The sequence below is a fragment of the Balaenoptera ricei genome, chromosome 8 (genome assembly GCF_028023285.1).
Source record: "Balaenoptera ricei isolate mBalRic1 chromosome 8, mBalRic1.hap2, whole genome shotgun sequence".
NCBI lineage: Eukaryota > Metazoa > Chordata > Mammalia > Artiodactyla > Balaenopteridae > Balaenoptera > Balaenoptera ricei.
In genome coordinates this window covers 52,303,561-52,367,008 of record NC_082646.1, presented here as the reverse complement: position 1 = coordinate 52,367,008, position 63,448 = coordinate 52,303,561, and the positions used below count along the sequence as shown (strand labels likewise).

Genomic DNA, 63,448 nt, shown 5'->3' with positions numbered 1-63,448 from the left:
TTGTCTTTCCTTTTTTTAGTATATGGATATCTAATGACCCAGTACCATTTATTGAAAGACCATCCTTTCCTCACTGTTTTGAAGTTCCACCTCTATGATAAATCAGATGTTAATGAGGCAGCTCATTCCTAAGCTTCGTGTTTTATTCCATTGGTCTATTTTCTTGCCTTGCCATTACCATACTGACTTAAATTACTATAGCTTTATAATAAATCTTGATATCTGATGAAGCAGTTAGTCCTACCTTGTTCTTTTTCAAAAGTGTCTTGGCTACTATTGGACCTTCCATGTCCCTGTAAATTTTAGAATCACCTTATGGAGTTTCATAAACAAAACAAAAGTCTTCTTGGGATCTGGATTGGAATTGCAATGCATCTATAGATAATAGAATTGATATCTGTAAAATAATCAAGTCTTCCAACCCATGAACATAGTATATCCTTCCTTTCTTTTTTTTAGTTCTTCTTTAATTTTTCTCAATAAAGTTCATAGTTTTCTATGCAAAGATCTTGCACATTTTTTTGGTGTGAATTTATTTCTAAGTATTATTTGAAACTTTAAAGATTTTAATTCCTGTTTGTTGTTGGTGCATAGAAATACAATTGATTTGTATTTTGGCCTTTATACTGTAACCTTCTTAAACTCGCTTTTTAATTCTAGTAATTTATCTGTAGGTTCCTTTGGATTTCCTATGTATATAACCATATCATGTGTGAATAATGACAGTTTATTCCTTTTCTTCACTCTGAAATTACAAAATACCTCCTTATTTCTGTTAGTAATTTTAAAATGATAATTAAATCTTTGATTTATCTGGAATTTATTTTTGGTATACGGTATGAGGTATGGCTCCAAGCTAATTTTTTTTTCCCCAGGTGGATATCCTGATTTTTTATTTAACAGTTATTGAATAAGCCATCTTTCCCCAATAATCTGAAATAGACCTTTATAATATATTAAATTCCTATGTGTATTTGACTGTATATTTTATGGTTTTTCCTCTGTTCACTGATCTCTTTCTGTCTTAGTTATTGTAACTTTAAAATGTTTTAATATATGGTGGGACTATTTTTTTAGAGTATTTATTGCTATTCTTTTAAATTTTATTTATATGAATTTGAGAATCAGCTTATCTACTTCCAAAAGAAAATTCTGTTAGGATTTTTATTAGGAGAGCTTTAAATTATACATTCTGTTTCTGATGTTGAGTCTTCCTACCCATGAAGAGGAGCTGCCTTTCTAATTGTTCTGTGCTCCTTAGTATTATAATATAGACCTTGTGCATTTCTCATAATTTATTCCTAGACATTTGTCTTTTTTGTTGATATTGTTAATGAAGATATTTACTGCATTATATTTTCAAACTGGTCATTCTTTGCTTGAAGTTTACATAGTAGTTTTTTTTTTTTTTTTTGCCAGTGTTGGGTCTTCGTTTCTGTGTGAGGGCTTTCTCTAGTTGCGGCAAGCGAGGGCCACTCTTCATCGCGGCGCGCGGGCCTCTCACTGTCTCGGCCTCTCTTGTTGCGGAGCACAGGCTCCAGACGCGCAGGCTCAGTAGTTGTGGCTCACGGGCCTAGTTGCTCCGCGGCATGTGGGATCTTCCCAGACCAGGGCTCGAACCTGTGTCCCCTGAATTGGCAGGCAGATTCTCAACCACTGCGCCATCAGGGAAGCCCCATAGTAGTTTTTCTGTGAGTTAATTTTGTAATCCAACCACTGAACTAAATTCTCTTCTTGTCTGTAATAGTTATTCAGTTGATTCTCTTGTTTTTCCCCAGGTAAGCAATTATATCATCTCTAAACAATATATAATTTATTTCCTTCTTTCTACTGTTTATTTCTCTTCTTTTTTTTCCATTGAGGGGTTATAAGCAGGAGGACTATCTAATCTGATTACAATATTAAAGATTACATTGTCTGCAAAAGCAGAACCAAGGAAACTTTTTTGGAATCCAGTACAGTAATTCAGGTACGAAAAGATTGTGGTTTGGGCTAAGAGCCTGACAGCAGAGATGGACGGAAGTCAATAGACTGGAAATATATTTCAAAGGTAAAATATGTGGCAGAGAACAGGCTGATCATATTACGTTAAAGATTTGCAAACATCTTGGAAATCTTCAGAATATAAGAATCATAGTTAGTTAGAAAGGACCATAAATATAATCAAGTGTGTACTCTAATCCTATCTTTTCTTGGATTCACTCCAACTTCCCAGCCACCTCCAGTGATAGAGAGCTCACTACCTCCCATGTAGTCCATTCCATTTATTCAATTTACTCCGCAAACCCTTCTCTTTGTCAGGTACTGGGTGGGGCCCTAAGAAACATGGGTAATCAAGATTCACTCCCCTCTCTGGGGGAACTCAGAGAAAAGGACAACTCTCTTAGAAAGTTTCTTTCCTGGCAGATTCTGCCTTCTAGTTTCCTGTCTAAATTCTCTTATAGAACAAGGCTGATCTCTCTTCCTATGCTGCTCACTCCCCAGATGTTTGTAAAGCTAATCATAGCCTTTTGGAGTTTCTTATCCCCTTTTTCTTTTTTTCTTTTTTTCTTTTTTTTTTTTTTTACCTGATCTCACTCCAAGTTCCCTCTTTATCCTGGTCCAAATTTAAGAAACTTGAAACTTGTACTTTTGTGTTATTTTTCTGAAGAGTTATTATGTCATATCTTTACCTTTACTCCATAATTCAATACCTGGGGAATTAGCATTCATTATATATAGTTAGATATTCTTGTTCATATTTTTTTGTTTTGGCTTAGTGTTTCCTTTTTTTAAACTGTCTTCATTAAGGAGTTAGTATGTGAAGTGTATAATTAGCTTTGGAAACAATAGACTAAAGAGCCATGTAATCAATTACCTTGCCAGGCTCAGCAAACACTAGCTGGTTATAATGATAAAAGCATTTATCCGATGAAAAGACAGAATAAAATAATAATGCATATGGAAGGAAGCTAGCAAGTTGATTTGTGCTAAGTGAAATATAAATATATGATTTCTCCAAGATAAGCAACAGTATAGAATCTGCTTTTATGGATACTATATAACATCCAGTCCAAATAAGAATTTTTTTTCCCCAGTAGCCCATTACTCTTCGAAAGTAGTTACATTAATTATGTGTTCACAATCCCCATCCAATTTAACAGTCAATATATTTAATGAACATGTTATCTTCTTGGCCAGGCATTTTTGTGTAACATTTGAATATAACTGTATTTACAGTATCAAAAGTCTTAATGCAATTTGACATGTTTTCCCAAATGAGTTGCAGAGAAGTGACAGGGGGGAAGGCAAGAGGTTGTTTTCTGTGAAGAGGGTGACTGACCTTGGTCAATTCAGAATGGAGACAGCTGTGAATTGTAATGGGTTCCTCTGATAATTGTCATATTTAAACGAAACTGATGATATGGTAGCTCAGGGAATAATTCCTGGTGCTTTGCAAGTGTTGTGGGCAGTTTGCTTCCCTGCATGATGTAAGATAATTTTTTCTCCTTAAATCTTTTCTTTAAGCGTGGGTAACTTGAAATAGTGTAAATGGTTTTGCAGTCAGATATGTCCAACTTTGAATTCTGATATGAATCAGGACAATTCAATAGTTTTTTATTTTGCACGTTACTTAACTTTTCTAATCTGGTTTTTAAAAATTTAAATGGATTATAATATCTCCCTAATAAGGTTATTGTGAATTGAATTAATACAATGTGTGTGTATTACTGTCATTGTTCAATGTTTATATATATATATATATATAACCTACTAACAAAACCCTTACTTAGTAGGTATTTAGTAATGTTAGAGGCCGAATTCCCCACCATGTGTTCCCTTTCTTTGCAATCCATTCATTTGCCTAAATTACTTCTCTCTTCTTTCATATCTGACATTTATTGGGTTAAGTTTTTTTGATTCTGCTTCTGAAATGCTTTTCAAATTGGTTTCACCACCTCCATTCTTTTTGGCAATGCCTTAATTCAGGATACTATTGTCTGTAGCCTAGATTATTGCAGCAAGTTTTTAACTAATGTATTTCCCTCCCTCCAGTTCCCTTGGCACTTCCAATACATCATCCACCTGTCCAAAGGTTCTCAAAACACAATTTTGACTATGGGAGCTTCTCTTGCCTAAGTACTTTTTTTATTTTTTTAAACATCTTTATTGGAGTATAATTGCTTTACCTAAGTACTTTTAATGACCAGTCTTTACTGCACAGATCTTGTCTTCTTCATCTTTCATCTCCGATATCAAACAGGGTGTTCTATGCTATCCACCCTCTTCCGTTAGCTTCTTTAACTTTCTGTTATTGCATTAGGTTATAGCAAACTTTCTGAACAAAAAATGGCTTTTGAACATATAATATTTTATTTTTTTAATATTTATTTACTTATTTATTATTCATTTATTTTTGGCTGCGCCGGGTCTTAGTTGTGGCATGCGTGCAGGATCTTAGTTCCCCGACCAGGGATTGAACCTGGGCCCCCTGCATTGGGAGCATGGAGTCTTACCCACTGGACCACTGGGGAAGTCCCTGAACATATAATAAAGATGTTCAGCTTCACTTAGAATGAGAGATCTGAAAATTAAAACTAAGTAAGATACTATTTTTCATCAGTTTGGCAAAGGTAAAAGAGTTTGACAATACATTATTTTGGCTAGGGTATGGGGAACTATTCTCATACATTGTTGATGGGAGCGTAAATTAGTACAGTCTTTTTGGAGAATAATTTGACAATATGTATCAAAAATGACCATAACTTTGACCCAGCATCCCATTTATCCTACAGAAATATACATACAAGATATATATGGGGGCTTCCCTGGTGGCACAGTGGTTGAGAATCTGCCTGCCAATGCAGGGGACACAGGTTCGAGCCCTGGTCTGGGAAGATCCCACATGCCGCGGAGCAACTGGGCCCGTGAGCCACAATCACTGAGCCTGCGCGTCTGGAGCCTGTGCTCCGCAACAAGAGAGGCCGCGATAGTGAGAGGCCCGCGCACCGCGATGAAGAGTGGCCCCCGCTTGCCACAACTAGAGAAAGCCCTCGCACAGAAACGAAGACCGAACACAGCCATAAATAAATTAATTAATTAAAAAAAAAAAGATATATATGGAGAATATTCACTGCAGCATTGGAACAGCAACAGGTGGAGAATAACCAAACTTTCTATCAACAGGGCGATGGTTATGTAAATTACAGTATATCCACAAAATGTAATTCTAAAGAGTCAAAAAGAATGATGCAATCTCTGTGCAATGATATTTTTTAAATCTCTAAAATAAAATAAAAACCAAAATGCAGAGCAGTATATGTAGGATGCTATCATTTGTATAAAATTTTAAAAGGTACATATGCATGTATATTAAGTATTAAAACATCGCTGGAGTAACATACAAAGGATTGAAAAGAGTGATAGCCTCCAAGGAGGTGAACTAGGAGAGACCTATGCTTTATGTTCTTCACTACTGTTTGAATTTTTTTTTCACCAGGCACATATATTATTTTTCAAAAAAACCCAGAGCAATGGCTAAACAAATTATGGCAGATCACCTTGATGATATATGAGTCTGGTACTGTGCTGAATTCAAAAGAGTCCTATGAGATGGCATTGTTCATCTCTAACAAAAAGCTAAACTGATGATGGATGAGATGGAATGTCTGGACAAGGTCCCCGTGTCATTAAGAAGCAGCAGGGATATGAGCCTGGCCCTACCTGGCACCAACTCCCTGCAGCCTGCCTCGGAAGTACCTAAATTGTGAAAAATACCCCATTTTATTCTAAGTATGACTCTGCATGTCTGTGCTGTTTTTTCACTAGATTGGAAGCTTCTTGAAAGCAAGAGCCATTCATCAGTTTATCATCAACTACTATCACAATTGCTGGGGTGTGGTAAGTGCTCAGTAAAAGTTTGTTGACATCAACAGATGATTTTCTTTTAGCAACCAGATATTTATGAGATGTAAATGCTAGAACCTGCCATCTTTTCTAAAGCGTAGAATATTTTGTTTTTATTTTTTAATTTTTTTCGGCCGCACCGCACGACTTGAGGGATCTTGGATCCCCGACCAGTTATTGAATCCGGGCCACGGCACTGAAAGCACCAAGTCCTAACCACTGGACCACCAGGGATCTCCCAAGGTAGACTATTTTAATTTCTGTCTTCATTGTACCAAGCAATTTAAAATGGAAAAAAATTGGGCTTCCCTGGTGGCACAGTGGCTAAGAATCTATCTGCCAATGCAGGGGACATGGGTTCGAGCCCTGGTCCGGGAAGATCCCACATGCCATGGAGCAACTAAGCCGGTGCGCCATAACTGCTGAGCCTGCGCTCTAGAGCCCGTGAGCCAGAACTACTGAGCCCACGTGCCACAACTACTGAAGCCCACGTGCCTAGAGCCCATGCTCCGCAACAAGAGAATCCACCACAATGAGAAGCCCATCGCAAGGAAGAGTAACCCCCGCTCGCCACAGTTAGAGGAAGCCGCGCACAGCAACGAAGAACCAAAGCAGCCAAAAATAAATAAATTAAATAAATAAATTTATTTAAAAAATAAAAAGGAAAAAATGGAATCTTGATGGTAAACACTGTAGCCACAGAATTCAGGAGCAAGCTATTCTCTTTGATGTTTGGTTTTCTAATGCATAAGAGAAGAGTACAAGACATTCTAAAAACACGTGCCTCTCCACATAGCTGACAGGGGCAAGTGTGAGACTGACCTTGCGGATTATCCTGTGAAACATTTCACTCGACGCCTTTTGCTTCTAGCTCTGTTTGGACTGCTCAGAGCAGGAGTCGTTGGCCGCAAGCCTGTTTATGCCTGGAGGAGCTCTGCATCATGTCAGAGGATTTCTGGCCCTACCAGCTCTAGTGACCTGCCTCTGAGATGTACAAACACTACACTCATTGCAGAGCTTCCAGACTTTGGAAAACTGTGGTATTTAGACTCTCCAGAGCAATCAGCAACTCCTAAAAGGCATTTGTTCAAAGCCAAACTGAAAGTTACTAGACATTTTCCAAAATAGTGCTTAAAGCAATGCTTAGTTCACTGAATCTGAATTTATTGGTCTCCTCTAATTTCCCATCTTTTCTGGAGGTGTGAGTCAACCAATGGTGAACAAGGGTGAGGGGCTGGGATGTGGTTTGGGTCTATCAATTGGGACTTAAAACTTGGGCTTATCAACTTAGAATCTCAGAGAATTCCTTTTCCAGCATCACCTGGGCAAAGCAGAAAGGTAATAAAAATAGCACAGACTGAAAGCAGGCTGACCAGAGTTTGAAACTTGGTTCTGTCAACAACCGGTCATGTGACCTTGGGCAAATTACTTAACTTCTTTGAGGTTCTGTGTCCTCATTTTGCAATGTTGTGGTAAGAATTTGATAGATCATCATCAGCACACTTCCAGGTGTGTTTTAGGTGCTCAATAAGTCTTGCTGAGCAACATGAGTTGAATAACATACTTGAGATGACTGGCATATAGAGGAGTTTAATAAATATTAATTCCCTCCCTACTCTCTACCCTCTCACTTTCAGTTCAGGCTATATGTTGCCCTTTGGTGAATTTTTCCCCTTCAAGATTGCTCCCAAAGGTCATCAAAGACTATTTTTAACCAGAGAAAAAAAATTAAGGCAAAAAGGGAGCATGCAGTGGAAATGTATTCACTTTAGCTTCCAAGCCCCAAAGGGATGGCCTTGTTTTTCTATTTGTTTGATCAAGAATAAACCTGTCCAATGCCGTTGAGCAGAGAAAATTTTCTTTTTTGTGTGTGCTTTAAATTTTATTTATTTATTTATTTATGGCTGTGTTGGGTCTTCGTTTCTGTGCGAGGGCTTTCTCTAGTCGTAGCAAGTGGGGGCCACTCTTCATCGCGGTGCGCGGGGCTCTCACTATCGCGGCCTCTCTTGTTGCGGAGCACAGGCTCCAGACGCGCAGGCTCAGTAATTGTGGCTCACGGGCCCAGCTGCTCCGCGGCATGTGGGATCTTCCCAGACCAGAGCTTGAACCCGTGTCCCCTGCATTGGCAGGCAGATTCTCAACCACAGCGCCACCAGGGAAGCCCCAGGAAATTTTTTTAATTTTAGTTTTTAAAACTGTTTATAGTGTTGCAAAATAGATTAGAAACTACAAATGGAGAGCGGCCATCGCCAAACCATGCATTAGAATCTTCTTACACTTTTATTACAAAGGCACCATGGATCAGTAGCTTTAATCTCTGACCAACCTAGATTAGAGTCCAAACTCTGTCACTTATTTTCCTTGTGAGCTTGGGCAATTTACTTAACCAGTCTGAGCCTCAATGTGCTTATCTGTAACATGTGGCTAATAAGAGTATCCACCTCATAACAGCACTATTTACAATAGCCAAGGCATGGAAGCAACCAAAATGTCCATCGACAGATGAGTGGATAAAAAGGATGTGGTATATATATATATATATATATATATATATATATATATATACACACACATACACACACACACACACACACACACAATGGAATATTACGGAATATTACTCAGCCATAAAAAAGAATGAAATAATGCCATTTGCAGCAACATGGATGGACCTAGAGATTATCATACTAAGTGAAGTAAATCAGAAAAAGACAAATACCATATGATATCACTTATATGTGGAATCTAAAAAAATGATACAAATGAACTTATTCACAAAACAAATAGACTCACAGACATAGAAAACAAATTTATGGTTACCAAAGGGGAAAGTAGGGGGGTGGGGGAGAAAGGGATAAATTAGGAGTTTGAGATTAACATATACACACTACTTTATATAAAATATATAAACAACAAGGACCTACTGTATAGCATAGGGACCTACTGTATAGTTATTCAGTATCTTGTAATAACCTAAAATGAAAAAGAATCTGAAAAAGAATATATATATGTATTATATATGTATATACATATAACTGAATCATTTTGCTGTACACCTGAAACTAACACAACATCATAAATCAACTATACTTCAATTTAAAAAAGAAAAGGGTATCCACCTCATGAGTTTTGTAAGGATTGAATTAAATAATTACTGTGCTTACAATGGTGCCTGGCATAAGGCTCACTCTCAACAAATTGTAGCTATTATTTTCATCATCTCATTTAATATAACCCCAAAAGCTAGCTACCATTATTGCCTCTATTTTACGAATAAGGAAACAAGAGTTTGAGATCATGAATATAAAAGTATTTAGCATATCACCAGGCAAATAGTAAAACCTCAGAATATGTGAGCTTAAAAAAAATAATAAAAGCAATGTTCCCCAACCTGCAGATCAATATCTGTGATTAGAACTTAAAGTCGAGTACTGATCCTTTATGCTCTGTAGGCATTTTGAGTAGGAAGAGGAAACTAAAATGACCTATTAACTTGTCTATCTACTCCCATGTGCTAGGAGGATATGGCCAAAGTCTCCATACAGCTAGCATGTAGGTGCTGCATGTGCTCAGTAAATATTTGCTAATCAACTAAGTGAAGCAGTGAGCACACAGGGGCCCTGTTCTGAATCTTTCCCATCAGGAGATGTCTTGCAGTTCCCGTTCCTGACCTACCCCCTCTCTTCATTGTGACTTCCTTCCTCATCTTAAACCTTCAGGAAAATTAACACAGGACCCTCCTCGCTGAAAGATAAGAGGATGTGTGCCTTCAACAAAACGCTTGAGAATTCCTGGAGATGTCAACCCTGCAAATTTTACCCGAAGTCCAAAAACTGGGCTGACCACATCTAATTGAGAAACCGTAGTAGAGTCTTTATTAAAAGTAGGCACCTGATGGACTTCCCTGGTGGTCCAGTGGCTGAGACTCTGTGCTCCCAATGCAGGGGGCCCGGGTTCGATCCCCGGTCAGGGAACTAGATCCCGCATCTGCAACTAAGACCCAGCATAGCCAGATAAATAAATATTAAAAAAAATAAATGTAGGCACTTGAAAGATTGTAACATTTTGAGGGGATGAGCAGGACTCACGTTGTTTTGGAAAGGAGCATGTTTAAAGCCTGAATAATCAATAGTTAAGCTTTGAAAAACTTACTTGCTTCAGTGGTGCATAGTACAGGGAATGTGCCCAGTAAATGTCAGTTTTTATTACCAGAGAAAGAAGGGCAAGAGTTGAGGCCAAATCCCTTAATAATAAGTTCTCATATCCAAACGCTCAAGTCCTCAGAAGATGGTCCTCAGAAACAGGATTTTATTGGTATGTTTACAAATTGCCTAGAAGACAGGCAGCTGTGATGGGAGTAATTGTGAGATTTAAGGTTAGAGGAATTTAGGTCCCAAATCCCAACACTAACATTTTTAGGCAGTGTGAATTGGATTAATCACCTGTCATCTCTGAGATTTGGGTTCCCCATCTGAAAGTAATTCCCAGGATTTTTCTGAGTAACAAGAGAAACGTGGATTATAGCCCTTTATAAATTGTGAAGTACTCTTAAAAACACTAGCAAGTCCTTTTGTCTCTGGCCCTGTACCAGCGATGCCCTAAGAAAGGAAATACGGTGCTGTGCCTGAGGCGCCAGTTTTCCCATCAGATGGGCTGCAGTGATCTCATGAACTCACAGCCACTCTTGTATCAGATGCTGAGTTACTGACAGGGTAGAAGGGGACATGAAGGGGATCTGGGACACAGGAAATTCCACATCAGCTTTCCCAGATCTATCTAGCAAGGAACTCTTCGCCATCTTTCACCCTCATCAGGAAAACTCGTCTGCACTCTCAACTTTCTCACAGAAGAAATGCCTCTTACAAAGGATCCAGGAACTTGGAGGAAAAAGGGAAGCTGAAGGAAGAATATTGCTCAGCACTTTGTTTTCAGAATATTCCTGCAGTGACTTTTCATCTTCAGACTTTTTCATCTTCATGTCAGTGTGAACAGCTGGCATGTTTGATGAGCTCTTTCTTACAGCAGCAGTGTGTTGTCACACACAGAGCTTTAGAGTGACTCAAGGCTTGGCTCCAAGGCCCTATCCTTTCACTAATGTGCGACCTTCGGCTGATTTCTACTTCCTTTGAACTATGGCTGCTTCTGGAAACTAAGCAAAGCCATGGAGATAGAAGAAACATCACTTCTTAGCTCACATTTTTGCTCTCAGAAGCCACACTTTTAGTTCCCAATTAGATTTCCTCTTGAATTGGTCTCCAAATGATATTTCCTGAGTTATTCTAGTCTCCTCTACGGTTGTGACCTCCAACACGATCTTCTTAATCTGAGTACTTAGTGCCCAGGCCTGAACCCAGCACACAATATGTTCTCAGTACATGCTTGTTAAATAACCGATTATAGGTATTAACTTAAAACTTATTGTAATCTCTTTGAGTGAAGCCCCCAAATTACCCACACAGTGCAAAGCAGGTGCTCAAGAAACACAAATTGATTAATTCATCCATTCTGCATTTATCATCTCTTCCTCATGCTTCACTTGCATCGTCTCATCTTTGGGAAGTTGAGATTTCCTGCTGTGTTTTCTGTTTCCCAGCTGTCACCAACCACTAGTACAAACTGCCGTCTTCTTGGAAAATCTCCCCTTAAAGGTAGGGTTTCCAGGTTTAGCAAATAAAAATACATGACACCAAGTTAAATGTGAATTTCAGATAAACAGTGAATAATTTTTTTAGTATAAAGGTGTCCCATACAACATTTGGGTCATACTTATACTAAATTTTTTAACTGTTTATCTTAAATTCAAATGTAACTGAAATCTATATTTTATCTGGCAACTCTACTTAGAGGGTCTTACCCCAAGCATAGACACCAATATGAAAGCTGTCATTTCTTGAAATTACACCTTTTAGGCTCCATGCTCATTAATTAGTCAGTCCCCAAACATGCCTAAGGAGACAGCAAGCTGTTTTATTTTCCTTCAAGCACAGGCCCTGCTCAGAGTGATATATTGGAGAAGAGAGAATCAAGTCTCTCAGTTTCCTTGCTGATCTCAAGTTTCCTTCCTTCCCAATGAGCTTCTCTCTCTCTCTCCTCACCCATGGGATAGGTGCTTATAGAAATATTCCATCAGCACCCAGAAATCAGAGCATCCAAACACTAAGCTTAGGTTTCCCCTTTTGTGCCGCTCCCAAAACCAGTTTATCCTTCCAAATCTCCCTGCTGCTGTCATTGAAACAGAAACCTCACCTCCTTCTCCAAACACAGGAGATGTTTTAACTTCTTTTAACGTCTTTTGTATGTCTTTTTGTTTAATGTCTTTTGTATGTCTCCTCCTTTTGTATGTATTAGGTCACAAAGTCCTGGGTTTGTCCTTTTTTTTTTTAATTCATTTATTTTATTTTATTTATTTTTGGCTGCATTGGGTTTTGTTGCTGTGCGTGGGTCTTCTCTAGTTGCGGCAAGCCGGGGCTACTCTTCGTTGCGGTGCGCGGGCCTCTCATTGCAGTGGCTTCTCTTGTTGCGGAGCATGGGCTCTAGGCACAAGGGCTTCAGTAGTTGTGGCATGCAGCCTCAGTAGTTGTGGTGCGCAGGCTCAGTAGTAGTGGCGCATGGGCTTAGTTGCTCCGCGCCATGTGGGATCCTCCGGGACCAGGGCTCGAACCTGTGTCCCCTGCATTGGCAGGCAGATTCTTAACCACTGCACCACTAGGGAAGCCCCTGGGTTTGTTCTTGCTGCTGTTTTTTATTTTTTGTTGTTTACCCTGCAGAAACATCTCTTGGACCTGCCTCTTCCATTCCACTTCTCCAGCCAGCCCTGCCGATTTAGTGTCATCACCTGGGGCCTGGATTGCAGAAACAGCATCCCGGCTCTTCTGGCTACCTGCATCTGTGCAACTTCTAGTAAATTCATTGTTAAACAGTGCCCTTTTCCCATCTGTGATTCCCTTTTGGGAGAGGCTGGCATGAGTCTCTATTTCCTGTTTAACAAATCAATACCAGGCTTCACAGCCCAGTCTTCAAGGCCCCACACCTATATAGTTTCTTCTCCATGTCTGCTTTCCATAGACTGATGAAATCCAATTTCTATTTGCCAGTCCCTGCTTCTGGCAGCACCAACCCCATCACTGCATTAGCTTTGAGTCCCTAAATCCCTTCCTTCTCCTCCTCTGGGTCAATCCACATCCCTTGCCTCCTTCAAAACCCGGCCCATTAGAAGATAACAAAGCCAATCTTGGGGTGAAGCAGGTCTTTCCAAACGAAAGAAAGCAAACGATGAAAACATAAAGGGATTGTGCAATAAATTTGATTACACAAGAATGAAAATTTTCTTTATGTCAAAACGTCCTATAACCAAAACAAGAGAAACTAGGGAAAATGTTTACCATGTATAACAAAGTTAATATTCTTAAAATAATTTTACAAACCAATTAGAAACAGACATTCCAAAAGAAAATGAAGAAAAGATACTAGTGTGTGACACATACACAACGTAGAAGAGGCCAAGGCCGAAAACATGAAAAGCCATAATACTTCAGTAGTAATAGAGAAATGCAGTTAAAATAAAGATGAGCTTCCCTTTTCCTTTATCAAATGGGCATTTTTAAAAAGGATGATGGGACTTCCCTGGTGGTCCGGTGGTTAAGAATCCGCCTGCCAATGCAGGGGACACGGGTTCGAGCCCTGGTCCAGGAAGATCCCACATGCCGCGGAGCAACTAGCCCGTGTGCCACAACTACTGAAACCCACGCGCCTAGAGCCTGTGCTCGGCAACAAGAGAAGCCACTGCAATGAGAAGCCCGCGCACCACACGAAGAGTAGCACCCGCTCGCCGCAACTAGACAAAGCCGGCACACAGCAATGAAGACCCAACACAGCCAAAAATAAATAAATAAATAATCAAAATAAATTAATTATTAAAAAAAATTTTTTTAAAGGATGATAGTGTCGATATGAGTGCAAGAACAGGATTTTTCACACATGCTTTAGCAATCAATTTCAGGCTGTTCTTTCTTGTACTTCTTTAAAATTGCATAGATTTGAAAAAATATTACTTTTTTACCTTATTAACAGTGTTTCCCAATTTTTCTACAGTAAATATGTATCCTTTTTACCGTTAACAATATACACAAATGCATTTTTTAAAATCCTATAAAAATTAAAAGGAAGATGAGGAGAGAGAAGAAGGAAAGTACATTATCTTAACTCTGAAAGACACGGTTTGGGAATCCCTGATGGCCAGTAACTGGCTGTGATTAACCTCTCAAGTCTAGAGTCCTCACCTCAGAGAGCTGTTTTTAAGATGAAAGCAAAAAATGGTGTGTAACCTGTTGCCACAGTACCTGGCATTTTGTAAACATTCAAAAAATGGTTGCATCTATTATTATTCTGTTGTATCCTCAGCATAGAGTTTCAGTGTTCTGCGTATAGTAGGTGCTAAATTAAAATATCTGACTGATGATGTGATTTTATCTGGACCTTTAATATTTTTCTCTACTGACCCCAGACTCTCTTTCCCCTTTTCCTTTCCTCCTGCCTCTTCCACATCTGTCTAGCCATCCCCTTTCTCCTTCTCATTACACTCCATGTCTTATGGAACAATCTTTCCCAAGTACTCTGAACAGCATTTTTCAAAATCCAAATCCAAAAGCCACTGACTTGTCAGCCTTACCTGAAGGTCAGCAGCAATGACAAAGGTTGCCAGTCTTCTCTTCACTCTTTTACTAATACCTGACCTGAAACTCACCTGTCCTCGGGATGCCTCCTTTTCTTGACTGTACCTGAGTCTGCTCACATGAGTGCTTCCTGGTGGCTTGTGAAATGTCTGTCTGCTGGCCTTTTCTTTCCTCCAGGCTGAAGCTAATTCTATGCTTCTTATTTTTTTTTTTTTTAAACCATGGGGGAGTTCCGGGTTTGCAGGCACAAGCTGCTCATTCTTTTTTTTTTTTTTTAAATTAATTAATTATTTTTATTTTTGGCTGTGTTGGGTCTTCGTTTCTGTGCGAGGGCTTTCCCCAGTTGCGGCAAGTGGGGGCCACTCTTCATCGCGGTGCGCGGGCCTCTCACTATCGCGGCCTCTCGTTGCGGAGCACAGGCTCCAGACGCGCAGGCTCAGTAGTTGTGGCTCACGGGCCTAGTTGCTCCGCGGCATGTGGGATCTTCCCAGACCAGGGCTCGAACCCGTGTCCCCTGCATTGGCAGGCAGATTCTCAACCACTGTGCCACCAGGGAAGCCCAGAATTCTATGTTTCTTATGATGCTTCCTGCATGTTCGTGTTCATCAGTCTTGTAAATTGTTTACAGCATTTACTAGTCAGCAAAATATCCCCCTTCCCTTTCTTGTCTTCCCCCCTTCATCCCTTCCACTCCTTCACCTTATTTTAATTAATAATTAAAAAATTATTAATTTTTTTTTCTCTGACATAAATTTGTATTTGCTTTGGGAAAGTAGGATTAATGCTTTTGTGCCTATGACCCATAGGCACAATATTGACTATATGTCCTTGCATTATATTGATATTTCAGAAACATACACTAAATACTTCAGGGCAACTGATAAGCGATCATAACAACAGCAGGATGTGATGCTGCAACAAGCTCTGGATTCTTTCCCTCATAACCTCATAACTGTTAAAGTATGTGATTATGGGATGTGTCATTAGACCAGATTTGAATTCTGTCTCCAATACTGTACAACAACAGGCAATTCACCCATCCTCTCTGAGCGTTAGCTTCTTCATCTATAAAAAAAAGATGATACTTTTTTTGAAAATGATAACATCTATCTCAAAAGGTGAGAATTAAATGTATGTAAAGCATGTAAGAGACAATCTAACACAGAGTAGGAGTAGGGACACTCTAACATAAAGAGAAATGTGAATTTCCCCCTCCCTTTCCAAATTCATTCATTCCATGGGGATTTATAATCCAATAGAAAAAAACCAAGACCTGCATAGATGAAGTAAACACTAAACACAGTCAAAATGAATTTATCAAACACATAGCGTATACCATGTGCCAAGCACTCTACTAAAAGCACTTTGCAAACATTACCTAATTTAATCTTCACAACAAGTACTATTATATCTCTGTTTTAAGATGAGGAAACTAACATCCCACAGGTCCCACAGTTAGTAAGAGGTGGAGCCCAAGCAATCTGGTACCGGTGTCCATGTTCATAACCACTGCATCGTACTTTTCTCACTCATGCCTTGCACATAGTAGGAACCAAAGAATTATCTTCAAGTCTTTCCTAACCTTTTTGACCAAATCAAAGAGTAATGACCACACATTCCTGGAAAAGCACGCCTTACCTAGTCTTTGATCAAAACAATTGACTACTTTGCAGACAGGCTAAAACTCCAACCCAGTCTGGCGGGAAGGAACCAAACTGGGGTATTTTTTTTACAGTCAATAGGCTAGTTCCCCTAGGGCCAGTGACTGTAATAATAAATACCCTAGGTTGTGAAGAGGTTGACCTTTTTTAAACGTCCCTTTGGACTCCACAGATTCTTTCAGAGAGATATCATTTGGTAAGCCCCTTTTATATTTGTTTTCTCATTTAATTCTCACAACTACCTTACAAAGTATCATTTATAAACCTAATTTATACTGACAGAGAAACTGGGGCTCATGAATGTTCAGTTCCCCAAGTTCACCCTAGCCAAGAAGTATTTAGGATTTGAACTTTGGACTGTCCAAAGTCACTGAAGTTTCCATTATCCTACTCTTAGAAATGGCAATATCTATAAGGCTGCCCTTATCATCACTGGGCCCAGATGCCTCACCTGTGGACTCAGAGTTCTGACTACTTGTGTGAACCCAGTGTGCACATTTGGAAGCACTCTCTGTTCTCAATCAACAATGAAGGAGTAACTCTGGCAATAACATTTTCTCTTAAAACAGAGCATTTAGAGTAAGTCTTCAGGACACCAAAGTAGTAGCTGCAATTTAAAGCCATGATAAGGGGCAGAGAACATTTTGTTCTAGCCAGTCTGTGACTCTTATCTGTCAAATTAATGATTCTAAAAGACTTTGAAGGTTCAGACTGCTTTAGAAAGACTAATTGGAAAAGCCCTGGACTTTGATTGTATTTAACCCTGATTCAATAATATTAACTGCTTGCCTTGCTGGGTAGGTTTTGTTGTGAGTGCCTCTTTAAGACATTTGAGCATGTGGCTAGGAATATGGTTGACACCTCCGGTGTTGATATTTCCTATTGAAATCATTATGGACACAGACTTAAAATTTTTTTTATTGAAGTATAGTTAATGCACAATATTATATGAGTTTCAGGTATACAACGTAGTGACACAATTTTTAAGATATACTCCGTTTATAGTTAGTATAAAATATTGGCTATATTCCCTGTGTTGTACAATATATCCTTGTAGCTTATTTGTTTTATGCATAGTAGTTTGTACCTCCTAAAACCGTATCCCTAATTTGCCCCTCCTCTATCCCTCTCCCCACTGGTAACCACTAGCTTGTTCTCTATATCTGTGAATCTGTTTCTTTTTTGTTATATTCACTAGTTTATTTATTTATTTATTTATTTATTTATTTATTTATTTATTTATTTATTTATATTTTGGCTGCACTGGGTCTCCATTGCTGCACGTGGGCTTTCTCTAGTTGCGGCGAGCGGGGGCCACTCTTCGTTGAGGTGCGTGGGCTTCTCATTACAGTGGCTTCCCTTGTTGCGGAGCATGGGATCTAGGCCTGCAGGCTTCAGTAGTTGTGGTGCGCGGGCTCAGTAGTTGTGGCTTGTGGGTTTAGTTGTTCCGCGGCATGTGGGATCTTCCTGGACCAGGGATCGAACCCGTGTCTCCTGCATTGGCAGGTGGATTCTTAACCACTGCACCACCAGGGAAGTCCCTACTTTATTTCTTACATTCTACATATAAGTGATACCATACAGCATTTGTCCTTCTCTGACTGACTTATTTCACTTAGCATAATGCCCTCCAAGTCCATCTATGTTGCTGCAAATGGCATTATTTCATTCTTTTTTATGGCTGAGTAGTATTCCATTGTATATGTCTACCACATCTTCTTTATCCATTCATCTGTTGACACTGACTTTTCTTGAAGTAAACAATGCAACCACTAGAAGTTCCACAAATTTATGTTTTTAAGCAGAACCTCAGCTCTATTCAAAAAGAAATTCCGAAATTATTCCATCTCAAGGCATGTTTTTTTTAAGTTAACTGTATTGAAGTATAGTTGATTTATAATGTATTAATTTCTACTGTACAGCAAAGTGATTCAGTTATACATATATATATACATTCTTTTTCATATTCTTTTCCAGTATGATTTATCACAGGATATTGTATATAGTTCCCTGTGCTATACGGAGGACCTTGTTGTTTATCCATTCTATATATATTCAATAATAATTTGCATCTGCTAATCCCAAACTCCCAATCCATCCCTCTCTCACCCCCCTTCCCCTTGGCAACCACAAGTCTGTTCTCTATGTCTGTTTCTGTTTCGTAGATAAGTTCACTTGTGTCATATTTTGGATTCCACATATAAGTGATATCATATGGTATTTGTCTTCTCTGTCTGACTTACTTCACTTAGTATGATAATCTCTAGGTCCAACCGTGTTGCTGCAAATGGCACTATTTCATTCTTTTTTATGGCTGAGTGGTATTCCATTGTATATATGTACCACATCTTTATCCATTCATCTGTCAATGGACATTTAGGTTGTTTCCATGTCTTTGTTATTGTGCCACAGTGAACACTGGCGTGCATGTATCTTTTCTAACTATTGTTTTCTCCGGATATATGTCAAGACATGTTTTTAATGAGAAAATTATCTAGTTCTAAGGTGAAGATCAAGCTAAGCATAAGAACAAATGGATTTTGAACCCTCATTAACCTAAATATCACCTATTTAGACTTGGTGATAATTTTGACTGCGTTTAGGGTAAATTAATCTTAGCTTAGCAAACCCTTTCTTCTTAAGACTAACTCACAATGTGGGGTTCCTGGATACTTAATGGATCTGTGAAAGTGGTTATGGAGGTTTCAGAACAATTTCCAACCTCAAGTGGGACCTATCAGGCTAACTCTCATGTTAACTTTGGTGTTGTAATGATCTACTCAGTGTGACAGATCAGCTCCAATGGGCAGTCACAGATAATCTTAACTATTAAAAAAAATAATGAAACAAATAATTATCATGAATTATTGTAGTTTGGTTAACAACATTTTTCAAAATTTGGGATACATGATGTTAGGGGGTGGGGTCTATGTGTACAAAAAAAAAGTCCTTGATGGTGAAAAGTTTGGGAATTACTGTCCTAGAGTATAAATTAATAAAATCAGCAAGACCACAGAGGGATGTGTAAAATGTAGTATACTTTTATGTATATTACCCAAAAAATCAAATGGGAATAACTGAAATGTAACAGTGGTTGTTTTTGGTTTATAGTCTGTAGGCAATTAATCATTTTCTTGTTTTCTGTATTTTTTGGATTGTATTTAATGAGTGTGCATTAATTTTTAATTGTAACTACATATAGGTTTTGTAATTTAAAAATCAGATCATGATTTCTAAGCAAGTATTTTAGAGAACACTAATGTATACACATTTATGTATTATTCTTTAAAAAATTTTTTATTTTGTATTGGAATATAGTTGATTTACAATGTTGTGTTAGTTTCAGGTGTACAGCAAAATGATTCAGTTATATATAACTGAATAGATTGATGGTGAATGACCTCCTGGGGGTCTGAATCTTGATATTGGCTTGCAACATCCAGAAAATAACATCAAACCTGTCAATTGATTGGGAATAATATAAAAGGGGGTAGGCCGGGGACTTCCCTGGTGGCACAGTTCTTAAGAATCACCTGCCAATGCAGGGGACACGGGTTCAGTCGCTGGTCCGGGAAGATCCCACATGCCGTGTAGCCATGTGCCACAAGTACTGAGCCTGTGTGCTGCAACTACTGAAGCCCGCATGCTCTAGGGCCCATGTGCTGCAACTACTGAGCTCGCATGCTGCAGCTACTGAAGCCTGCACGCCTAGAGCCCCTGCTCCGCAACAAGAGACCTTGAGGGTAAAGTCTGTGACTGTCTATCTCTGTATTCCCAGCATTTAGCCTAATTCCTGGTTCATGGCCAGGCTCAGTACATGTTTACTGAGTTATTAGCAAGATGACAGGTCTGATGCTGTGATTTGCTTCCATTAGTAGCAATAAAAACCATAAAGATACTCTGGATTACTTGTTTTATGGGGAAAAAAAAAATAGTGTATTGGACCAGGTGAAGGACAACCTGGGTGCTAGTCCCAATCCCAGAACTTCCTACCCAGTGAAATATATTTTTGAATATTTTTCACCTCTTTGAACATCTATACCCTCATCTGTAAACTGGGATATGATGATCTCACAGGGCTGTAATGAGTATCAAGTCAGCGATTGTGGGTAAAAGCTTTCTGTAAATGAGCTAGTAAGCTTCAGGCAAGAACAAATTTAAAACTGCTCAAGTTCTGAGTTTGTCCTTTTTAAGGCAGCAATAATCCCCAGAAAATTCTCTTCCCGATCCTCTGGGCACAAAGATAACTATTCTATAGTTCAGGTCTCTTCTTACTCCTAGAGCCTCCGTGAACTGAGGCAGCTTTCAAATTTTGAGGCCCCTCATCTTGAATCAGTCTTCTCCCTCTGATGCAGCTAGTATTAGAGATATCTAAATTTCATTTAGGATTAACATTTGTGAGAAGGCCTTTCCTTGCTCCCTGCAGATTCAATACTAAAGAGTGGCCAAAAGCTGAGGCCTCCTTGTGCTTGAAACCTGGGGTAAATGGCTCCAGCACATGGAATACCCCTCCCCTCAGCCTCTGAAAACTGGGCCTCTTAGTACCGTGAGAAAGAATGTAACACTCATGTCGTTTTTCTCCTGTTCTTTGAGCCTCACCTTGATTTGCTCTAGCAGGCTAAAGAATTTAGCCACTAAGTCAATGAGAGGGAGTCCTTAGGATTTCAAGACTTTGGGGAAGGGTAGAAGAGGGGGCACGGGGAAGATTACAAATGAAAGAAGTGCCTTCTAATTGGTTACCCTTAGGGATGTTTTCATGGGCGTCACCTAGGGCTACACTTAGGATCAAATGGAAAGACGGGATCATTAACTCTGCCCTGGAATGCAGTCTAGCAGCACTGATGACATGATTGCTACCGTCTGATTCCTCAGGGCTGGCTGCTCACAGAGGCTCTGGTTGTTGTTGGGAGCTGTGAGCATTTTGCAAATTTCTCCAGTGTTCCTACTGCTTCTGTTTTCATGATAGTTGTAACTACCTTTTCCCCTTTATGGGAGAAAGGACCTTTTTCCTTTATGGTGCCTCTAATCTCAGATTAGGTTTTTGGACTTTAAAGATTTCCTTTCCAGGCCATATGTGTCCCCACGAACACAGGAACAACTATAAGATTCAGTTTTTCAAACCTGCTCCATTCAGACGATTTCTGCCACATTGGCCATATTCAATCTTATATGTTAATTCCTCACCTTTGCCCCCATTATTGCCCCCACCCAGAATGCTCCTCCCTTGTTAATCTTAAATCATCCTAGGAACTTCTCTGGCGATCCAGTGGTTAAGACTGTGCTCCCACTGCAGGGGGCACGGGTTCGATCCCTGGTCAGAGAACTAAGATCCTGTATGCCGTGATGCCAAAAAACAAAACAAAACAAAACATCCTTCTATACCCAGGTCTCAAAAGCTGTCTCAATTTAATCCAGCTTTACTCAAACTACTATGTATTGTGTAGTAAGCAGTGTGTTAGATTGTGGAGACGCAAAGTTTAAGGAAGTGAGAATGTGGTTCCTGACCTCATGGCACTCACATTCTTGGAGGGAAGGAAAGCAGGAAAACTCATTGAATAAAATGTGATCAGAGATATCACTTTTAGCCGCATGGGAAATACACATGCCTGAAAGGGTTTGGGGCAACTCATATATCTTCTATGAAACTGTTTTGAACCATTCAATCTCACACTTACGTATATTTACTGGAAACTCCTTATACTCAGAGTCAGTTTAGTTGATGTTATTTTTGTGTCACAATCAGATTTAAGCCCCTTGAGTTTAAGAACCATGTTTTTTTTGTATCCCACCAATGGCACATAACACTCAATAATATTTTTTTGGCTTAATAGTTGGTTGCTTGATTTGGAGAAGAATGGAGTTGAAGAAAGAGCTTGGATTGGGGAATCCGGCAGCGCTGAGTTCTAATTTTAGCTGTAGCATTTGTTAGTGGTAGACTTTGGCAAGGCATTTAGCCTCTCTGAGTCTCAGTTCTTCTTCTTAAAATGGAGATGAGAACACCTTCCTCTCAAGTTGTTATGATTTTATTAGATAAGTGAAATGTTTGGATTTAAAGTAGAATTCTTTCTTCTTCCTCCTCCTCTTTCTGATAGGACTATTGGAAAAGGGATGCTCCTTTGCACCTACCTCTTCACAGCCAATGTAACCATATTCTTAAAAATGAAAAATACGGACATAGACTTTACAAACTTTTTTCCAACTTATGAAAAGTCTTGCAAAACCATAAAAATTAAACCACATCTAGTGACTCATGTAATTACAAGATGGTAAGCTTCACAACGGCAAGGATCATGTCTGTCTTGTTCAATATTGTGACTTGCTTATCTCATACTAGGTATTCAATAAAAATCAAAGGAAGGGATGAATAAATTGATAATAATAAATTTATATAAAAGAAATATAGCAATTCACAAAAATTAGTTTAGAATATCAGGAATATTTGAAATTTGGACTGTCTCAGAAAATCCAGATCAAATCTTTATACTTCTGACGCCAGTATGACTGCCTGTGGCACAAACCCATGGGTCTAATAGAGTTTGATTCAGGACGATTGGCAATAGGATTTCATAGTGAAGAAGTTGTTCCTGACAGCTCTGTAGCTTCAGGCAGAATAGGCACAGAAGGGCAGTTTCTCACACAGTAAAGTCTGAAAATGCCTCAAAATATCAATTTTGAGATGAACAGGAAGAATATCATCTAGCCAACTATTGTCTGGAAAAAAGTGAAACTTTCGACCAGTTAAGGGGATAACACCAGGTTTCTATGATATTTTCTAGCTTTCAAAACACTTTTATACACATACTGTCATTTGATCTCTACAACAACTGTGTGAATTAGGCAATTCAATAAACATTTGAGCACTTTCTAGGTCCCAGGTACCGTGCTTATTACTATAAGACATAAATCTGGATAAGTCATTGTTTTTTCTTTCCAGTAATGATAATAATTATCATTTTTTGGGTTCTTACTACTTGCCAGGCACTATCCTGTTATTTTTTGAAATGTATCATCTCATTTAATCCTCAAATAACCTGTGAAATTGGTATTATTATTATTATTTGTTTTAGACATAAAGAAAATGATGCTTAGAGATGTTAATAACTTGTCACGGTCACACAGTTAACAAGTAAGACTGACAAGTAAATTAATAAGTAAGATATGGGATTCTAACCTGAGTTTACCTGACTCCAAAGATCCTGTTCTCTGAACAAGCTACCAAAAAATCCTAGTAAATAATTTGACTAACAGTTGCTCACTGCTAGAAATGGGTCTCAAGTCCTATGTGAAATAAAATAGGATATAGTAATTTAAAAATTAAAAATGTTAAATGGTTCTCATTAAATAGGCATTCCTTATGCCAACTTTTTTTTTTTTTAATTTAATTTTGGTTGCGTTGGGTCTTAGTTGCTGCACACAGGCTTTCTCTAGTTGCGTCGAGCGGGGGCTACTCTTCATTGCGGTGCACAGGCCTCCCATTGCAGCGGCCTCTCTCGTTGCGGAGCACAGGCTTTTAGGCATGCGGGCTTCAGTAGTTGTGGCACACAGGCTCAGTAGTTGTGGCTTGCGGGCTCTAGAGCGCAGGCTCAGTAGCTGTGGCACACGGGCTTAGTTGCTCCATGGCATGTGGGATCGTCCCAGACCAGGGCTCGAACCTGTGTCCCCTGCATTGGCAGGCGGATTCTTAACCACTGCGCCACCAGGGAAGTCCACCCTCAGGTTTCTTGACTGAGGTTACACAGCTAGTAAGAGCAAAGCTGAGGCTTCATTCATTTTTTTCATTCATTTATTCATCACTTCCTGGGAAGTCCCTGTGCCAACTTTTTTGGAGACTATTGATCAAAATTTGAAATGCTTAACACTTGTGCCAGGAATTCTGCTTTAGTAATTATCAAATGAATCCAAGTAAGCAAATATATGATAACATTTTAGGCTGAGTTCTTCCTGAAACAGTCCTTGAGACAAAGATTTGAGTGTAGGTGATTTATTTGGATAGTGACCCCAGAATCACTTGTGAGGGAGCGGGGAAATGAGAGAGGGAAGGGTAGGTGCAAGATTAATTAACAGATCACTACTGTGGGCAACTGGGGTTCAGTCCTACTCAGGGGAACTATACAGAATTTGCCTCAGAGGTGTCTTACCCAAGAAAGTTGAGGTAGTTATCCACAAATTCCCATCCATCATTGGATGGTGAGCAGCTGGTTGTTAATGCCCGACCCATGCATGATCCAGGCTCTCTCCTCCCACTCAGAAAGTCTAAGGCCAAGTCACAGGTGCCTGAAGCAGAAAGAGATCCCCTAGTGTAAAAAAAGCATTGAGGGCCTAGGGAATATCTGTGGGGCACTGACAGCTCTGTTGCAGTATATTAATACTCTACAATGGTGTAGTATATTTAGTGTACAACTATTTTTAGTGTAGTATATTTAGTGTATATTTAGTATACAACCTAAATATACTATTTTTTTAAAAATAAATTTATTTATTTATTTATTTTTGGCTGGGTTGGGTCTTTGTTGCTGCATGCAGGCTTTCTGTAGTTGTGGAGATGGGGGGTTACTCTTTGTTTTGGTGCATGGGCTTCTCATTGTGGTGAGCACAGGCTCTGGGCACGTGGGCTCCAGTGGTTGTGGCACACGGGCTCAGTAGTTGTGGCTCGCGGGTTCTAGAGTGCAGGCTCAGTAGTTGTGGCGCACGGGCTTAGTTGCTCCGCGGCATGTGGGATCTTCCCGGACCAGGACTCGAACCCGTGTCCCCTGCATTGGCAGGCAATTCTTAACCACTATACCACCAGGGAAGCCCCCTAAATATACTTTAGAGGGAATTGGCTAAAGTTTTCTGAATAACCTTATGTCAAAGAGATATAATTTCTGTTAAGCTTTTTCCAAGACTTGAAACTGGGAGTCCTTAACCTAGTCTGGAGGGTCAGAGAAGGCCTCTTTAGGAAAGTGGAGTAACCATGTGTATGTTGTAGGGAGGGAACGCTGAGGGGAACAATTCAAGCAGAGGAAATGACATTGTTAAAGCCCTGAGAAAAGAAGATCTTTGGAGCTCTGCCTAAGTGGGGGGCAAATTAGAGAACCAAGGCCGACTGGCTTTCTGAGGCTCAGGGGGAGGCAAGGGCCAGAGTCGGTGGGACCTTGTAGGATTAGGGACTTGATGCTGGGGCACTGAGAAGCCATGGAAGGGTTTAAGTTTTTGCAGCAGATGTTTAGCATGATGGCTCCGCTGCAGAATAGAGAAAGTGGGAAACTACACTACACTGCTTGGCCTCTAAGTTCTTTGGCTAAATGAAGAATCTGAGGCTGTCAAGAATATATTCCAAGGTCTCTAACAGGCTGATTATTGTTGTATTTAAACAAAAGAATGATATATTCATTTCAGGTAATCAGAGATACTTTCCATTTTTACTACCTAACTTGATTTAACAAAGGACTTTGTTAATGTAAATTTTTAACTGTCCAAGAGCTTTGCACATAGAAAAAACTTCATAGGTATTGGAGTTATTAAAAATTAATATTCAATATATTAAGATGACAACTGAAAAAACTTAGTTTTCATTGTCTTTGAACTTAATATATTCAATTATTTTATTTATATACCTAGAAAATGTCAAAAATTGCCTGATGAATGGTCAATCAGCTTCATTTGAGTAAACAAATCTTCATCAAACAATTATACTTAATCACGTTTCTTTAAACATTTAAACTGAGTTTATAAATTTAGTACATTCTATTTATTTTAAACAATTTAAATGCTTGCCCTCATAAGCAAAACTTTCCAAGTTCTTAGTTCTCTTAAATATTGCAATAATATTTATGAACAGTAAGATTATTTTATAAGTCAAAAATCAGTTACTCAATTACACATTTTTGTTTGAAAATTGTAAGGTTATGTATCATATTCTCTAAAATGTTAAATTCTCTAAAATTGCAAATACTCTTTTTTAAAAGTGAATTACCTAAACTGATATAATAGTCAATTTATTTAAATAAAACCACTCATTTCAAAACAATGAGAGTTCTTTGAGCATATCATAAAAGGTGTAAAGTCTATTATCTGAGGCAGAGTGTTACAATTCTTGTTCAGAGGCAGAGGTTTTTAGAGAAGGCTGAGGTTGTTAAGCCCTTTGATTTGTATCAGGGAGAGTAAGACATTTCAAGGATGGTAAGAATAAGACCATGTAAAATGTCTTACAATCAGAATTTTTCTTTGATTTAAAATGAAATGAATAAATAGAAGCATATGAAAACCCTGGCTCCTCCAAGATCATAGGGCAGTTGGTTTTCCTGGATTAATCTGTCAATGTCAAAACAATTTAAAAAAATAAACACAGTTATTTGTTTATTTGTAATAGGACTTTCTCTGAAATGTTCTAGATGATGAAGGTATATAGGAGGTCATGAGTCCAAAATAGAATGCATTCACAGACTTTTTGCAAAAGGTTAATATTCTTCAACAGAAAGAAAATGAAACAAATCCTCTGAGGAAATGATTTACTTTAGAGCTAGAATGTTAATATGTTGCTGATGAGATCAAGGTGTTTCAAAAGTCTCTATCAGCTATATCAAAATATTTCACATATCGAATCAAGGTGATTGGGAAATAATGGCCATATATTTACTGAGCTACATTTATAACTTCATGTTTTCTTTTATTTCTGTAATTTCCATTTGGTTATTTCTTTTTAGAGATTCATTTCTTTGTTTAAATTATATTTCATTCATTTTGTTCATCTTTTCCTCAAATTCTTTTAATATATTTATAGTAATTATATTAAAGTTTTTCCATCTTAATTCAACATCTGGGTCATCTGTACATCTGCTTCTATTTTCTATTGGCTTTTTTCCTCTTGATTTTGGGTCACATTGCCTAGTTTCTTCTCAAGTCTTTTAATTTTTAATTGATGTCAGCCAGACAATGTTTTAAAAGACCATAGATACTAGAGTACATATTACCTCCTCTCCCCTCAGAGGACATGCCCTTTCTTCTGTTAGGCATCTAGGATAAGGAGCTGTTCACTTTGGTCCAATCAATAGTTGAGGTGGTCAAGGATGGGTTGCATCTTTAATTAGTTTTGTTTCATTTCTGTTTTCAAATGTCTTGAGGGAAAGATAGATTCTATGTATATTAGATGCCTCTTTTCTAGTAGTATGTTTTGACCTATGTACCACAAGACCCTGTCTTTGTCATCTAGCGCAGTCTTCAGTTTCATACTTTGCCACACACTCAGCAAAAGTCCTGCTGCTGGGTCTTCCTGTCTTTCATGATCCAGTGTGTGGTAGCAAAGGCACCTTGAGCTGCTGTACTCAGCAAGGTTGAAAGCTGAGGAGGCAGCCTGGGGCCAGAGGAAGGTGGTGGCTCATACTGGCTGCAAACTCACACTACTGCTGCTATCTTGCTCCCTTGTCCCTCAAACAAATACCAAATATATACAGATTATTCCAATATTGGTTTGATTTACTTCATTGTCTCTATGTTTACCAACCCAGCGAAACTGGGGTTACCAGTTCAACAGGATGAGGTTGTTTATGAAACGGAGATTTTGTATCTTAGGCTGCATATACCCAGAGTCATTATTCTTAAGCCCTTAAGGAGCACACTGAGCTCTTTTAAAATGATATGATAGATCGAATCATTGCTCCCAATGCTTCATGAACTTCCTGTATGCAATTCTACACCCACATACTTATCATATAATCTTTTAGTGTCTTCTATTAGAGGAGGCAGAGGACATCTCCCCTCACCCCAACCGATGATGTACTTGGCCTTGTAACTTGTTTTGGTCAATGAGATGTGGGCCAAAATGACAAGTGTGCTAGTTCCAGGCCAAGACCTCAGGAGGCATCTTATGTTTCTGCTTACTCTCTTGGACTCCAGTGACCCTCCATGAGAAGAACATGTCCCAGGTAGCCACTGGTCCAAGGAGAATGAGGAAATATGTGGCACAGGCTTGAATCCAACCAGCAGCCTGGAGTCAAGCCTAACTGATTCCAGTCAAGCCTGGCAGAGCCACATCCAACCTACAGACCAGTGAGAGAGGAAATAAATATTTGCAGCTAAAAGCCCCTGAAAGTTTAAAGTTGACTGATACGCAGCAAAAACTATTTCAAACCAATGGTTAGTAGTAAACATTTTTTTTAAAAAGTTTATGCTGTTTTGGCTCTGTGAAATTTTCTAATTTGTCTTAGGGTTTTTTATTTTTATTTTTATTTTTTAAATTTATTTTTGGCTGCATTGGGTCTTTGTTGCTGCGCACGGGCTTTCTCTAGTTGTGGTGAGCGGGGGCTACTCTTCGTTGCAGTGCGTGGGCTTCTCATTGCTGTGGCTTCTCTTGTTGCAGAGCATGGGCTCTAGGCGCGTGGGCTTCAGTAGTTGTGGTGCACAGGCTCAGTAGTTGTGGTGCATGGGCTTAGTTGCTCTGCGGCATGTGGGATCTTCCTGGACCAGGGATCGAACCCGTGTCCCCTGCATTGGTAGTCAGATTCTTAACCACTGCGCCACCAGGGAAGTCCAGGTTTCCTCATTTGATTAGCCAGGTAGCTCATTTATTTGCTACCTGATTGAATTGATGTTATTTTCAGATTTTTGCTTGTCTATCTCCATGATTGTTATGATCATTCTAATAATAGAGGTAAAGTAACTGCAATTATCAGGATGTTTAGATTTTGTGTATTTAATTGTGAGGCAGATTAATAAGAGTGTGTGCATTTGAATAAAAGATTTTTAATTGCTTTACATTTTTCCTAGTGTTAAAAAAAACATTTAGGGGCTTCCCTGGTGGTCCAGTGGTTAAGGCTCCACGCTTCTACTGCAGGGGGTGCAGGTTCGATCCCTGGTTGGGGAACTAACATCCCACATGACGCAGCCAAAAAAAAAAAAAAATTGCAGAAGAATAAAAAGCTTTTAAAATAATGGCTTTATCTCAGAATAAAAAGGCACTATATATAAATCATTGAGCATCTGCCAGGCACTGTGGAAAGTATGTATATCATCTTTTTCCTTAAAAACAAATTTAATTTTTTTCATTAGTTAATACTTTCATAAGGTAGAAAGTTCAAAAGGCAAAAAAGAGAATGACGGGAAAAGATTTCTTCTTACCCTGCTTCCCAGGCTGCCCTGTCCAAGGGCAATTAATGTTACCAGTTTTTTTGGTATATTCTTCTAATGATATTACCTGCACATACAAACATATACATAATTATATGTGTATATTGTGTTTCCCTGATTTTTTTAAATCAATGTAGTGTTAACATACTATTACAGCATTCTGTATATTGCTTTTATTTATTTATTTTTTCACTTAACAATGTATCTTAGAGAATATTCTGTAGCAACACATGAAGAGCTTTCTCATTCTTTTAAAAAAGCCACGTAATATTCCAATGCACTGGTTCTCAAACTGACAGGAGTCTTGTGATCAAAATTATTTTCATAACACTAAGATGTTATTTTCCTTTTTCAGTATCTTTCACTAGAGTTCAGTGGAGTCTTCCAGTGTCTACATGTCCTGTGCTATTGTAACAGAATGAATGCAGAAGCAAACCTAAAAATCCAGCTGTCTTGTATTAAGCCAGACATTAAAGAGATTTGCAAAAATATAAACCATGCTACCTTTCTTTCTGATTTTTTGTGTGTGTTTGGAAAATGTAATTTTTTTTAAAAGAAAATATGTTTTTAGCAGTCTCACAGACTTAGAGAACGAACTTATGGTTACTGGGGTGAGGGGGTTGGGGGAAGGGATAGTTAGGGTGTTTGGGACTGACGTGTACACACTGCTATATTTAAAATGGATAACCAACAAGGACCTACTGTATAGCACAGGGAACTTTGCTCAATATTATGTGACAACCTAAATGGGAAAAGAATTTGAAAAGGAGTGGATATACGTAAATGTATAACTGAATCACTTTGCTGTCACCTGAAACTAACACATCATTGTAAATCAACTATACTTCAATAAAAATAAATTTAAAAAAAAAGAAAAAATGATGTTTCTAGGGAATTCCCTGGTAGTCCAGGACTTGAAACTCCACGCTTCCACTGCAGGGGGAACCCCTGGGTTTGATCCCTGGTGGGGGAACTGAGATCCTGCAAGCCGTGCGGTGCGGCCAAAAAATAAAAAATAATGTTTTTATATTAACATGTAAAGCGTTTATTATTGCTATTTTAAATGGATAAATATTTTTATGTCTAAGTTCTAATTTTTAAAATGATAAACATTAATAAATGTAATCCATATAAACTAAAGCTATTGGGGGTCCTTAATAATTTTTAAGAGTGTAACATGGTCTTGAGACTAAAAAGTTTGAGAACTGCTCTTCTATTGCACAGGTGTACCATAATTTAGTCTGTCCCCTGCCAATGGACATTTCAGTTGTTTTCAGTGTGTTGCTACTTCAAGCCATGCTAAGATGAATAACCTTTTACACACTTTATTTCCCACACGTGAGGAAATCTGTCTTGTGTTCTTAGAAGTAGAATTGCTGGGTCAATGTACCAAGACAAAGCCCACAGTAATATCTATCATCTCATTCCATCCTTGTAATTACCTTATGAGGTGAGACGTCATTAATTACTTTTTACATATGAGAAACCAGAAGCTTAAAGACGGTAGATACCTTTCTTAGAGACATTGGGCTAAGAAGCTGCTACAGGGAAAGGAGTGAAACAATTTTATCATCCTCCATGCTTTGAACCACTCTTCTGACTTATGGTTTCTCCATGTAGTACATGTGTACACTCCTTCAGTTTAATTCACTTACCTGATAACAGGCTCTATTCTTGCCTTGGCCCAGTTTATTTCCTGGCACAGAACAGTCCTGGAATTAGATGAACTGGGCCTCTCAGAGCAAAAGTCAGTACCAGAAAATGACTTAAGTGATAAGAAGAACAGGGCTTTTTATTTTGAATCACAAGAATTTCAACCACCAAATAATCTGGGAAATGAATTTTAGAATGTGATGCAGTTAAAACTAATCCACATAATTCTCCGAGTAAACTTTATAACCAAACCTATACATCAAAATAACATTATGTATAACCACTTTTCCCCCCATGAAACTTACACTGTAGTTCCCTTTGTTTAAGCAACATCATTTTTTTACTTAAATACAAAAAAAGACAACCCTAAGTGTTTTAAAAGAAATGTAATAATTTTTTAACCAAACCTGGCACTGCTAGAATTATCTTTTTGATACAAAAATCTAGCCAACTCCCTCATAAAAATCCTTTAGTGGACTCCCATTTCTTGTACTACAAAGCTCATAAGAGATCATTTGTGATTGGCTCTTATCTCATAAATTCTCCTACACACATATTTTTGATCTGTTTTGAAATACTTGCACATCTCAGAGATCTATTTCCTTCTTTGAAGAGGTCTCTTCAAATAGGTGGACATATAGTGAAACCAGCAAAAACTCACTTAACATGGGCCATAAAATTTTATATGTGTAATATTGTGTTCTTTTTCTCCAAGAAGGTCTTCCAAGTTGTGTATGCTTTGGGACCCACAAAACCTGGATCTACCTGTCTTTTTACCAGGAATGCCCTTTTCTCCCTTAATCTAATTACTCCAATTCACTCCTTTGAAACCTGACAACTGTTAACAATTCAGGGAGGGCTTACCTGACCACTCCAGCCTGATTTAGACGCTTCTTTCATACTCATGGTCTATCCTGCTATCTTGTCACACTGTATGGTAATTGTTGGTTTAATTGCTTATCTCACCCAGCAGACTATGACTCTCTCTCTCTCTCTCTCTCCATATATATAGAATAAAGACTACATATATACAGTGCAACTATCTCCACAAAAGCAGGGGCCATGTTGAATAGGCAAATGAAAAACTGAACAACTTTTTAGCAAGAAAATCTATCTACCTATAATTTGTTATGAAATAATATTTCAGAGGTTTTCTATTAGTATACATTTGCTGCATATTCTTTTGCTTTTTTCATGCACAATTGGAAGGAAATGCCAAATGCTTAAGATAAATATATGGGAGCAAAACAAATTGAGAAATTGTATCAAGTCATATTTTTCTGCAAATGAGTGAAAAGATTGCTAAAAGTAGGGTGGCTGGCAAAATTTCTAAGGCCCGGAAATCTATGAACTGGTTTTTTGAACATGGTGATCACATCATTTGAATTGTCAGTCAGCCTCTCCCCACTGATAATCTCTATCTCTAAACTCCATAACTCAGCTGACCCTGTATTTGCCTATTTGAGCTAGTGGAATACAACAGTGGACAAGCTAGGTGAAACTGAAATCAGAAGTTCTGGATCAGTCAACAAGTAATCAACAAGTATTCATTGAATATATACTACATGCCAATTTTAGAACTTCCTTTAGAGCTAACACTAGAACTGCTTTATTCTTGATAGCTATTTTTTCTAAGCAAAAAACTTTAAAAACAAATGCTTTGAATTATACAGCTTTAGGTCTGCTCATGAAAGGATGTCCATTATACTTCCAGTTTAAAAAACAAGTAATGAACCCATTTTTGTAAAGATCAAAAATAAAAAGCTGTACACGTCATGTTTATGTGTATGTTTACTGAAAAAGGCATGGAAGAATACACAGTAAACTGTGAACAGTGGTTACCTTGTGGCCAAGGGCAGAGAGTGGGAGCTTTAATTTTTTATTTAGATACTTGTATCTGAATTCTTAACAATAAGCATGCATTACTTTTGTAATTATAAAATGTGCAAATAACAAAGAATGTTTAAATGGATACAAGTTTTGTTCATGTTTTGAGCAAGAATATATATACTATATATAATGTGTAAATATTTTACATGTATACATATAATATGTATACTGTAAATATTATTCCTGCATATTATTAATACACACTGGATTCACATGTTAAAGGCAATATTCCACCTCCTGGCAGTGTTAGTTAACTATATGTTTTTGAAGGGATTGCTTTTTAATTCTTATTCCCTTATTTCCTTTTTACTTTCTATAGATTTGCTGATTTATATGCTCAATGTGTTTAGTATACACATTTTAGTCTTTCTGATGGCATCAAACATTTTTACATCAAAAAGGTACTTGAGGACTTCCCTGGCGGCACAGTGGTTGAGAATCCACCTGCCAATGCAGGGGACACGGTTGGATCCCTGGTCTGGGAAGATCCCACATGCCGCGGAGCAACTAAGCCCGTGCACCGCAACAACTGAGCCTGCGCTCTAGAGCCCGCAAGCCACAACTACTGAGCCCGCGTGCCGCTACTACTGAAGCCCCTGCGCCTAGAGCCTGTGCTGCGCAACAAGAGAAGCCACTGCAATGAGAAGCCCATGCACCACAATGAAGAGTAGCCCCTGCTCGCGGCAACTAGAGAAAGCCCCCGCGCAGCAACAAAGACCCAACACAGCCAAAAATAAATAAAATTAAAAAAAGAAAAAAAAGTACTTTATTTCCTAGAACAGAGGTTTTTTTTTGGGGGGGGGGGGGTGTTAAGTCCTCTTGTAAGCACTCTGTGAACCAAGGGAGGAGTGTAGTTATTTTCCTCAAAAAAAAAAAAAAAGGAAATATAACCAGAGGGTTTGATTTTTTGAAATAGCTCTGGGATACCCACTGTTTCCTGGTCAGGTGTAGTACTTTTTCATATTATCCCATGAGATTATAATTGGGCTATAAATTTCGTGAAGGCCAGGCCAAGGACCTATTATGGTCACCACTGCACCTAGCATAGAGATGGGTTTAATGTTGGTGCAGAGTGCATTAGCTGCATATTTTGATGAAAGAACCGGCATTGAAACTATCACGGGAGGTTTCATGCATTCATTTGTATGTTTAAAAATACTGATTATCTAGTTCGTGGTCTGTCCGGAGGATATAAAGTAAAAGTATTCCTGTAGTATAGCACATGACTCAAATACAGTTGCTACGTCGCTCTTGAGTTTTCCACGTCCTTTGTGGGTACATAGATTTGCTGATTTATATGCTAAGCATATATTGTTTACTCTTTGTGTAGCTTCGGAGGGATACAATAGAAGCCAAATCAGATCTTCAAAAACTTATTTTTTAAAAGTTCACTTGGTTGTTAAGGTGATATAAAAGAATAAGGAAAGGCAGATATTTTCTGTAACTCAAAGTTTAGTAACTAAGTTGAGCTTTAAAATTACAAGGAAAACTATTAGGACTATTTTACTGCTGACATGTCCTTCCAGAAAACAAGAACGTTGACAGTTCCTTAATTTTAACTGTGTCTGTTATATCTAAGTGTCATCACTAACAATGGTATGCAGCTGAGATCCATAAATACCTATTCAACAATATTTCTTAGTTTCAAAAGACAAAAGATAAGCTCACCTCCCCAGGCTTCTCATTTATATGCGATATCACGTTAGGAAGAAATGAAAAACACATGTCAAACCAATCCTGTACACTTTAAATATGTGCAGTTTACTATATATCAATAACACCTCAATAAAGCTGCTGAAAAACCCCAAAACAAAACAAAAAGTAATAAAAATGTTACTTTATATGGGACAAATAAAGGAATTACTTCATTTATTTCTTAAGAGCGGTTTCTTCTGGTGAACAACAAAGTACCTCCGCAGAGCCTAGTAGCCTGAGGACAATGGTGAAGCACATTTTATGTAATTAATACCTAATTTTTTTTTTAGCCTACATCTACCTTACTATCTCTACTCAACGAAAAAAATACCCTTTTAGTTTATTGTGTTATGCTGCAGCTCCACGGCAGAACTACTTGAATGCTTTGTGTTTTGCATCATTTCCAGCCTCCAAATAGGATTTTAGAATCCTTACAAGCAAAATATATAATATTATCTACGTGACCCAAACTGCGTATCCTAGGTGTGTTTCGAAGTGCAGAAGATCGAGGAGCTATCGGCTCGGGGTTGGGTGTGGCTGGCTGTTGTGAGAAACCTTTCCTAGAGCTCGGAGTAGGCTTCCCAAAGATCTCCTCCAAATCCCTTATGGAAAAGCCTTTCTCTCTCTCTCCGTCTCTCTCTCACACACACACACACACACACACACACACACCCTCTAAATAAAGGCATTTTCCTCGGGGTTCAACACCAGAGCGCCAGCCTAGGTGTTTTTGTTTGTGGAATTGGGAAGCAGTATGCTGGAGCCAACTCTAGGGGTCCTTCCCGAGGTTCCGGGTGAACCCGGCGCCTCCCTCCGGGCCTCAGTTCCAGGAAGGACAGTCGGGCCGCAGCAGCTGGACCCGCCCAGGCTCTCGAGAGCACCTGAGTCGTGAGTGGCGACGCGGGGGGCGGGTCGGGTCGAAACCCTCCTCTTGCCTCAGCCCCCACCCCTCGTGGCGGCGGCCCAGCAGGCGGAAGGGAAGATGATTGACTGAGCGGCTCGGCGGCTAGGGCGTCGCAGAGAGAGGGTAGAAGAGGGGACGACTGAGCTTTCCCCTTAAACTGGTTGGGTTGGGCCTCGGGAACAGCCTTCCCCAGGCCTATTGGCCGCCCTGAACGGGTTGTTATGGTAACAAATGACAGACTGGTGCCTTATGAATCGGCCAATGAGACGGGCCGTCTTTTCCACCCCACTTCTGAGCAGTAGGTGTTGCGAAAGCCCGGGTAGGATCCCGAGAAGAAGGTGGTGTCAGAACGTTCAGCGGAAGGGCCGGGGGCGGGGCTGGCGACCTGGCAGGGCGAGCCAATCACGCCTGGTTTTATCAACGGCCCCGCCCCTTTACCGCACATTTCCCCTCCCCTAGCTCATTTCGCACGACGCAGCGGTTGGGAGCACAGACATTTTCGGAGCTGGAGCTGCCACTACCGCCGCCATTTTGTGTCTGTGGAGAAAGAAGATTCGGTGGCGGCTGGAAGTGGACGGAGATCACCCGTGAGACGGCGGCGTTTCATACCCGAGGTTCCCCCCGTGTCGTCCCCCAACCCCCCTCCGTGGTCAGCATGTGGTGAAGCCGGAGCCGCGAGACCCGGGGAGAGGAAGAGGAGTCGGAAGGGAGGCGGGGTATCGAGAGCGGCTTCAGCTTCAGCTGCGGCGGACCTCGGAGGGGGGCCGCGGCGCAATGTCAGAGCAGACGCCGGCCGAGGCCGGTACTGCGGGGGCCCGGGAGGACGCCTGTCGGGATTATCAGTCATCACTCGAAGACCTGACCTTCAATAGCAAACCGCACATCAATATGCTGACCATTCTAGCCGAGGAGAACCTGCCCTTCGCCAAGGAGATCGTCTCTCTCATCGAGGCCCAAACCGCCAAGGTTTTTATTACACCCCGCAGCCTCCTATTCTTCTAATACTCCCTGATTTTAGTGTCAGCCTCATCCCAGGTCTCGCTTCTATCCAAAGGGGGACGGTGTTCCTCCTCTCCAACCCTACCCCCTCCAACTCAGGCTCGGTCTCTGGCCCAGGCTTCGAGCGTGGGCCTCTCTCGGGGGGAGGGAGTGGGGAGGATAAAGGGTGGAGTCCCACTTCCGCTTACCAGCTCCCTATTTAGGCCACCGCATCGTGTATCCCGCCGCACACGCTTTGAATAGAGCCCTTCGGGGAGGGGGAGAATTAAAGGCAGTTCGTGGTGTGGGGAAGTAAGAGTTAAAACCATTTGAACCCCCTGGGATGGTGGGGAGTGGTTCTCCCCCAGTCCCCCCGCCCCGAACTCTTTTGGGTAACTGTGCTCTGTGGGTTGGAAGGAGGTGAAGGGGGACCTGGGAGCGAGCTGTTGGGGGGTGGGAGTAGGGCCTTGGCCCCGAGTGGAGCAGCCGCCTGTTAGGAGCCCAACATGGCGCCTGAAAAGCACATGATGCGAAAGGGAAGAGAGGAGAATCCATTCCCTGCCAGCCAGGCAGCTGCTCACACCCGTCAGCCCCATTTTGGGGTGGGGGCGGCTAGATATAATTTGTATTCTCCTATCGGAGGGTCTCATTTGCCCCCAGATACGGGAAATTGGGGTTGAGGGTGGGGTTGGAGGGGGTGGGGAGGAGATCTTATCCAACCTGTAGGTGGAGAACTGGCCCACTGGGTAACAAGTACTTGTAGTTTTTTTTTGAAAAGTTCAGTTCCTCCTCCTCTTCCTTTTCTCTTTTTTTCCTCCCTTCCTTCCCTGAAAGTGAAGACGTGCTTTGCTTCACCCCTTGACAGCAGTGGTCCTCTGCCACCCTATATTTCCCTGTAGTCCTCCTCTTCTGTGGATTCATGTGGGAGCGATTTGTCATTTAAGTAAAGTTACTGTTAAACTTAGTTATCGTAATGAGTTTTAATAGCTTCCCAGTACTACGTTTTAAGTTATTTTTGAAGCTTGTACTTATGGTTTAGCTTTTTTCTAGTTGTTAGTGATTGAAATGATCAGGATGAGCCTCCTTTTAGCAGAGTGAACCCCTTTTAAAAGGCCACTTTAACAACAACCACCGATATATTGTTTAGAGGCGCTTTCTGTCTAGTGTAAAACTGAGTGGTCTGACTTTAATAAATGGTTTTGAAATGTGTGACTGGTATAAAATTTGTGAATAAAACATATAAAATATGTATTTGTCTTTTTTATTTACCTTTGTAAGGTGTAGAATTTGTTTCCAAGACTTATTTTTATCTACGTGGTTGTGTGTTTTAAACAAAAGTCTTTAAGTGACTTGGGTTCATTCTTCTTTAGGTTCCATCCACTCTTTTGGGTAAATCTGTTCACAAGATACACGGTTTCAGGTGGTCCTTTCATACCTTAAAAAGGACAAAAAGTAAGGTTTTTCTTTTTTTTTTTTTTTTAGGGCCCAACAAGTTTGTCATGCTCAGTCTGACAGCTAAAATACAAGTCCTTATTCACCTTTTCCTGTGAATGTCTGTGTGAAACAGCTATTGTTCTTTTTTTAAAGTATGAGATTTTAAAAGGAAGCATTCCTCATACTCAACATCCTTTTTATTGATACAATAAACATGTTGGACATGAAATCTTAGTTTTGCCTTGTCGAAGGCTTAACATTAAATGCCTTTAAAAAAAAAAAACAAAAATGCACTTGCGTTTTTTAAAAAAATAACATTGATTTTTAAAAATTCTACCTAGTATTTTTGGGGTTACTAATATTCCACAAAGCCTAATATTTAGCAGCTCAGGTTGTCACTCAAAGAACCATTTCCTTGCTGGTTTTTAATGGATCCAGAAGACTTTCAAAGTGAAAATTAAATGCTGAATATAGTGCCCACATTAAAATTTGTATTTGTGTGTGGCTACACAGAGTGGTGAAAATAGATGGACTATTTGCTGATGAAAGACAGCTGAAATTTTTTTGGCACACGTTTCCTGGTTATTTTTGTAAAGCCAGATTGAGGAAAAGATGTAACAGTCACTTTGGGGAAATAATTTAATGGGGTTGGGGTTGAGGGTGAGGGGAGGGCTTTTCTGTCATTTGGTAGCAAACTGGCTTGGTTTTGTGTTTCTGGAGGTGAATGTTTGTGTCCTTATCCTCTAGCGTTTCAGCATTACTAAACTTAAGGATTCACACTTACTTGACTCCTTCCATGAGGCAGTAGTAGCAAAAAAATACTACATATAAGAATTCACTTGTACAATAAAAAGTTAGCCTACTGAACAGATTTTGGTCTTAAAGAGAGCCTGTTTATCTTCGTAAGTACAACAACGACTAAAATGGTATAAAACATGACATGGTAAGATAAAGACACAGCAATAAAGCAGTTGACGTGTTGGTACTTAATAGTTTACCCACATGCAATAGCCTTGTGAAACCCTTTTATTAGTACTGTAAAAGAAAACTCATACAGAGTTACTCAAAGGTTTCCTTAGTCAACTTTGGTTGTTATCAGAAGCAAGAGCACTTCCACACACTTGTATGGGCAATTGGTTTTGTGAAATAATGGTGGCATTGTGTACTGCAGAACTGTGAGCTTACCCTGGCTACAGGTAGCTGTGGGTAAGTGTTGTTCAGGGTTAAGATTCCTATACACGTGGGAAGGGTAAATGGGGATAATTTTTGTTTTCGTTTTTAAATCGTGGGTACTCCTGTGGAGTGGGAGTTAACACTTAGTTTATGTGGTGTGTCTTAATGCTCCTCAACAAGTCTGTGAACCTGCTGATGCTTTCTGGAAACTTGCTGTGCCTTCTAAAAGCCAGTGATGGGTAGGCATTACAGTTGAGCTGGGGCAACATTTCTTTGCTTTGGAAAGGGCCGCCTGTATCGGCATCATCACACTGGCCCTGCACAAATTTAGAACTCCTGGTTTGTGCGTGTCAGAGGAAAAATATTTCGACGGAGAGTCTGTGCTGTGAAGAAAATCTTCAGGACAAATCCTGGTTTCCAGAGTCAAGTTCAACCTGATTTACATGACTCAGCGGCTGCTCCATCCAGTTTTCCTTGTATCAGTAACAGCTTGCACTTTCCTGCATGTTCATGTGCAAGTTTAAAAGTGTTTTTTTTGCCATTAACTTCATATGTGAAGTGTACTTAATTTCTTTTGTTCATTGGATTATAGAGAAGTAATCCTAATGATTTTACAGGTAACAAAAGGTTCATAGACTTTAACATATAAAATATGCCTATGGAAATTAGGGTTTCTGCCAGAAGTCTGAAAACTTTTTTTCATAGAGTCTAGGTACATCATCATAAGTTAATGTGGGTCACAAAGCTTACACTTGGATTACAGAAAATATCCTCCCCCTTTTTTTGTCACTTAAAACACAGTTTTGTTTTGTTTTGTTTTTTAACTATACGAACCTGAAATTCCATTGAGTGTTAAATGAGGGTACTAGAGACTATGTTTTTTCTTTCCAGTAATTCTGAGCTTATTTTGTATGCTCAACTAAAGATCATTGTAAGAGGTGAGACCTTGAACACTTAAATTTCATAAAGGTTAATATTGATTCAGAAGTATTATCAACAAAATACTGAGGTCTGTATTGTATGTTAAACGCTCACTTTTAAAAGTAGTTCTTTGTTGGCAATTCATTGTACTAAACTTTTCAGTTTCTTTTTATTACTTCAGGCTCCCTCCTCAGAGAAGCTTCCTGTTATGTACCTTATGGATTCTATCGTGAAAAATGTTGGAAGAGAGTATCTCACTGCCTTTACTAAAAATCTAGTTGCAACATTTATTTGTGTGTTTGAAAAGGTATATATACATTTAGAAACATTTGAATTTTTAAAACATGTTCCTGATTAAATAAATACTTGCTTTTGTGTTGGGTTTTCTTGGGTGGTGAAATGTTTTATTCTTTTGGGCATTTAACATGCTAAAGTTAGTGTTTCGTATTTAAAGTGGGTTCTAGGTGTTTTACATTATCCATTCAAAAATAGATGTGTTTGCTTTTAGAAGTTCATTTTTTTTGATTGACTTTGTTCACTTGAAGATCTGTTTCGTCACTAGAATACGGGCAAAAAGATCTGAAGCTATCAAGAGTACTTCAAATTTCATTGTTTAGGTTTCTGGTGTTAGGATGTTGACTATTTCTGTCTTAAAAAAAAGAAAAAGAAAAAGCATAATCCTAGTGTGTGTCAACCTGTGATGGATGCCTGAAACTTGTGATTTTTTTTTTTTTCTGGAAATGTTTCCTCTTGTTAACTTTGTTCAAGTATATTTTATGTGAATGTTCTAGGTATGTATGAATGGTGGATCAGTGAATTGCTTTAGGTTATTTTGGAAATACTTCCCCCCACCTCTGGCCCCTCTTAGTGTTTAGAAGAAAGGCTTGTTAGTTTCTATACCTAGAGATTGTAAATTCCTTTCATAACATTGTATCTGGTAGTTTGGTTAATACAGTATTATGTTGAGGAAGACAAAGGATGTGCTGAAGTAATTCTCTTTCCTGTCAGCCTTCATCTTTCACACTGATAAAAGGGGCATTTATAAGATATTTGGGTTTAAAGATTGTTTCCTAACAAAAAATTGGTGGTTCTTATATTTTAGTAGATGCACCTGTTGTGTCTCGAGAAATCTTAACAGTTGTCAGGCTTGGAGAATTGGGATTATTTTGAAAGAACTCCTCACTATCAGATTTTACTTGTTTGTTAGAACAGAAAATGGGTAGTGGCTACTTGAGGAATTTTTTTCCCTTTAAGTTCTTAGAGAAAAGAAATACTGCTAAGTAAGTATATGCAGAAGAAATTTGTAAAGCTGTATTTCAAACTGAATTATGGAGCTTGTTAATAGTGTATTGTAGACTTTTGCTAAATACTGCTTACCTGAGACTCTCGTCTAAGGAGAAGTCAACTTTGCATTATAGAAATTGGGGCACTAAACCAATTTCTTGGTTTCAGTTTCAGTATGTTCAAATTCATTTGGGTGTTTGGTAGAAAATGTTAACTGACTCTTACTGGGCCTTAACACTGAAGGTGATGAAAATGACCTTGTAGTAAATATTATATAAAGACTCGAATATAGTCAAGGCTTTATTATTCTAAAGTTAGAACTCTAACTCAGTTTTCCCAAGTGTTAGTTTTCTCTGATGGCTAATTTAAGAAGTATTATTTTTGTTACTATGCCCATCACAAGCATGAGCAGATAAGATATAAAACTAAAGCTCATCAGTAGGTAAGATTTTGTGAATTTCAATTATTCAGGTGCCTTTCACACCACAAATAGCTTGTTCATAGGTACCAGCCATATTGTATTGCAGGAGATTAGTTAGTTTTGTTTAACTTTGTACTAAATGTAAATAACTTAAAAAATTTAAGTCATCAGATAAACTATTTTCTAGTTGTTATTATATTTTTGTCCAGAGTGAAAGTAACAGTAGGAATACTGTGTCAAACCCTAATATTTGGGAACATTTTGTACTTCTAAAAATTCAGACTCGTCTAATTGTTTGCTTTCATGAAGGCTAGGTGATAATGACTTTAATTTTTCTAATTTTTTTGGCAGAAATTTCTTTATTAACTTTACATCTGCAAACAAATGTACTTTTAATAAATGATTACTGTTGTATATATTTACGAATTAGTAGTATGTGTGCTATATGTGAAGTAGAACAGAGATTTATGTAGCATTATACTTAATATATAAAACATCCTATAGTAACTTAACAAGCCATAGAATTGTTCTGTTGTTCTAGGTGGATGAAAATACTAGAAAAAGTTTATTTAAATTACGTTCCACCTGGGATGAAATATTCCCTTTGAAGAAACTTTATGCCCTGGATGTCAGAGTCAATTCGTTAGATCCTGCTTGGCCTATTAAACCTCTGCCCCCCAATGTGAATACATCTAGCATCCATGTGAATCCTAAATTTTTAAATAAATCGGTAAGTTTTAACATGAATGGTATATAACTAATATTTTTAACTGTCACATTTTGACTTCTCTAAAATTTCTTGCCAGATAAAAGTAACAAGAATACCCTGTGCTGAATCAGTTTAATTAAAAAAAAAAAAAATTTCCACCTTCAGGTTCACAGTACATTTAAAGTAAATGTTCTCCTTGTTTAGGTTTTACATAACATATTTATTTTGGTTTTTAAATTCCTGAAAATTTTCTGTGTGCTTTTAAACATGATTGGCCATTTAAGATTATGGATAGTGTTTATTAAGAGAGAAGCTGATAATTTTTAGCTCCCCCCTTAGCTGCTTCCTTTTTAGGTGTGATTTTTTTTTTGTAAACAAATTATTTTTTCTTATAGCCTGAAGAGTCTTCAACACCTGGCACAGTGGTCAGTTCCCCTAGCATCTCCACTCCTCCAATTGTTCCGGATATACAAAAGAATCTTACCCAAGAGCAACTAATAAGGCAACAGTTACTGGCAAAACAAAAGCAGTTGTTAGAACTTCAGCAGAAAAAGCTGGAGCTTGAGCTAGAGCAAGCTAAGGCACAACTGGTAAGTAGAGGAGATTTGGCATTTTGAGTATTTTTAAACCTGTTTTCTGATGGATATGGAATTACTTTGCATTTGAATTGTATTCACATGTTACTTTTATTAATAGTGTAATTTTTCCACTTTTATTTTGCAAATTATGGTGTATTTATTAGACCAAATTTGTATATCCTTATTGTAAAAGTCACTTTAATATAAACTGCACTATTTTCTTTCAAATACTTTTTATTAGATTGCTGTCTTATAAGATAGTCCCTTAGTTCTGTTAAAAATTATATCATGTGGATGTACTGTCAGTTCCAAGATGGTAGGTGTGTTGTGGCAGATGTTTTTGCCTAGTCTTTAATATTTAATGAGCTTATGTTTCATGAGCAGAAATCCTTAGCAGTTTCCTTAGAAGCCTATAAAAAAAAAAGCCATCACAAAATTAAGGAGGCCAGGAAGATTATGTATTTCTGTGCATGAATAACCTTATATTAAGCTATTTTACTTAATTACTTAGCACTTGACCTTATTTGAGAGTGAGGAAGTAACAGGAAGGCAGAATTTTATGAGTGCATTATCAGTGCCACTTTGAGAGGAACTAAATTTTATGACTTAGAATTTACCTGGAAAGACTTGGATGCTTGTGCAGCTGGAGTGCAGTGATTTATTTAGTAGTTTCTTAATATCAGTGTGGCCCAGAATTCTGAATAATTAGGAAGAGGGAGGATTTTTTTTTTCATTCTACCTAGAAGTTATAAAACCCCAAAGTAGAGGATTAGTAAGAAATAACAGGCCACATAAATATTGTATATGACCTTTCTCCTTTCATTTTAATCTCCACTTAAATACTAGAAGTATACACTATAAATATGGTATTGAATAAATGGATTTATTGAATAAAGCATTATATTCCTTAGTTTTCGGTTTCTTGACAAATAATCTGAATGTTTTACAGTTGTAACATGAACGTTTATCTTGTATTTCAGGCAGTTTCTCTTAGTGTTCAGCAGGAGACATCCAACTTAGGTCCTGGAACTGCACCATCCAAATTACATGTTTCACAAATTCCCCCTATGGCAGTTAAAGCTCCCCATCAGGTTCCTGTGCAACCTGAGAAAAGTCGTCCAGGTCCATCCTTACAAATTCAAGATATGAAAGGAACTAACCGGGATCCCCGTCTTAATAGGTTGAGTCAACATTCTTCTCATGGAAAAGATCAGAGTCACAGGAAGGAATTCCTAATGAACACATTGAACCAGTCTGATATTAAGACAAGTAAAACTGTACCCTCTGAAAAACTAAATTCATCCAAGCAAGAAAAAAGTAAATCAGGTGAAAAAATAACCAAGAAAGAACTTGACCAATTAGATTCTAAATCCAAATCTAAATCTAAATCACCATCACCTTTGAAAAACAAATTATCCCACACGAAAGACTTGAAAAGTCAAGAATCTGAAAGTGCAAGGGTGTCTGATATGAGCAAGAGAGATCCAAGATTAAAAAAACATCTTCAGGATAAGACTGATAGCAAAGATGATGATCTAAAAGAGAAGAGAAAAACTGCAGAAAAAAAGGATAAAGATGAACACATGAAATCATCTGAACACAGACTGGTGGGAAGTAGAAATAAAATCATAAATGGCATTGTACAAAAACAGGATGCAGTAACGGAAGAATCAGAAAAACAGGGGACAAAACCAGGGAGATCGAGTACTAGAAAGCGATCAAGATCACGATCACCCAAGTCTCGATCACCGATTATACATTCTCCCAAGAGAAGAGACAGGCGGTCACCCAAACGAAGGCAAAGGAGTATGTCTCCAACCTCAACACCCAAAGCTGGGAAGATTCGCCAGTCAGGAGTTAAGCAGTCACATATGGAAGAGTTTACACCACCTTCCAGGGAAGAAAGAAATGCGAAGAGAAGTACTAAACAGGATGTTCGAGATCCAAGGCGAATAAAAAAGACTGAAGAGGAACGACCACAAGAAACTGCAAATCAGCATTCTACCAAGTCAGGCACTGAACCAAAGGAAAATGTAGAAAATTGGCAAAGTTCCAAGTCTACCAAAAGATGGAAATCTGGTTGGGAAGAAAATAAAAGGTAGGTTGTTAACATTTTTAATCGAGTAGAATAATGTGTACATTTAAAAATACAGTGTTGATTTAAAAATTGGATAATGTTTATTGGGTGATATAATTAGTACTTTTTTCCCCCGTTTAATTCTTAAAACCCTGTGGGTTAAGTACCATTATTATTGTTGTTTTACATATAAGGAAACTGAAGTTTAGAAAGGTTAACTAATCTGCCTAAGGTGGCACATCCAGGACATGCAAGAATCAGAATTCATATCTGATTTTCCTGACTTCAAATCTTGTGCTCTTAATCTTTAAATTAACTTTTATGGTTACATATATTCATTTTAGCCAGATCCTATTAAGGATCTTTAAATATGGTCCTGAGTATTTAAAAATTTTTTATGATGTAACATAATTGCTTTTATGGTTTCAGTTTACAACAGGGTGATGAACATAGTAAAGCTCCTCATCTAAGGCATAGGGAGAGCTGGTCAAGCACTAAAGGAATCTTGTCACCTCGAGCTCCAAAACAGCAGCATCGATTAAGCGTAGATGCCAATCTTCAGATTCCTAAAGAGTTAACTCTTGCAAGCAAAAGAGAATTACTTCAAAAGGTAGCTACTGTGCTCCCATGTAGTCATTATTCTCCTTTTGTCTATAAGTTTTTTTGTAAGTACTTTTTATATTTAAAATATTGATTTCCTTTTATCACCCCTATGCAGACGAGTGAACGTTTAGCATCTGGTGAAATTACACAGGATGAGTTCCTTGTTGTTGTGCATCAAATTCGACAGCTATTTCAGTATCAAGAAGGTAAACATAGATGCAATGTACGGGATAGTCCTACAGAAGAAAATAAAGGTGGATTAAAAAAGAAACCTCTCTTAACTGATGCTGAATTAACCTACTATGAACATAAAGCAAAACTGAAAAGGACACAGGTTCAGCATTCATTTCCAAGACTTGATCTCTTAGATCCTGATATTTTTGACTACCCTTTGACTGATGCCTTGTTGTCTGGAATAGAATGTGAGCCATCCAAAAGTAAACATGCAAGTAGGAATAGTGGAGCACAGTTTGACAGAAAAGAACAATTTAGTGAAAGAGCAAGACGTCTTTCTCCTATATCTGGGAGTCGTACTTATGCTGAGAATCTTTCACCCCATGAGGGCCGGAGAAGACATGACGAGCAAGTCTCTGCTAAAGGTAGAAAAAGTTAAATCAGATTATGCCTATTGAATCACACAGCAGTGAAGGGAAAATGAACAAGCTAAGTGGGGATGGATTTTTGTGACTGTTCAGACTTCTGTTTTGTCGTTGTTTGTTTTGTTTCGGTTTTTTCCCTCAAAGGGAAGGGAAGGGAGCTGATATTTATAAGGCCAACCGTGTGTTAGGTACTTTACTAGGTTCTTTATATATGTAATCTGATTTAATCCTCACAATGACCTAATGAAATATATATTATCCCCATTTTACAGATAGGAAACAAGACCAGAGAGGTTAAATAACTTGCTCTCAAAGTCAAATAATTAGTAAATTGACTGAATGGGTGTTTTTTTTACCCAGGTGTATCTGACTCTAGAGGGCATTCTCTTACCTGCTGCTTGTTGCTGTCTTTTTCCCTCCCCTCTCATAAAGTGAGATAGTTATGGATGTTTTTGAATAAACATTTACAAGAATATACGAAGAATATTTTAGGATAATTTGATATAAATTATCAGATTCAGGGAAAATAAATTTTTTTTCTTTTTAAAAGGTGTACGAGAAGAACAGAGATCACCATTCAATGATCGTTTTCCACTTAAGCGACCTAGATATGAAGATTCAGATAAACCATTTGTAGATAGCCCAGCATCACGATTCGCCGGCCTTGATACAAATCAGCGACTTACGGCTTTAGCTGAAGATAGACCATTATACGATGGACCTAGTAGGCCATCAGTAGCGAGAGATGGCCCAACCAAGATGATTTTTGAAGGACCTAATAAATTAAGCCCTAGAATTGATGGACCTCCTACACCAGGTTCTCTTCGGTTTGATGGATCACCGGCACAGATGGGGGGAGGTGGCCCTTTGAGATTTGAAGGACCACAAGGCCAGTTAGGAGGTGGGTGTCCTTTGAGATTTGAAGGTCCTCCGGGACCAGTAGGGACACCTCTGCGGTTTGAGGGGCCTATTGGTCAAGCCGGAGGAGGTGGTTTTCGGTTTGAAGGTTCCCCTGGTCTGAGGTTTGAGGGATCTGCAGGTGGTTTGCGATTTGAAGGACCAGGGGCCCAGCCTGTGGGTAGTCTCAGGTTTGAGGGACACCGGGGTCAACCTGTGGGTGGTCTGAGGTTTGAGGGACCTCATGGTCAGCCTGTGGGTGGACTTAGATTTGATAATCCCCGAGGTCAGCCTGTAGGTGGACTTAGATTTGAGGGAGGTCATGGTCCATCAGGGGCTGCAATTAGGTTTGATGGACCTCATGGTCAGCCATCAGGTGGGATCAGATTTGAGGGCCCATTGCTACAGCAAGGAGTTGGGATGAGGTTTGAGGGCCCCCATGGTCAGTCAGTAGCTGGTATGAGATTTGAAGGACAACATAATCAACTTGGTGGGAACCTTAGGTTTGAGGGTCCACATGGTCAGCCAGGGGTTGGGATCAGGTTTGAAGGACCTTTAGTCCAACAAGGAGGTGGAATGAGGTTTGAGGGTCCTTCTGTACCAGGAGGCGGCCTGAGAATCGAAGGACCTCTGGGTCAAGGTGGTCCAAGATTTGAAGGTTGTCATGCTTTAAGGTTTGATGGGCAGCCAGGTCAGCCATCACTCTTGCCAAGATTTGATGGATTACATGGTCAGCCAGGTCCTAGATTTGAAAGAACTGGTCAGCCAGGCCCACAGAGATTTGATGGACCACCTGGACAGCAGGTTCAACCAAGATTTGATGGTGTACCTCAAAGATTTGATGGCCCACAACACCAGCAAGCATCAAGGTTTGATATTCCTCTTGGTCTTCAAGGCACACGATTTGACAATCATCCTTCACAAAGGCTTGAATCAGTATCTTTCAATCAGACTGGCCCATATAATGATCCACCTGGCAATGCTTTTAATGCCCCATCCCAAGGACTGCCGTTCCAAAGACATGAACAAATATTTGATTCACCTCAAGGACCAAATTTTAATGGACCACATGGCCCTGGAAACCAGAGTTTCTCGAATCCCCTTAACAGAGCTTCTGGACACTATTTTGATGAGAAGAATCTTCAGAGCTCTCAATTTGGAAACTTTGGCAATTTACCTGCTCCAATAACAGTAGGAAATATTCAGGCATCTCAACAGGTAAGTCTGTTACAGTTATTCTAAAAGTATATTGTATGCAGATATGAACCATTTTTAATGTTTCTAGTGTTTGAGGAAGGTTTTCAGGATATAGTTTATTCTATAGGTTGGAAAGGATTTTTTAAAATTTAATTTTTTTAGTAAGTTTTTGTGGGGGGCAGTTTTTAATGTACTTCAAAACCCCACCTGCTAGGAAAGTGAGATGAGAGTCTTCTGGGGCTGAAATTTGCAGTTTAAATCCAAAATTGATCTTAGTTCTTCCAGGATGTAGAGAACCCTCTCAATCTCAATCTCCACCCCCCCGCCCAACAAATCTTTTCTTTTTTAATAGACTTTATTTTTTAGAGTAGTTTAGGCTCACAGCAAAATTGAGCTATGAGGTATAGGGATTTCCCATATACCCCTTGCCTTCACATATGCATAGCCTCCTCTTACGGTTTTTTGTTTTGTGGGTTTTTTTGTTTTGTTTTTGGCTTCAAAGGTATTAAAGTATAATACAGTTGTGTGTGTTTCACAGACCTCTGCTACATTGTACAACTTTTGAGTCTTGATGAGCTTTATAGTAATCATAGAGCTGATTTTATAGACTGTTCTTTGATTAAGAACTTCCTTAGCCTGAGTTAACAAACAAACAAGAAAATCAAATTGCCTATGCTTTTACAGTCTGTAATTCTTTTTCTTCCTCTCTTCCTACTTTTCACCACCTTTCTGTCATTCCAGTCAACTGCAGTTGTTTGATGTTAACTTGTTCTGCATACATTTTAAAATGCTTATTGAAATAGTGTTAAAGCAATATGCTTATAATTTGTGATTAATTCAGTTGATATTAATGACTACTTTTACTTGCCTGCTGAAATTCTCCTGGGCTAAATTTACTTTTTTCCAGGTAGTGACACTTCCTTACTAGGACAGATTTATTTTATGCCAGTAACATTGCATGGAAGAAAGTGTAAAACAAGAAGAAAGGTTTTAAAAGCATGTTAGAAGCATTATTGATAGAAAGCAGCCTTCTGTCCATATCCAGTGGTTTGGGAAAACAATTGGCCTCCTTAGTTAGACTTATACTCTATTGTATGTTTTTAAGAGAAATGATACTCTTAATTGACAAGATACTCTAGAATGGGACTTGAATTAGTCTTGTTCCTACATTATACAGAATTGATGGGGTTTTTATTACGCATACATACCACTGAAGGTTCACACAGGATACTGAAGAAGGCTTATAAATGGACATTTGTTTACATAGTAGCAATATGTAGAAGTCCTACCTCATTCTTGACTACAAATACAATAATTGTATGCCTGTACTGTACTTGTTTCATGACCTTTATTTTTTAACATTCCCTTAACATCTTTTACAGTCTACTTTGTAACTCAGTTTGATGGCTAACAGAATGATCATAAAGGAGTTCAGATTGCTAATTAAAGCAGGCTTTTGACATCTGTGTAAAGGAGTTAGGTCACGAGTTCTGGCCTCAGCTTTGCTGTTTACTGGCCATTATGATTGTGTATAGATCACATGGCTGGATGTCAGATTTCTATTTGTAAAATAAGAGAAAACACTGGCAAGGTAAAGTGATTTGTGTAAGGTCATACAGCTAGTTTTTGGCTACCTTATGTTTGCATGGTATCTTAAACTTTTCAAAGAACCTTCACATCCATTATCTTATAATTCTGTGAAAAATATAAGGGAAGGTCTTATTGTTCCTTTTTATAGAAAGCCTAGAAGTGAAGTGACCTAGTCAGGTTACACTTGTAAATCTTTATTATCATAAACAGGCCTCATGATATCTGTGAATATATTAACGTAATTTGAATGTTAAAGTTTTACTTAAAAATATAGAAAAGATGTTCTTAAAACCAAGATTTCTTTTAAAGGTTCTGACTGGTGTTGCTCAGCCAGTAGCATTTGGCCAAGGACAACAATTTTTGCCAGTTCATCCACAAAATCCTGGAGCATTTGTTCAGAATCCTTCAGGTATGTACTTTCTGAACTTTGTGTTTTTCGAGAGACAATTATTGTTTGATTGAGTAGCTACCTTGTCAATTTTAGAAAATGACAATTTTGAGAGGACATATGCAATTTAGAGAAATTTAATCTGACTGGAATGTTTTGTTTTCTTTCTGAGTTTGTTTACATTGTTGATGTATATTCACACTAATCCCCTTTACAACTAGAGATGGTTAGCCAGGACTTGTAGACCACAAAAAAGAGGGAAGGAGACCTAGTAGGTGGAAGCTAGAGGGTAGGGTAGGAATGTGACATTTGTGTTGAGGTAAAATGAAGTCAGTGACAAACCTCAGAAGTATCAGTTACTTGATACTTTGAAGTTTTGTTTTGTGTGCGTGTGATGATCCAATAAACATTAAGTGAATACTGCAGACATCACCTTATAAGCTGATTCATTCATATGTCTTTATGGGCACTCAAGTAATAATTGTACACAACATGTTAAAAGGATTTCCTAGCTAGATGCCCATGATAAGCATCTATGGGGTGAGGCTTAACAATATTGTTATGGATACAATAACAATAGTAGATACGTGGGCTTTAAAAATAAGTTTTAGGGAATTCCCTTGTGGTCCAGTGGTTAGGACTGCATGCTTTCACTGCTGATGGGCCCGGGTTCAATCCCTGGTTGGGGAACTAAGATCCCTCAAGCCGTGCTGTGCAGGCAAAAAAAAAATGTTTTAGTTTTAATATGTGAAAAATGAGAAGTATATAAATTATAATTACCAGAAAGTCAATATATTGAGAGCTAACTCAACCAAATTGTTGTGGTACTTGCTTTATTTCTGAATCATTAAAACAGCCATCTTCAGAAACATGCTGTAGCATGGCTCTATTAAGTTTACAAATTTAGAGTTTTCCAAAAGTTCTGAAGTAACTAGGGAAGTCCTAGCATTAAGTATTAAACTGTATCATCACAGGAAGCTCACTCAATTAATTTGAAAACGTTTTGTTTTTAATTGCTAGATTGACAATTAGGATTAGTATTCTTCTTATTTTTTGTTTTCACTATAATGAAAAGGGAAGGAAAGTACTGAATATTTGGGGTCTAAAGTCAGAAGACCAGGGTTAGAATCTCCACTCTGCTACTTTACAGGTAGGTGGAGTATAAGCAAATATCCTCTCTGGGGTTCAGTTTTTTCCTCTGCAGATAGCATATGATAAAAGTCAGGATTTGCCGGGGAATTTTTTTTTTTCCCAGAGAATCAAATGAGATAGTATATGCAAAAGTACCATGTAACTTGTGAAGTGCTATATTGGTGTGTTCTCCTTTAGAACTCAATTTTTCTTGTAGAGTAGAGGATTTGTTGTATTGGAGTTGGTAGCTTGAGATAGCGTGCAGCAGCTGCAAATTTTGCTCCTTTTTGTATGAGATAATATACAAAACCTGCATGTTTTCTTTTGCTTTTACAACCTTGGGATGCTTATGTATACAAGGCATAGCAATGTCACAGAGGAAATCACATCTTATTTCCTGGGTTGGAGGTTATTAAATGAGATGTTAGATACGCCTTCCTTCTTCAAGTTTTTCTTAAAGAGATATGAAAAGTATTTAGTGTTCAGTATTTGGCTTCTGTAAGGTTTTTTCTCAAAATTTAAAGTGAAAACACTCTTTTCCTAGTAGTAAATATACTCATGTTCATTTATTCATCCAAACAAATACTGATCGTTTGCTATATTCTAGGCATTGTGCTAGGATGACTTTAATAAGGTTTATCCTTCTAAGGGCTTTATAATGTAGCAGGATCTATGGACTTTTTTTTTTTTTTTTTTCTCTAAATAGCTGTTCAGACTTCCCTAGTGGTCCAGTGGTTAAGACTCTGTGCTCCCAATGCAGGGGGCCCAGCTTCGATGCCTGGTCAGGGAACTAGATCCTGCATGCCACATCTAAGAGCTGGCACAGCCAAATAAATTAAAAGAAAGAAAAAAATTAAACAGCTGTTCACTTGGTTGATAAGTTAGACACCATCATTGGGTACCTGAGTATGAAATTCCAAACCTGTTCTGAGAATCACCTCTTATTCCTGTTTCTAAATGCATAGAAAATCAAATACAATCTGAAAGTGTCTTAAGCTTTTTTTGTGTTTCATGCAGCTCAGAGTATTATTTTATTTATTTATTTTTTAAGTCTTTATTGGAGTATAATTGCTTTGCAGTGATGTGTTAGTTTCTGCTGTACAACAAAGTCAATCAGCTATATGTATGTGTATATCCCCATAACCCCTCCCTCTTGAGCCTCCCTCCCCACCCTCCCTATCTCACCCCTCTAGGTCTTCACAACGCATCAAGCTGATCTCCCTGTGCTATGCAGCAGCTTCTCACTAGCCAGCCATTTTACATTTGGTAGTGTGTATATGTCACTGCTACTCTCTCACTTCGTCCCAGCTTCCCCTTCCCACCCTGTCTTCAAGTCCATTCTTTACGTCTGTGTCTTCATTCCTGTCTTCATTCCAACTCCACTAGGTTCATCAGTACTGTTTTTTTAGATTCCATCTATGTGCGTTAGCATATGGTATTTATTTTTCTCTTTCTGACTTACTTCACTCTGTATGACAGGCTCTAAGTCCATCCATCTCGTTACAAATAACTCAATTTTGTTCCCTCTTATGGCTGAGTAATATTCCATTGTGTGTATGTGCCACATCTTCTTTATCCATTCATCTGTCGATGGACGCTTAGGTTGCTTCCATGTCCTGGCTATTGTAAATAGAGCTGCAGTGAACATTGTGGTACATGTCTCTTTTTGAATTATGGTTTTCTCAGGGTATATGCCCAGTAGTGGGATTGCTGGGTCATATGGTAATTCTATTTTTAGTTTTTTAAGGCACCTCCATACAGTTCTCCATAGTGGCTGTATCAATTTACATTCCCACCAACAGTGCAAGAGGGTTCCCTTTTCACCACACCCTCTCCAGCATTTATTGTTTGTAGATTTTTTTGGTGATGGCTATTCTGACTGGTGTGAGGTGATACCTCATTGTGATTTTGATTTGTGCTTCTCTAATGATTAGTGATGTTGAGCATCTTTTCATGTGTTTGTTGGCAATCTGTATGTCTTCTTTGGAGAAATGTCTATTTAGGTCTTCCAACCATTTTTGGATTGGGTTGTTTGTTTTTTGATACTGAGCTGCTTGAGCTGCTTCTGTATTTTGGAGATTAATCCTTTGTCAGTTGCTTTGTTTGCAGATATTTTCTCCCATTCTGAGGGTTGTCTTTTTGTCTTGTTTATGGTTTCCTTTGCTGTGCAAAAGCTTTTAAGTGTCATTAGGTCCCATTTGTTTATTTTTGTTTTTTGTTTGTTTGTTTGTTTTGTTTTTAAGGACAATTTTAAAATGTACCAACCTCATGGTATTCTGTAGAGCACAATGTCTTGTAAATTTTTTTTTTTTTTCACACACACACACTGTATTTTATTTTTACAAGAGATAAATAGACTGACACCAAGCATTGTACATGGATGACCACAACAAAAGCAACAATGATTGCAATTACCAAACATGAAACACACTCATACTATGTCATAATATTGACATTCAGTCCAGTAATCCTTCACTGTAACAACTCCTTTACTTTGCAGTGAAAATTGATTTGTATATTCTTTGCCTCTGAGTCCTTGTGGGATTTTTTTTTTTTTTAATTCAGACAGAAAGTCACACAAATTATACTCATCCTCATCAGTTCACTCAGTCCCATGTAATTAATTTTTTTTTCATCTTGATCTTTTGTTAGCACTTTTATGAGTTCATCAGTTTTTCATTAGAGTTCTGAAAATGCTTATTCATTCAGTTCAGCAGTACAGTCAGTTACCAGAAACCTGTACTTGTCAGAGTCTTTTCCATGAATTTCTTGAAGATGAAACCCTTTTATAGGAACATATTTGCAAAATCATCAGAGTATTTCCATTATTCTAGGAGGCTTTTTTTTTTTTTCATTTTTTTCTCTGTGTGGTTTTTTAAAATTATATAAGTTATAAGTGTACAATACAGTGATTCACAATTTTTAAAGCTTTTGCTCCGTTTATAGTTACTATAAAATATTGACTATATTCCCTGTGTTACACAGTATATCATTGAGTTTATTTTATACCTAATAGTTTGTACCTCTTAATCCCTTACCCCTATATTTATATTGCTCCTACCTTCTTCCCTCTTCCCACTGGTAACCACTAGTATGTTCTTGTTCTCTGTGTGTCTACCTCTTTTTTGTAATATTCGCTAGTTTGTTGTATTTTTTAGATTCCACGTCTAAGTGATATCGTACAGTATTTGTCTTTCTCTGTCTTATTTCACTTTGACTGTTTTTCTTTAAACAAATATTATATATACTGCCAAACACCTCAGTGCTTTACAAATATTAATTCATTTAATCCTCATAACAACCTTAGGTAGGAACAATTAATATTACCCTTTTACAGGTAAAGAGAACAGACACAGATAAGTAACTTGATCATGTCACACAACTAGAAAGTGGAATTTCTAGTTAGAATCCCAGGAGTCTGGTTCCATAGTTCATGCTCTTTTTTTTTTTTTTTTTCATAGTTCATGCTCTTGATCACTAAACTTGGCTGCTGGAAGACATGTGATTAGCTAGTTAGGATTCTTAGACATATAAATAGCTAATTCTAATAAAGGTAAATGTTAAACTATTGTGTGAAGTGGCTGTTGTAATTGACCGTTGAGGTTGATTTATTCATTCATGTAGTCAAACATTTCATTTCAACAGACATTAATTAGCCTATTGTATACAAGGCACTGTGCTAAGTGTAAAGAGTATGCAATGGTTAAGGGCAGAGATTATGTATTGTATTGTGGATGCAAATTGAATTTCTGCTATTAAGAGGAATTTTTAGTGATTCAGAACTTTTTTCTAGAGGTGTGGTAAGTAAGATGCATAGTAGTGACATACAAATATATTAAAATACTGTTTTTATAGTTGAGTTAAAGAATTGTAATTTTTAAATTAGTGCTTAGCAAAATATGGAATTGGATTGATTCCTCACCAGTGAGCTTAAGGAGAAGATTGTTATCCTTGTTTCATTTATTCAGATTTTTGAAGCTTTAGTAAGCATGACACCTTTTCAGCAATAGCCTGAACTGCGTTGCAAGGGCAGTAATTCAGCAAAGGTCAGAGGGGCAGGTATATTCTGAGCCACAGGGCTCACCTCCCTGTGTTAGTTCCCCTGGGTAGTTATGAGAAGGTGGGGGAGCTGGGGGGCTGGGCAGGAGTACTTCCATTTAGGCTCTGGGTATTTTTTTCCCCTAGAAATCTGTGCTAAGAGATGGTAGCCTACTTCATCTATGCAAAACGACCTTTCCCAATATGGTTAGGTGAAGAATAGAGAATTGGAAGGGTGAAAAGTTAGACCTAGAGGTGTGGTGCTGCATTGCATAGAAGGGAGCATGAAGCTCTCTGCCCTCAGTATTCTGCTTTTCTTTGGCATGGATTTAAATTAAGGGCAACAGTGGGTAATACTGGTTTTTTAAGATAACATGTATGTCCGTATAAAGTATTAGTGGTTTCAGTATTCGTCTTAGAATATATTTTTAAGAGGTCATGGTTTGCTGACATAAATGCAAAGTTCACTTTTGGGAGCTTTTGGTAGTTACACTGATCTTAACAAGATTTTATTAAGTTTAATGTTGATAGGATATCTTGAAGAAAACTTTAAAAATCCTTAGTACAATTTGCATCTTTAAGTTCTACTTTTAAGAGTGTTATTTTTTTAAAGGTGCCCTTCCTAAGGCATATCCTGATAATCATCTCAGTCAGGTGGATGTAAATGAATTGTTTTCAAAACTGCTAAAAACAGGAATTCTCAAATTGTCCCAGCCTGATTCAGCTACAGCACGTAAGTATGGTTCTGTAATTCATCTACACAAAGCTTTATTAAGTTATAAAGATGTATGATATGATACAATGATGTGTTCTATGATAAAAGTTCTTACAGTGATTGAATTCTTAGGTATACTTATATAACTGGTTTATAATGAAATAAAAAAAAATTTTCTAACAAGGAACTGTTACCTTTATAGTGGACATTGTTTCAGTTAACTAACATTCCTGCAAACACCATGTGCAGACTTTTTCTAGTTATTCTGTATTATTTTAGCTTATAAAAAATAATTAGAATGTTGATGAATTTCATGAAGATTGACTTTTAAGAGACCAGACCTTATATCACTTATCAAAATAAAGAATTGTATTAGGTTCCTTGGCCAGTAAACCTAAGATCAGGAGCACTGAATAGGCAAGATGGGGCTCTCCATATGCTTCTAACACTATAGTGTTCCCCTGTAAAGAATACATGGAAACTGGTTTTTAGATATTTGTTGTGTTTCTTTTCAATTGAAGAAGTAAATGAAGTTGCTGCTCAGCCCCCTGCTGAGGAGGAAGAAGATCAAAGTGAAGATCAAGACGTTCCAGATCTTACCAATTTTACAATTGAAGAATTGAAACAGTATGTAATCTAATTTTCTAAGGTAAAAGGGACGGTGACTTTAATAACAGTGGATATTATCACTAGTGCTATTCGTCTTACCCCTCTCACTGTTTTTAAAATTTAGGAAGCCCGTTTTCCCTTTTTTAATGTGGTAAAATATACATAACATAAACTTAAGGAAGCCTGTTATCTTCTTTTCAAATATGTTTGCTGCACAAGTATTTAGGCCAAAAGTCTATCCCCAAATTTCTGTTTTTTATTATCTCTGTTTAGTATAGCAAGTATAGGGAGTTTAAGGATTAGGTGTTAGTAATCACTCATGTCTTCCTTTTTATCTCTATTTTCTCTTAATCATCACTGTTTTTTCTGTATTGATATTCTCATGCTTTTGAAGTTAAGAAAATGAGGTTTTTGTAGTCTAGTATTTAAAAAATTAAAAATTTTTCATTTTATAGAAAATACAAATGAATAAAGTCAAGAAAATAAAATTACCTACAATTTCCACTTTACTGATAACCAGTGTTAACATTTGGTGCATATATTTTCATAAATTTTTATTGCCTTTATTATATAAAAAACATTTACAGTTGCTTTATGGATCCATTATATTGTTATGAGTACTTTTAAAAATAATAGAACAGCTAATGGGTTTCATCTTTTTTTTTTTAATTGAAGCATAATTTATTTATAGTGTGTTTCAGGTATACAGCAAAGTGTTTTATATATATATATATATAATATATATAAATATATACTTTTTCAGATTCTTTTATTATAAAACACTGAGTGTAGTCCCCTGTGCTATACGGGTTTCACCCTTTTAAAGGCAATTTTTTTCAAAGTGATACTTTTCACATAGTTAAAACTTTATAATGCAAGTCTTACAGTAAAGGCTTATAATAAAAGATGGCATGCCTTTTTCCTAGTACTACTTTTTACCTGAAGGCAACCATTTCTTAACTCTTTTATCTATGGTTCTTGGCATTTACTTCTTTATTTCTTAAAAGATACATAGTTTTCTGATTTATTACATTTCTTGATTTATCCCATTTAGACAATTTATTGACTTCCTGAAAGTGAAGATTTAGGTAGCTCTTTTACTGTCCTCCCAACTCTTAGTTATAAAGCCATTTCTCATTAAATTTTTATTCAGTATTAATATTTTGACTCTAAATATTTTGTTTTCTGGTATACAAAGTACTATGTACTGTGCTTTGCTTTATTCTACTATTTTAAAAAAATTTCTGGAGTTAATAACTGCCCTGTTTGTTCACTTACTTATTCTGCATAACTATTTCTTTCCAGATAGGGAGCCCAGAATTTAAAAAAACTGATTATTGCTGACTTCAGTTTCCCACTAGTCTTCTACTTTTTCTTTTTAGTTACCCATACTATTATTATTTCTTCTGTACCTCTTTCACTGTTCTTTAGACCAGGGTGGGACAGTTGAGTTATTTAAAACCGCGAAGATCTGGAGAGGTGAAATCTAATTGTTCTGCCATATCCACCCTGATATTGACATTAATCTAAGAACAGGCCAACTATTGCCTTATTAGATAGCAGATGATCATTCCATTATTAGCTAGAAGGAAATAAGTAACTGGGCCAGGCCTATTGATAAGAGGGTAGACACCATGTTCCAAAATTAACCAAAGTTAAGGTAAAGAGAGTCACTGACACTAGAGAATATTATTGATCTTTGAATATTAATTCTTCCAGCCAACTGTTGGCTGAAACATTATTTTGTCACATAATAATGGCTTCACCATTATCAAAATACAGAAAACTGAAGTACTTATAACTGCCTTTTTTTTTTAAGGCCATTAAGTCAGCCACAGTATCAAAACTAAAGATTATTTCTGTATTTTACAAAACAGACGTTATGATAGTGTTATAAATCGACTGTATACTGGTATTCAGTGTTACTCTTGTGGAATGAGGTTTACAACATCACAGACAGATGTATATGCAGATCACTTGGACTGGCATTATCGACAAAATAGAACTGAAAAAGATGTAAGCAGAAAAGTCACTCATAGACGTTGGTACTACAGTTTAACAGTAAGTAATTCATGTGCCTCTGAACTATCTTTTAGCCTTTAAATTATATCATTCAAAAGTATATTAGTTTAAGTAATTGCTGAGCACTAACTAGTGAATTTTTTGAATAAAATTTGACCCTTAGAATATAAAAGGTTTTTTTTAATTAAAAAAAATTTGAAGAGTATGTATTTGCTTTTTGTTGAAATTAAGAGTAGAACACAGGTTTCTTCTAGTTCTAAAATTCCAAGGTTCTATGACTGATTTTTTTTGGTAAAATATTGTGCATGAAATTTATCTTATTTACATTAGTAGTTGTAACTCTAGAGTTAAAGGAATGTTAACGTTAAGATCTTAATTATTCATTAGTTGCTTTATGTTGTCTATTAGTTATGGCGCTCAAAGAGATGGTATAATTCTAAATAATCAATATTAAAGCATATTGTAGAAGAAAGTACCCTTAACGTTTAAATGGCATTATATTGAAGGTGTTCAGTAAGAGTCTAGAAACAAATGAATATACTCTTTTTAAATTAACTCTTTTTAAGGACTGGATAGAATTTGAGGAAATAGCTGATCTGGAAGAACGTGCAAAGAGCCAGTTTTTTGAAAAGGTGCACGAAGAAGTCGTGCTCAAAACTCAGGAGGCTGCTAAAGAAAAGGAGTTCCAAAGTGTACCTGCTGGACCAGCAGGAGCAGTTGAGGTAAAAGAAAAATGTTCAATTTTCTACCTCTGGTCATGCCTTTCACTTCCTTTAAGTAAATAATCATAAATATAACTTTATTTACATCCCTCTTTTAATGATTTTGAGACTTCTCGTAAGCTTTACTCTTCAATGTTATTCTTGTGATCTGGCTTCGGGTTTCATAACCACTGTAGTTATTACATATTTATCTGTGACCAAGATCTGTGAAATGTTAACTATTTTTGCATGGAAGAATGCGAAATCCTTAGATCTTACTTTGTATTATATATTTAAACATTGTTTAAATTTTCACAAAACTCTTAAATTCCTTTCTCCACTTAACAAAATGTTTCTGTATTTTCACTTAATGGCATTAAGTGTGTTCTATTATGTAAACTTCATTTTTATATGGTTCTATTTTAGAGTTGTGAAATTTGTCAAGAACAATTTGAACAGTACTGGGATGAAGAAGAGGAGGAGTGGCATTTAAAAAATGCTATTCGAGTAGATGGAAAGGTAATTTTTAGCTCTTTATGAAGTACTTTAAAAGGAAGTATTAAGATTTTTTTTTTTTAATTTTTATAGGGGTAGCTTACTACTTTGAAAGAAAAGTGTTAATTGTATTTTTATTTTGGTTTTTAATAAAAATGGTATTTCTAAGGTATTGGACTTTAGAGAGTCAGAGTGTGTGAGTTGGAAGGCATTTTAGCAATCATCTGGTCCTGTACTCATTTTATAAAAAAGGTTGCATAACTAGTTAATGATAAATCCAGGACTAGATCTTCTGAGTCTAGTTAGTCTTCTTTCTGCCTAACCACACTATTTTGATTCTGAATTTATATTTCATCATCAAAACTGTTTCTGTCTTAACATACCATGTTATCTACTTAAATATATAAAGGAAGTTTTAAGGGAAATCAGGATGAAAATTTTGTTTTTATCCGTTTTTGTGACCAAATGATTTTCGTTGCCTTTTCAAAGATAGTTTATCTCTGGTTTAAATTTAAAAAGAAAATCATACCAGAATAGTCCATTAGAAATGAATATGCATGTGAATACTTACTTACTTTTTTGTTTTTGCTTTAGATTTATCATCCATCATGTTATGAAGATTATCAAAATGTAAGTTCTTTTTGGTTACTGTTTGTTCTCCTTTACATTGATAAATTTTATTTTCAGTTATTTTTTGCATCTGGGCAACATTTTTATTTTAATCTTGATGTGTTGAGCTGTCTTAGTTTTGATGTAGCATTTAGGTTGTTCATTAAATATTGGTGCTAGATTGATAGGGTCTGATTTAAATTTTGAAATTTTTGTATCATTCCTTGTATTCTCTTCATTTGAATCTTGATGATGTCTTCTACTAGAGTACTAGGCCTAGAGAATGAGAAGGTTCACGATGGGAATAATTTTCTAAAAGTTATGGGTAGCATTTACTGCTTACTCCACTCGGCCGTGTAATATAGGAATAATTTTTAAATTATCATACATGAAATACAAAAAAAAAATCAGTCTCTTGACCTTGGAAATTCAAGTTTTCATATTTGTAGAGTGATCATTTTTTTTAAACCAAACAGTGGAACATCTTAACTTTCAAATAATATTTGTTTCACAAGTTCAAGGGGCAGTTTGGAAGATGTACTTAGGTCATCAAAAGACTAGACTTTGTAGGATGTTTTGATGGTTTTGAGGTATTTTTAAAAAATCCTTAGGGTATTTGAAATTAGGAGCAACAAATCCCAGGATATATGTAGGGGGTTATATTGGGATTAAAATATAGAAACGTGTCTAATCATTGAATCAGCTTCTTTTGTCGTTAAATTTGTTACTGCTTTTCTTACCATAGCTCATTGCTGAGCACATATCAAATGCTCAATATACATTTTATTTATTTATATTTATTGTATTTATTTGGTTCTGCTAGGTCTTAGTTGAGGCAGGCGGTCTCCTTCGTTGCAGCATGTGTGCTCCTTCATTGTGGCATGTGTGCTCCTTCATTGAGCCAGCAGGCTCCTTAGTTGCAGCTCGCTGGCGCCTTAGTTGTGGCATGCGAACTCTTAGTTGCGGCATGCATGTGGGATCTAGTTCCCTGACCAGGGATCGAACCCGGGCCCCCTGCATTGGGAGTGCGGAGTCTTAACCACTGCGCCACCAGGGAAGTCCCTCAATATACATTTTATTAATTGGCTGCCGTTATGGCATGTTTTGTGGGAAAGCAGGGTTTTCAATTGCATTTGGTATATATTTATTTCTTTGCCCATACAAGGGTCTTATAAAACTAAATGTCATTTAATGTGATATTTGTGAACTTCAATCAGTACTTAAAGGGTTTTTCATTTTGTAGACATCTTCATTTGATTGTACACCATCTCCCAGCAAGACACCAGTTGAAAATCCCTTGAACATTATGTTGAACATTGTCAAAAACGAATTGCAGGAACCCTGTGAAAGTCCCAAAGTTAAGGAAGAACGGATTGATACTCCACCAGCTTGTACAGAGGAAAGCATAGCAACAGCCACTGAAATTAAAACAGAAAATGACACAGTCGAGTCAGTTTAAGTAAAATGAGAAAGGTATGTTTTTCTTTTTTTTAAAAAAAAAAAAAAAGCTGCTGTTGAAATCTAGAAGGTGAAGAATTTTTTATGTATATATAGACATATCTATATAAATTGTCTAGCTGAGGCGGGGCCTTCAGCTATCATTTGGTTAATAAATACATTTTAGTATTTGCATTTCCTACTGCCTGCACAGTTTCAGGTGCTTGTTGTGTGAAAGTTCTGTAGATGTGTGCAAATTTAACAAAATGAAATTGTATGTGTAAAAATGTATGATTTTCACTTGTGAAACTGTAAATTATAAATAAAAAATATTTTTGCTATCCATGGAGTGTAATATTTATGCACACCATCAAATAAAGACAGTGTTTCTGTACTTTTTATTGGGTGAAAATGGAATTAAACAGCAATTTCAACATGAGATTTTTTTCCAGCAGCTTCCCATGATTAAAGAAGCAAAGTCTGAGTTAGTTTTATCCTTCAGAGGGGGGTTGTGAGAGCACTGCAGGACTTTTCTCAAATTGAAAAGCCAGATTTGAAAAAGATTTTTAAATGAAATAGGACATATTTGCATATATATATATCTCCAGCTATAGAGAACCATCCAGATGTCCATTTTTGAAAAGTATCTAATGAAGCAACTTTTATTCTTGAACTTGGACACTGATGCCATCAAATGATTAACAAATATATTTAAGTACTAAAGGTGATTTTTTTTTTAAATGACATTTTTCAAATTTGTCAGATAACTTAATGCAGATGAACATATTTCTATTTTAAGTTACAGGGGAATCTGTAAGAATGTTAATTTGAAACATGGTTAACCTTTTTTCCTTTGTTGGTTTTGACTGAATTAGATGGATGCCATGAGATGTTAATATTCATACATGTAATAAATAGAATGATGAAGAAACTCCAGTTTGTATCTCTTTATTTCTTAAGTGCCTTTAGAAAGTGACTTCTTTTTCCTATGTCTTTCATCACTCTGTTCTTTAAAACATGAATGAGGCACCTGCTATGAGCCAGGCACTCTCAGATGCAAGATTAATCTTTTCTGCCATCTGTTGGAGGAGATAGGCATATAAAACAATGAAATGTGTTGAGCACTTACTATATGGTAGGCATTCGCAAACTCTTTACATATGTTTCCTCTGATACTTACAAATAATTCTAAATGGTAGATGGTATCCCCAGTTTACAGATGAAATTGAATCATTCACTTAAAAATTGTAGAACAAGGATGAGAACCTGGCTTTGCTTCATTTCATTACATAGTATTTCTGCAGTTTACAAAAATGCCCTAAGATAATAGGCACACCAAACTACCTGGAGGTTGATTAAGGAAGACTTTATAGAGGT

At 37.7% G+C, this 63,448-nt stretch overlaps 1 protein-coding gene across 2 annotated transcripts; it reads left to right on the top strand.

Annotated features, from left to right (window-relative positions):
* The first annotated feature begins 36,054 nt into the window (after positions 1-36,054).
* On the top strand, positions 36,055-63,002 carry PCF11 (PCF11 cleavage and polyadenylation factor subunit). 2 transcript variants are annotated; one of them, XM_059930698.1, is made up of 16 exons: positions 36,055-36,431; positions 40,153-40,278; positions 42,218-42,406; positions 42,781-42,975; positions 43,944-45,061; positions 45,470-45,650; positions 45,759-45,849; positions 46,793-48,357; positions 50,236-50,335; positions 56,097-56,216; positions 56,720-56,825; positions 58,685-58,868; positions 59,396-59,551; positions 59,957-60,049; positions 60,620-60,655; positions 61,878-63,002. In XM_059930698.1, the coding sequence occupies exons 1-16, from the start codon at positions 36,240-36,242 to the stop codon at positions 62,091-62,093; spliced, it is 4,668 nt and encodes a 1,555-aa protein (XP_059786681.1). In that variant the 5' UTR covers positions 36,055-36,239; the 3' UTR covers positions 62,094-63,002. The 2 variants fall into 2 exon arrangements, with proteins under 2 accessions (XP_059786681.1, XP_059786680.1); XM_059930697.1 differs by having other exon boundaries at positions 45,759-46,242.
* Positions 63,003-63,448: the final 446 nt, after the last annotated feature.

Bases quoted from the DNA above. Each gene is read 5' to 3' on its own strand.
- PCF11 (XM_059930697.1), top strand. From the start codon at position 36,240: ATGTCAGAGCAGACGCCGGCCGAGGCCGGTACTGCGGGGGCCCGGGAG. The intron at 36,432-40,152 runs GTTTTTATTACA...TTATTACTTCAG, and splicing joins TCGAGGCCCAAACCGCCAAG to GCTCCCTCCTCAGAGAAGCT. The intron at 60,656-61,877 runs GTAAGTTCTTTT...TTCATTTTGTAG, and splicing joins GTTATGAAGATTATCAAAAT to ACATCTTCATTTGATTGTAC.